The sequence below is a fragment of the Eretmochelys imbricata genome, chromosome 3 (genome assembly GCF_965152235.1).
Source record: "Eretmochelys imbricata isolate rEreImb1 chromosome 3, rEreImb1.hap1, whole genome shotgun sequence".
In the NCBI taxonomy this organism is placed as follows: Eukaryota; Metazoa; Chordata; order Testudines; family Cheloniidae; genus Eretmochelys; species Eretmochelys imbricata.
In genome coordinates, this window is record NC_135574.1 from 167,293,824 (window position 1) to 167,356,190 (window position 62,367).

The 62,367-nt window shown below is 44.9% G+C and overlaps 2 protein-coding genes across 3 annotated transcripts; one reads left to right on the forward strand and one right to left on the reverse strand.

The window, feature by feature from the left end:
* Positions 1-7,410: 7,410 nt before the first annotated feature.
* On the forward strand, positions 7,411-20,021 carry RD3 (RD3 regulator of GUCY2D). The gene is made up of 2 exons (XM_077811957.1): positions 7,411-7,712; positions 19,724-20,021. Exons 1-2 carry the CDS (start codon positions 7,411-7,413, stop codon positions 20,019-20,021), a joined length of 600 nt encoding a protein of 199 aa, XP_077668083.1.
* Positions 20,022-31,835: 11,814 nt separating this feature from the next.
* On the reverse strand, positions 31,836-57,198 carry LOC144263119 (uncharacterized). 2 transcript variants are annotated; one of them, XM_077813792.1, is made up of 7 exons: positions 57,098-57,198; positions 51,081-51,152; positions 50,631-50,780; positions 35,167-35,219; positions 34,036-34,119; positions 33,681-33,773; positions 31,836-32,222 (listed from the first exon to the last, which is right to left on the reverse strand). In XM_077813792.1, the coding sequence occupies exons 2-7, from the start codon at positions 51,148-51,150 to the stop codon at positions 32,172-32,174; spliced, it is 501 nt and encodes a 166-aa protein (XP_077669918.1). In that variant the 5' UTR covers positions 51,151-51,152; positions 57,098-57,198; the 3' UTR covers positions 31,836-32,171. The 2 variants fall into 2 exon arrangements, with proteins under 2 accessions (XP_077669918.1, XP_077669917.1); XM_077813791.1 differs by lacking the exons at positions 31,836-32,222; positions 33,681-33,773; positions 34,036-34,119; positions 35,167-35,219 and adding an exon at positions 46,713-47,266 and having other exon boundaries at positions 57,098-57,197.
* Positions 57,199-62,367: the final 5,169 nt, after the last annotated feature.

Sequence of the window (62,367 nt, forward strand, 5' to 3'; positions counted from 1 at the left end):
CAATCTTACCAAAAAAGGTTCCTCCAAAGCTAGGTATTTTCAACACGTTTTCCCAGTCCTTCTGTATTAGGATCGAATTTACATACGTTACAAATTGCAGTTCTAGGAACTCCACAAGTGTTATCTTAGAGATCTTGTTCCCTACTGTATTTGTATTTATTTTATTTTTCATTTTATTACTTGCACTTTTCAGGCCATGGAGAAAATATAAAATCATACACAATTAAATCTTAAAACGACGTAGTGTCAAACTGGAACTCTCCCATGCCAACACAGAACTCCAACCCTCCCAGCTTATCTCATCAGGCAAAAGCCAGGGTAAATAAATAGATAGATCTACATCATGCTCCAAAAGTCATTTGACTTGTGAATTTCTGGACAAGCACAAGAAGCAAGCCCCAGAATTGAGGGGCTCCTCCCAGAGAATACTCTGATGCTAAATATACTAATCTAGATTTGTCAGCTCAAGCTTACCACCTGGTCTCAACCTCCAGGATGAGGCATGAAGAGAGAAGTGGCCTCAAAGATAACCAGGATCCAAACCATGCAAGGCTTTTTAGATTAAAATCAACACCAGGAATTGCACCTGAATACTAAATTGGATGCCAGTGATGTCTATGGAGTAACAGTGCATTATGCCCCATACCTGGCACAACAGTAAGCAAGCAGACAACTGTTCCACCCTAGCTGAAATTTCCAAGTGGTCTTCAAATGTAGCCCTGAATAGAGCACCTTGCAGTAATGCAGTCTTGAAGTGACAAAGGTGTGGCTCAGTGAGGCAAGGTCCACTTTTGAAACAATTTCCTTGCCATATGGAGAAGAAAAGCCCTTTGACCACTACTATTTCTGGGAGTCCAGAAGCACTTAGGAGGATACTCCAAGTTGTACCTTGAGTTCTAAGTGATTATGAACTTTTGGTAATTATCGCTATACTGGGGACTAGAACTTTAGTCACTTTGCAACTCAGATATGAAATTCTCCTTCTCTCCTGGCTTCTGAGGCTGCTGCCATTTTTAGGTTTTAGATCTAAGCTTACGGGTGAGACTTTCAAAAGCACTTAAGTGATTTAGGATCATATGTTCTATTGATAGTCAATGAGATTTGTGCTCTTAAGTCATTTAACTGTTTGAGTTGCTTATTTTAATGGTTTTGTGACTGAATGAAGGTATCAACAGAAGCGTAGAGATATAAGGCCAAATTCAGACCTGTGTTAGTTGGTACATCTCTCTCTAGGGGCTTCATCAGCTTATGCTACATTTGAATTTGGCCTAGAAAATCAAGGTAGAAATTATCTTGTAGGTCCTCCTGCCTAGAGGAGGAGTGGATGTGTTGGTGCTTAGCTTGCTGAGTGCTTAAGATAGTGTTCTGAAGCATACAAGTGGAAGGTAAATTATAATATGTAATCATTATATACCGCCTCTACACGCTGTGTTAACTGCTTCACTGCTGGTTCGTCACTCCACTTACTGTGCTGCTACTCTCACCTCCTATTAATGCTCCGTGTAAATCTATGGAGCGTCAGGACTTAGATGTACAGTTTACTAGCAACCATGATCAAGAGATGGTTATGAGGGAGAACTCATCAGGAAATTACGTTTTTCCCCTGTGAAAAATTTCAATGAAATTTTCTTCCTTTTCATTGAAAAATTTCTTCATATTTTTGGTGTGTTTCATTAGAAAAACCCAAACCAAGAAAAGCTTCAGTTTAAAAAAAAAAATTAAATCCAGTTTTCAGTTACTTAAAGCTGAAAATTTGTCTACCTTTTTATGAAAATCCAATTTTTTTGTCACACAGATGGACACTTTCATAAAAAATTTTGATTTGCCAAAAAAAAAAAAAATTCCATCAAAGAAAGCATTTTGACAGAACATATTTGACTAGCTCTATTATGTGGCTTTCATTTTGCTAGTGCATGGCTGCTGCTGCCTTCTATGTTTTAAAAAAAATAGACTAAACTGTTCAGAAGTGTCCATTAATTCTGCCAGGCTTCATTTTGGGGTGCCCAACTTGAGACTCCGAGGGACTGATTTTCAGAAGTGCTGAGGATCTGAAGTCAAGGCCTCCCATTGGACACTCAAAACCTGAGCCATCCCAGATCCCTGCCTTCTTTTGTAAACATGCTGTTAGCAGGGTCGAAAAGAGACCCTGGGGGCTCCGGTCACCATTGCCGACCAGACTTGCAGCGCTAAGGCATGCTAGACCCTACCTATCCTGGCTGGCACCACGCTGCCCCCCAGAAGCAGCTAGCAGGTCCAGCTCTTAGGTGGGGGGTCATGGGGCTCTGCGTGCATGAACCGGCCAATGGGAGCTGGGGGGGCAGTGCCTGCAGGCGAGAGCTGCGCATGGATCTTCCTGGACCATGGCTTAGGAGCCGGACCTGCTGGCCACTTCCAGGGTGCACGCAGCACAGTGCCAGGAGAGGCAGGCAGCGTGCCTTAGCCCCTCTGCTGCCCCGCTGACTGGGAGCCGCCCAAGGTAAGCCCACGCCCCAACCCTGAGCCCCAACCCCCTGCCCCAGATCTGACCCCCCCAAACCTGGAGCACCCTCCTGCACCCCAAACCCTCAGCCCCACCCCAGTGCCCGCACCCCCAGCCCAGAGCTCTCACCCCCCACACACACCTCAACCCTCTGCCCCAACCCAGAGCTCCCTCCCACACCCCATACCCCTCATCCGTGGCCCCAGCTGAGAGCCTTCACCCCCTCCTGTACCCCAACCCCATGCCTCAACCCGCAGCCCCCTCCTGCACTCCAAATACCTCGGCCCCACCCCCCAGCCTGGACCCCCCTCCTTCACTCCAAACCACTCATCCTCAGCCCCACCCCAGACTCCGCACCCCCAGTTAGAGCCCTCACCCCCTCCTGTACCCCCAGCCCCAGCCCAGTGAAATTGAGTGAGGGTGGGGGAGAGTGAGCCACCGAGGGAGGGGGAATGTAGTGAGTGGGGGGCGGGACCCCAGGGAAGGGGCAGGGCCTTGGGGAAGGGGAGGGGCTAGGGTGTTTGGTTTTGTGCGACTAGAAAGTTAGCAACCCTACTTGTTGCTCACACAGCAATGGATGAAGCTGATAAATGACACTGTGATATTTAACTGGTGCCATCACAACATTTGGATCATGATGCAATACTCTTCATTTTGGGGGCAAACCCTTTCAGAGTGTTAGGCCTGGATCCACAGATGTAGGAACACCCTGTTGGAATCTCGTCCTGCAAGCTGCTGAGCACTAAAGCTGATTGGGGGCAGGGGGAAATCCCCCATGGAAAATTTTGACTTTTTTCATCAAAAAAACATAACCACAGAACCCCAAAATGTTCAGCTAAAAACTAAAAAAAATGTGGGTTTTGAATTTTCAGTTTTCTGTTTAAAAAAAAAAAATGGTGACAAAAGCAGATATTTCCTGTGAAAATCTTCATTTTGTTGCAAACAATCTTCCATTGGAAAAAAATTCAAATGAAAAATTTTTGGCCAGCCTACTGAGCCTGCTCATTGTGTTGACTTAAATATTTCTTCATGTAAACATCTCTCCACCCTCTGATTATTCGGTTAGTCCCAAGTGCTTTGCAGGATCAAGGCCCTTAGCCCATCACCTGGTTCATATGCCCCTTTGAGTCATGGCATGTCATCTCCTGACCGAGCTAGAACTGGTTGACATTAGCCTCTCTGTAACCTCCACTGCTGATATCCTTTGTGCCCATCCCTGAGGACTAACGGACAGAAGCAGCAAGGCATGTAAGTGTGTTAGGAGAAGAAATAGTAGATGCTGTTTTGTGCATGCTCTTCTTCATGCTCTGAGCATCTGCTTCGGACTCTATTGTGTCAACAATAATCGTCATTACAATGGTCGATACAGAGTGCTGTTAAAATGACTACACTAGGAGGAGCTGGTTGGTGTTGTATGTTCTGCCCAAATACAATATAAACACATCCAGCAACACAGTTGCATTTAATTTGAAAATAATAGTGCAAGCGTATGCATGCTTTCACTTCCCCCCCCAGGACAGCCCTCGCTGTTCCATTAATAGTTGATATTAATAGCTGATATTGCCTGCTTGTACAGTTCCAGCACACCAGAACAGTCAGGCCACCTGTTTTTAGAAGTCAGTGGGGGTCCCAGGGCCTTCCCTCAGTGCATGTAACTCCTCCGTTTAAATCAAAAGCTCTGCATGACACTATGGTTACTACTACTGCGACTAGCAGTAATATAATTAGGGATGAGCTGACCCCCAGCTCCAAACCCCTTCGTATATTAGACAGGAGAGGGTGTTCACATTTGAATGCCCTGTTCCAAACCTGCTTCTCTTGTTTTGGTTCTGGGTCAAATCCCAAACCTATCTTCAGATGTGGCTGAAATATGAGAGTGGCTGGTCTTAGCTTGTTCCATGACATGGTGGAACTCTCAACACTCACAACTGACTCAGGTTCAGCTGAAGCAGTTTCAGGCTTTATTCCAAGAATACAACACAGCACGTAGCAAGTAAGGAACCAGGCAGCCGTTGTGTTGAGCAGACTGTGACTGGCACTCACTGAATTCTTCTGTAGTTGGCATGGGCAGCCTCTGGTGGGCAAAAACCAGTAGGGGTAAGGTATACTGATTCAATTACAAGTCTTGCACAGGCTGCCTGAGTTCCTTAAACACTAAGCAAGAAGACGGAACTTTTGTGGGATCAACTGATCTTGTGAGGCTTCTACTACTTGGTGCTGAAATCTTATGATGGCAGCTCATAAGACTTTAGCACTATTGAGCCCAAAGGCAGGATTCAGCCTCAAATCCAGGCTCTAAAGCTGAGCCTAGATCTAATCTCCACCTGCACTCTGCTTCTTCAGCCCATCGTGACTGTCACAAAATTGTCCCTCCAGTGCTTTTCAATTGAGGATCTCAAAGAACTTCACAGATGTTATTGGCCAAGCAAAGCGAGGCCCTAAACACAACTTGATGGCATTTCTCTGTTTGTCTGTATGCAACGCAATAATTTTTGAAGGCCACGTCCAGTGAATTCCAGAACTTCACGGAATGTGCTAGGCATCAATGGGCAGAATCCGCTTGATTTTGGTGACAATCAGAAAACTTGGAAAACCATTTGTAGGAGTGTCAAAGAGACAGACACAGCCCAACCCAGTTCTCGCATGCGAGTGGCTTTTCTTCGCTGCACTGCTCTCAGGGCATTACATGGCACCCCACACACTTCTGCCCCTACACAGGCAGGATACTCGCCAGCCCCATGATGGGGGGGATACACTTTGTTGCTTATGTAGTTGAGCTGTAGTGTTTCCTCATCCCTCCCCACAATCCCTTCTGGGTAAGGTGGCCATTCACACATTCCTGGAACACTGGGTGTTCCAGTACTTCTGGGAATGGTGTGGGCCTGCCCATGCTGGTGTGTCATCAAATGTGCAGTGTGTGCAAGGTCACGCTACACAGGGGTGCCATTTTTGAAGACCATGATGCTCTGCCCCCGCCAGCGTGATCTGTGCAGAGCAATACTCTCTTCAAAAGGGCATCCCCCATCCAATACTGGACAAAACCACATGTGGTTTTGGGGGACAAACCCTAGAAAAGCAAATGACTGTTGAGTTTAATACTGAGTGAGTGGCCTGCCTACTTCTCGGTCCCTGCTTCCACCACTAAAAATGCTTCCTCTAAGGCTTGGGAATGGGGGGGAAGCAGGGACCTGGAGGGGAGTGAGCATTGTCAGGGGAGAGGGAGTGGAAGGAATACAGCTCTGCCTACCTAAGCAACATAAGCAATGAAGTGTGCAACCCTCTAGGAAAGGAGACACATGCAGAGCCCCTGGCATGGGGTTGTGGGGGGAGAATGGGGCACCCTGGTATGGGGGAAGGGAGCAGTTGGGGAACAAAGAACCCCTGGCATAAGGGAGGGTGGTGGGGTGCAAGGAATAGCTGAAATAGGGAGTGGGGGAAGGGTAGCACATGGAGAGCTTGTTGGGGGAATAGAGAGATGCAAGGAGCCTCTGGTGCATGCAATGAACTCAGCTGACAGAAGCAGTGGAGTGTGTGACCCCCGTCCCCCATTTTATCAGGTCTCACAAAGCTCCTGTGGGGCAGGTCAGTATCATTGTCACCATTTTACAGATATACAAACCAAAGCACACAAAGGTTAAGTGACTTGCCCAAGGTCAGGCAGCAACTCAGTGTCTAAGCCAAGAAAAATCTGTCCAAAGTCCTGGGTGCCAGCTGTCTGCTAACCACTGCCATTAACTAGGAGGAATTCCTTATGACAAGGGCACTAAGATATATCATCAGATACAATAATATGCTGGTCATTAGCAGGGTGTGGCTGCATCTGCACCTCCACTAGGGGGCCACAGAAGGCTGAAAAGGGAGTGTGGCCAGAGTGAGCGCAGGATGTGTTGATTCAGCACACTGCCTCAATCTGCTGGCAGGACTTGGGGCCCCTGGCTGCAAACTGGAGCTACCTCTGCCAGTGGAAGCTCCGAGGGAGGGTAGGGGTGGTAACACAGCTTGTCCTTCTTTGGCGTGAATACTTCCTGGGGTGGAAGCTTTTGTTGGAACAGGAAGGTGTGAATGGCAAGAAGGAACCATAGTGATCGTTATGTGTTAAAAACATGAGAGAGAGAGAGTATGTGTGTACGGGTACATACAGGAGAATCCCAGCTTTGCCACCGACTTACTCTATGACCTTGGACAAATCATTTTGCCTTTATGTGCCTCAGTTTCCCCATCTGTAAAATGGAGATGATCATACCCACTTTTGTAAAGCACTTTCCTATCATCAGATCCTCGGTTGGCCAGATGTGAGATATTACTGTAATTCACACCACTTTCGATCAGCACCAGTGAAGCTGCCCCCAATACTTGATCAGCTCCTGAGAGCTCCATTGCTACTGGAAGAAAACTGCAGGAACATTCAAGGCCTAGTTTGGGGGTGGCGTGGAGCCTCTCTGTCCCATAGGGAGTGTGGGGAGAATTGTCCTATAGGGCACAGTCCCTCTCTCTCAACTCTCAAATATGCCGGAGTTTGGCAGTGGAAGTTGCTCAGGCTTTGGCCCTGCCCCTGTTCCCTTTAGTGCATTATTCTTCCCCATGGTTAAATGAATAAAGCAGCAGGCACTGGGCTCTTCTAAACTCAGATGCTGTGATTGTGACCGGCTGGCCTTTTAATGGGCATAGTGGGGATGAGGGGGGGGCAGTGTCTCCTTGCACCTTCCTTCTCCTCCCTACAAATCTGCACAAAGGCCAGGCACAATCAGGCCCCTATTGATGAGATTTTCAAAAGTGCTCAGCAACCAGCAGCACTTACTGGTCTGGGTGGGGAGGTGCTGGGTGCTGAGCTCTGGAAAATCCAATCCCGCAAATTGGAGAGATGCAGCAAATGCAGTGAAAGCATTAACAATAATGTGTTTTTTCTTTACAGGTAAAAGAACTGGGGAAGCATGTCGCTGGCTTCCTGGTTCAGATGGAATGAGCCACCAGGTCGGATTCCCCAAAGGAACCCCACAGAGATGGTGGTGGAAACACTAATGATGGAACTAGGCTGGCAGATCAAGCAGGCAGAGAAACAGCAACTAGAGAGAGAGAATGAGTATCGCAAGATAAAGACGGGCGTAGACTACGGCTGGCTGGTTAGCTACCCAAAGCCTAAGCACAACTATGACATCAGCCCAGGGGAGCGGCTGCAGCTGGAGGACATGTGCACCAAAATACATCCCTCCTACTGTGGGCCAGTCCTACTCAGGTATAATGGAGGCTTTGTAGACACAGGACTGCTGCACATCCCACACAGTGAGGCAGATTTCCTAGTGGTTAGAACACAGGACTGGGAGTTGGCATACCTGTGTTTCAATGCAGGCTGTGACAGTGACTCACTGTATGACCACTGGCCAAATAACCGTTATGCCTCATTTTCTCCATATGTAAAACAGGTATAATCATACTTGCCTTGCAATGTTAGTATGAGAGTCAATTAATGTTTGGTGCTTTCAGATACTCAGATGAAAGGTGCTACAGAAGTATTAAGTATTATGCATTATTATTAATTGTTATCATGAGAACCTTGTCTTTCAAATTCACAGTCAGAAAGCAACACTACATGTAGGATCACGGTGATATTTATTGCCATTTACTACAGCCGATTATTTCAAATAGAAGCAGAACGGTTCAAGTGGAAGTAGTCTTGGAGGTTGCGGGAACAAAGATCTAATAGTTTAGGGTCAAAGTTTGTTAATACAGGGGTGAGAGATGAAAGTATTTCCTGCTGCAAAGAAGAGATGCAAAAAGCAACTTACAGCTGAGACAGGCTGAGAAGGAGCTCCTTGTGTTTGACCAGCAAAATGCTCCCTTTTGGCTTACCTGGTAGAGTTACTATGGAGGGACCACGAGGGTCTGTGTTTGAGGCCTGTAAGGTGCACACAGCCTGCCCAGCCACTGGTTGGGGGAAGCTCTGCTCACTGTTGAGTCAACCTATGTGGCAGTCACACCACTCTCCTATTGTGCGGATGGTTTCAGATTGGCTGAAATAGATCTGAATCTGTAATAGGGCATCAAGCTTGAGAAGAGATAGAATTATTTAAATTTGATATTAAAGATGGGGTCTGCTTCTCTTCCCATTTATGGCAGTGCAGATCAGTAGTGACTCCACTGAAGTCAATGCAGCGAGCCTGGTGTAATCAGGAGTGACTCAAGTGAGAGTAATACACTTACCCTGGAGTAAAACTGATTCAAATGAAAGGAGAATCAGGCCCTGAGCCTCTCTCCTCTCCCTTTGTTTTTGTCTTTTTAAGATACATTTCCCATTCTTTTGATTAGGAAACAAAAGATTTTGGGGGTGGGGGGAAAGAGAGCATATACCTTTTTACAGGCACTGAACATATATCCCAAAGTGGTTAACTGCTCTCCTGTTTCCCTCTCTCTGGCCACCAGTGCCAACAATGCAGGGAAGTGAGCCACAGCACACCCTGGGGCCCTTCTGCTGCTGTCCAATGGGATCAGCTGCCCATGCATCCTTCCTGCAAATGTAAGGAGTCTGGGAAAGGTGCTCCTCTTCCCCCGTTGGGGAAGTTGCTTCTCTTCCTGTGGGATGAGACGCGGAGATAGTCAGAGGCTCCTCTGTTCCCTTGCAGGACTCCCAGGTGATGGCAGAGTCAAGAATTTATTGATGGTTGAAACCAAAATGGGCAAATTGGCCCCTGCAGGGTTTTACCAGTAATATTCATCTGAAAGCAGAACAGTTCAAAACAGCACTGGCCATACACTCATTTGCACCCAGAACACCAGAAACCATTATAAGCCACACAGGAAGGAACGGAACCTGAGCTCTTTTCCCCTTCTTCTGGAGGACTGAGCAAGGATCCCCTTGCAGATGGGCATATCTCATGAGGCTGGCTTCCTGTGATGGCAGTGGGTGGTTACAGGTGAAACTTGAGGCCTCCCATCTTCTAAAGTATAAACCAAAAATCAATCTGACTTACAACATGATTCATTTTCTCACTGGGTTGGATCACAAGAGGAGCTGAGCATTTGCATCTTCCATTGACTTCTGTGGCTCCTGCAGGTACTCAGCACTGTTCAGGCTTTGGCCCTACATTGCAACAAATATATCTGCTCCCTAGTACTAGTTGGCTGTGTTTGTGAAGCAGTTGTGACTAAAGCCAATAGGACATAACCTTCCTTATTAAAAAGGATCCATCATCATCATTAATTGTATTACAGTATCACCTAGAGGTGCCGGCCATGGCCCATTGTGCTAGGCATTGTACATGCACAGAGTCAGAGATACTCCCTGTCCTAAAGAGCTTACAAACTATTAGACAAGACAGCAAAGGATGTACAGTCAAACCTCGCAATAACACGCCCTGCGATAATGCGAATTCGGATATAAACACGATCATAAGTTGGCTCCCCTTTAAGGCCGTAATACTGTTTGCGTTTTGCCAGAATACTTCTTTTACGACATTTATAAATAAACAGCGTTCTTCCAGTCTTATAGGATAAAGTGACCGTGGCCATTGCAGGCCCATTGCACTTGGTTCTCGGGTTGTACATGTGTATGGTGTTTGCCTATGAACTTGTTTTTAATTTCCTATATTTTTAAAAATATTTTACCGTTATGGATATGCTAGTTTGCAAACACAAGTCATTTTCTGCCCAAGAGAAATTGTATGCCCTGGATCAACTGAAGAAGAGCAAACAACAAACTCAGCTTCCTAGAGATCTAGGAATTAGCGAGTCCACTCTGCGAGGGTGGAAAAAAGAAGAAGAAAAGCTCCGTATCCTATCCTGCATTCTTGAAGAGGAAACTGGTTTACAGTGTAAAACGATCAAGTTTGCTAATGACGAAAGCCTAGATTCAGCCTTGTACCAATGGTTTGTCCAGGCTCGCTCAGAAGGATTTCCCATTTCTGGCCCTATTCTGAAAGCTCAAGCTGAGAAATTTGATCACCTTATCAATGGAAATGAATCCAAATTTAAGGCGAGTAACGGCTGGCTGGACAGATTCAAGAAAAGGCACGCTATAAGCCAAGTTCTTGTGTCTGGGGAAATCTGCTCAGCTGATAAAGAGGCTGCCAATTCCTACCCAATTGAGCTTAAAAAGTTGCTGGAGGAAGGTTGCTACACAGCTGATCAAGTTTACAACTGCGACGAGATTGGTTTATGCTTTAAAATGTTACCTGATCTCACCCTCGCAACCAGGACTGATAGTCACAAACGAGAAGGCTTTAAACAGAGGAAGGACCGAGTCACTCTCTTGTTTTGCGTCAACAAGTCTGGCAGCCACAAAGTCAGACCTCTGATGATCGGAAAAGTGAGGTCTCCCAGATGTTTTCATCGTGTTAATATGAAGCCCCTTCCCTTTGAATTCACCAACAGCAAGAATGCATGGATGAACAGCTCCATATTTGAAGACTGGTTCCATAAAACTTTCTTGCCAGCCGTTCGGGCTCATTTGTGAAAACTCAAGCAGGAGCAAAAAGCTCTTATCCTGTTGGATAATTGCCCTGCCCACCCCCCAACGGAAAATCTTGTCAGTCGTTGCGGCAAGATTAAAGTCTCTTATCTCCCGAAGAACACTACGTCAGAAATCCAGCCACTGGACCAAGGCATCATATCGGTATTTAAGCAAAACTATCGTCACAAAATGATCAAGCAGATGGTAGCGGATAACAACACCCCCATCGACACATCACTGGCGTCGCTCAACTTGAAAGAAGTCTGTCACCTCAGCGGGAAAGCCTGGGATGCTATCGCTGCACGTTGCATTGAACGATGCTGGTTAAAGGGTCTTGGTCCAGCTTTTCCATCATCTACACACAATGATGGGAACGATGACGAGCCTGAATTTACAAGATTCATTGAAGATGACGTACGTTTAGCCGAATACTCAGAGAATATGAGCACAGTCATCATGATATCCTCAACTGGTTTCAGCAGATGACATCTGCCCCATATATGAACACATCTCAGATGACGAAATTGTCGCAAATGTCAGCGGGAAGAATGAAGCTGCACCACCAGAGCCCAAAACCAGCGGCAGTAATGACGACGACGACAATGATGGCACCTCAACTCCCCCACCAAAAGTGTCCGAGGCAGTAAAGCACCTAGAAGCCAGTTTGCGGTGGCTGGAAACTCAAGACGTGGACAGTGTCAAAATCCTCCAACTCAGAAGCATTCTTGACTTTGCTAGAAGCCAACAGTCTGCAGCAAATAAGCAGACCATACTAGATAGCTTTTTTAAGAAGTGATGAAATTTAAAATTATGGAGTCATGCAACCAGATTGACTTTGCACTTTGCGCAATGATTAGTATAGTCAATTTCACATGTTTCTTTCATGTACATATAATTAAACTACTACTTTTGTGTTTAAAACATCCTGGGATAACCGTTGTTTTTTTTACAAGACTTAAACTGACCGGCTTGAAATGGTAAATTTTCATAACCCCGCTATAAAGTGACCCCACATTTTTTGCGATCGAATTTTTTGGACCCCAATTATTGCGTTATGGCGGGGTTTCACTGTATTATCCCATTTTACAAATGAGGAACATAAACTCAGGGAGATTAAGTGACTTGCCCAAGACCACACAGGGTATCTTTGGCAGAGCTGGGAATTCAGCTCAGAACTCCTGAGTCCAGTGACTTAATCTCAAGACCATCTGACTCTCAATCCTTCCTCTCAAGAGCATCCCATAACATTCTGTCATGCCATAAGTATAAAGATCACTATTAGTTTAAACACAACTGCTTGTAAAAGAATCATCTTGCATTTAAAAAGACCCACAAACTTGTAATTGGAAATTCAGAGTCTGCACAAACAGTTGTAGCTTAGAAGAGGGAGCCTTTAAGAGAGACAGCATACAATTCTGCAATCTGCATAATGTGTTACAGTGAAGTGCAGATAAAAGGTTCATCAGGATTGCACAGTAGCTTTTCCTTCCAGCTCAGGCATTTGAAGGGCTACTGTCACATTTCGATACTCAGCAAGTTGATTATAATAGACTCCATTGTTAGGGGCCATGTCATAAAATTGCAGGGTTCATTCTGTTCATTGTATTTGCTATTGTTGGGCAAGGTCTCTTCCTTTGATAATGTGAATTGCTAAATTAAGAGTCATACTAAGAAAAAAACTTCCTATATCTTTTGTCAGTAATGCCATGTGCTCCTCCAAAAGACCCAGGTGATTTTCATATGATCACCCAAGTCATCATTTGACTGATATCTAGCAAAAGCTCCAGGTTGCTTTTGCTAGATATCAGGTATATGTCTGCAAATTCAACTCGATTTGGATATTAAAGTTTTTAAATTGAGATTGTCAGGTCAAACTGGCCTAGAATGTAGGTATTGTACAAAATGAGCATTTGCACAACCTAACAAAAATAGATGTTTCTTTGGTGGATTTTTTCCTTTTCAAATTCAAGGGGGATCTAGAAATAGGCCCAAAATGAAACCATAAATTCAACTACCTTTTCCATCAAATTCTAAGGGATTCTGATTCATCTCCTTCCAACATAAACCTACCTCATTCAGTTTTGCTCTGTGTTGAATTCAAAACCAAAAGAGACCTGTTTTATATATCTAGGGTGAAATCCTGGCCTCAGTGAAGTCAATGGGAGTTTTGCCATTGACTGCACTGAGTCTATGATTTCAATCCTGGTACCCAGATGCTAGAGTGATATGCACATTAGAAATGCTGACATTAGCCTAGATGGGCTGATTGATCCAGTTTAGATGCATCATACAATGGTGAAGTTTTCAGGAGCATAGTTGATCTCATAAGATTTCTACAGTTAGAGCTGAGATTGTGCAAGAACAGCTTGTTGGATTTCACTGCTCTTGAACTTCAAACCTACCCCTAATCCAGATCTAATCACTGCCTGTTTGGCTCATCTCTTGCCGAAAGTGAAACTGACTAGAAACAAAAGGGAAACCACCCACTCTGTTTACCCTGTCCAAGATGGAGAGGAATGTAAAAAATTGCATACTTAAGAGCAAATCAGATTTTACTAAACTAAGGTATCATTAATACCACAAGTTATTAAGGGTTATAACTTTAGTAAGGATTATAAATAAGGAAGCAGATTTTATAGTTTACCTGACATTGAATGAGAAACAAATTACTGAGATCAAAAATTTATTTGCTCACAATTTACTGGCTTAGCTGCAAAGCTGATTTGTTTGGAGGGTGGGGGCTGGTGTGAACAATGCAATCTTTTGACCGTTAAGTAATTTTTCCTCAGTAAAGCTGTTTATTGCTGCAAAGTATAACCAAAATGTTGTTTAACAAAATAACTTTGGGAATCAACTAGCAGCTAATCATCAGCATTTAGCAGTTAGTAGGTTATTTAAGCAATTCAAACAATTTATAGTCCCAGTTCAGCAAAGCACTTAAGCACCTGCATAACTATAAGCAAGTTCTTAAATCCCCCTGAAACATTACTTAAAGTGAAGCCTCATACTTAAGTGCACTCCTGAATTGGGGTCATAGAAAGAACATAAGCAGACAAGGTTAGTGCATTGCTCACAAAATGGGCTGGCATACAGCACAACCTGAATTAACACCAACTTCCACTGGACAATTCCCTGACCTAAGAAATTACTTTTAATATCAGATATTTTAAAGAATAGTTTTGTTCACAAATTATACTTTGTAAATAAAGAGGTAATCTTCTGATGAGTAAAAAAATGCTGTTACCTACCCAGCACGATGGGTTTTGCTAAACATAAAGGATTGTCTGCTTTGAAATTATTCTCTGACAGAACACTAGGGTGTTAACCCAGCCTAGAAGAATGGTGACCCAGATTCCACTGAACAACTGCATGTAAGAACTCTGTGCCCTAGTGTAACAATAGACACTGGAACTGATGGATACTAACCTTTTGTGCTTTGTGAATAGTCTTACCACTGCGTCTGTGTCACACCTTTTACACCGAAGCCACCATACGTGCCAACTTTTCCCGGCGCCAGTGGATGCTCAACCTACCCCTGGCCCGGCCCGGCCCCGCCTCTTCCCCGAGTGCCACCTTCCCCCTCCTCCCCACTTCTTCCCAGCGCTTGCCGCCGCAAAACAGCTGTTTCACGCGGCAAGCGCTGGGAGCTAGGGGGAGAAGTGGAGCCGTGGCGCACTCAGGGGAGGAGGCGGAGTGGAGGTGAGCTGGGGTGAGGGGGCTGGTGTAGAGAGCTGCCAGTGGGTGCAGAGCACCCACCAATTTTTCCCCATGGGTGCTCGGGCCCTGGAGCACCCACGGAGTCGGTGCCTATAGAAGCTAGTACTGTTGGATCAGTAAATATTGCATTTGACTGATACTCCTGCTAATCTGACTAATACTGGCATGGAAATGCTTAGTAAATGATGGTCTCCATGTCTGAGAAAAGATTCAGGAATGCACCTAGTGCAATTCTGAATGGCATTAGGGATGCTGACTGAGGAGATATCTGAGCCATTAGTGATTATCTTTGAAAAGTCATGGAAGATAGGAGAGATTCCAGAGGACTGGAAAAGGGCAAATATAGTGCCAGTCTATAAAAAGGGAAATAAGGACAACTTGGGGAATTACAGACCAGTCATGTTAACTTCCATACCCGGAAAGATAATGGAGCAAATAATTAAGCAATCAATTTGCGAACATCTAGAAGATAATAAGGTGTTAAGTAACAGTCCACTTAGGAAGGAACAATCAGTTGCACACATACAAAATGGAAAATGACTGCCTAGGAAGGAGTACTGCAGAATGGGTTCTGAAGGTCGTAGTGGGTCCTAAGCTAAATATGAGTCAACTGTGTAACACTGATGTTTACTTTTTTTGCAACATTCTGGAATGTATTAACAGGTAAACAAGACACAAGAAGTAATTCTTCCAGTCTACTCTGCACTGATTAGGCCTCAACTGGAGTATTGTGTCCAGTTCTGGGCACCACATTTCGCCATCATTGGAGATTTTTAAGAGCACATTAGACAAACACCAGACTGGAATGGTCTACATAATACTTAGTCCTGCCATGAGTGCAGGGGACTGGACTAGATGACCTCTCAAGATCCCTTTCTGTCCTATGATTCTGTGTGCTTGTTTTGGTATGGAAGGGAACCCAAACAGTTTAGTGGGGAACCATAGTGACCCTGATTTTTTGATTAAACACTCTGCTCTGGGCAACCTCTGTAGCAAGTGTATCTGGTTCTTTCTTGGCATGAGATGGTACTTGTCTGACCATTCATCCCTCTGTGGTTGGTGATGGCTCATCCCCTGCAGCATCCCAGTTAATATGACTGGGGAGCCATGCAGATTTCTTACCAGGGAGGCAGTTTGTTAACCATATGCCAGCTAAGCATTAATTCCCTTGGCAAAGTCCTAGATGATGGGCAGTGGGGTTTAGTGAGTGGAATGTTCTGAATCCCTCCTCATCCTTCCTTCTTGTGTTGGAAGCTGTCAGAATTTGATGTTTGCACAATTACTATGTGCACAAAGAACATGTCTGTCATTGGTGCTGAAGACGGGGGAAAGGTACACGAGAAAAAGATGCACAAACCCATTCTAGATGTTGAAATATGAGAAACAGGACCTGATGTGGGAAGCCACCACCCTGCACACAATGTATTGATTACACCCCAGTCGCTTGAAGGATCCCTCAACAAGTGACAAACTTCAGGCCCAATCCTGCAGTGCTTACTCAAGAAACGCTCCTATGGAGTTTTGCCTGAGTCAAAACTAAGGACTCTTATCTTACTGTAAGAAAGCACAGAAGTAAGATGATCAAAGCTCATATCCATCTTGACTCATCCTAAGGAGCCAAAAAGCAACAAAATTAAATTGGAGATGAGGAGGAAAGGGTCTGAGACTGATATTCAATCCTTTTTTTTTTTAAATTGGAAAAATTACAGAAAAATAAATGTTTTGCAATAACTAGCTGTTTACAAAAGTGGCTTATGGATGAAAAAAAGTTTGCTGTCATATATTTACTCTGTTAAAAATAGCAATAAGGTGATTTGTCTCAGGAAAGGCAGTCTCTCCTGTGATGCACAAGTTGCCATGGTTAATACATATTTTTGTCCAGCAGCAACATAAATAGACATGTAAACCTCAGCTGGAGAGTGAGCTGGCTCCTGCCTTGAGCCTGTGATAACCTGCCCACTCTTCCTACTGAGAAATAGTTACCTCTTTGTTCCACATACATATTTTGCACATTATATCTAGGAACACCCCTTCCTTGGTGTGACCAGAGTCCCAGTGCGGGCCAGCTATAGTCCCTCAATTAGGGTGAACTGCACAGAATGGGGCAGACAATCCCCATAAAGGTGGTGGATATTCCAATACCTAAATTTACCAAGTCAGCATAAAACAGCTTCTTTATTACCCTACTGGTTACTCAGAAGTCCAAACAACACAGTTCCCTTAAAGTGATCCAGCCTCAGGCCTCCGTCCGGGTACCCATGTCAAATAAGATTACTTATTTCATCATATAAAAGAAAAGGTTCTACCAATCCCAAAGGATTGGACACATTGCCTCCCAGGTTATTAATATTACAGATCTTACCCAAATACACGCTACAGCTAATTCTTATTAACTAAACTAAAATGTGTTAAAAACAACAGAGAGAGAGTATAGTTAAAAGATCAATATACTTAGAGACATGAGTTCAGTCCACTGAGGTTCAGATTCATAGCATAGGTGGTGAGCTTTGTAGTTGCAAAGAGTTCTTTCTGAAGTAGTTCATAGGTTATAGTCCAATGTCCAAATCTCATATTCAGAGCATACCAGCATAACTGGGACCTCAGTCTTGTCACTCAAACTTCCCTGATGAAGCCTAAGCAGATCTGAGATGACAGAATCAGGACCCAAGGATCTTTTATACAATTTCATGTCTTTTGACAAGTTGGAGTTCAAAAGGTAATTAGCATGACTGTTAAGGAGGTCCATCTCCGGTACTTAGCTATAGAATTAATGTAGGCAATTTGCTTGTTCCTCCACCATTCACGGTACATTTCAAAGAGAGATGAATACCGAGATATCCCATGTTTACAATTCATTTAAATGCTAGGATGTTCTTTTGATCTCTGAACTATCAGAATACACCATAGACAGGGACTGTTGGTTACATTGTCCACACTACTTATACGTATGTAAATACACAAAAATACAAACATTATCTCCCCACATGTCTTTTGAGGGTTATTTATTTTGCAGGAGGTTTAACCCGTTCTAGCCATGTGTCACCCTTGGCAATTCCTTTTGCTGCACTTATGTGCCCCTAATGTGCTGACATTTTAATGGACAGAGTCAAGGAGCTAAATCTACATTCCCATTTTGTTTAAAAAGCACAAAACCTCAAATAAATTATTTCAATCTTTTTTTAAATGTCAGTGAAAATAGGCTTTGGGGTTGTTTATGTTCATTGAAACATGCTCCTATTCAAATACTGTAGACTTCTGTTGTTCATGAAAACACAGAAGTGAAACTGACCATCCCAGTCTTGTTGGCCACACTGTCCAACAGATAGTCAGGATTGTGAGAAGTTAATTTGATTTAGAAAATTATTTCAGTTGTACTAATCTGAGTTCTGAGTACTAACACAAGAATGTATCATCAAATTCATTCCTGTGGGGTGAAAGATCCCTTGAGGGCACTTTTCCTACATGCTGAGGCTACTTCATTGGTGTTGAAAGGACCTCATTTTTGGATAGTCCCGTCTCTGGAAGTTTAGTTGGACCAAGCAAAGAGACAAGAGACTGTGTTCACAGTTTAAGGGCACTACTTAAAAGCAACACCTTGCCAATGTGACAGCAACATTGTGTCTGTCAATTAACACCATTACACATTAACCCGTAAGCATTGCCCCTTCCCCCATTTGTTCAGTCCCTGCATCTGAGTCGGTTCGGCCTATTATTTTAAATGGTAAAAGCGTGTGCTGCTTATGTGCATCCTGAACACTCATGTCAGTATGGGTTGGTGGAATCAGACCCTCTCAGTCCAATTGGGAGAGTGCAGCGGTTCTCAGAGCCTCTGTTACTCAAAGTTCATAAGGGCATTGTTTACTGCATTAAGGAACTGTTCCAAAGTCATTGAAGTCAATGGGAGATCTTCCATTGACTTCAGTGGGCTTTGGATCAGAGACTATAGGCTCAGTCTGGGAAGGTGCTCAGCACTTTCAACTCCCATTAACTTTTATTGGAGCTGAGTGCACTCAGCACCAGGCAGCAATGGGCAGTGTTCATATATGTTTACTGTGCTAGCATTGTAAGTGAAGCACATTGAGATGTTTGGCTGCGTAAAACTATTGTTAAAACACTCATTCAGTGCCATTCACCAGTATAGTCGTGCTTCACAATGATATTCTTGCACAGTAAAAGTCAAACAGTTTGAATTTTCACATAGATTTACTTCATCCCATATGGAAAAATCCTTTGGAATACAAGGGAATGATAATCTTTCTGTAGGATTTTAAATGAAACTATACAATTCTATTGCAGAGATGTAATTTCCCAGTACATTCCATAGGATGGTTCAAAAACCTATAGGAAGAACTTAATTCTTCAGGTTTTTAGGACAATTTCTGCAGCATCATATTTAATTTCTAGAGAAATCTATTGCTTTCATCACTATTAAATTCTATAGAAGAATCTACAAATGCTTTACAAGCATCATATAGTTTTGGTTTTATTAAATATACGCAGTCCTCAGCGTTAAACAGTTAAGTCTGTCTGTTTATGGGTGTAATTCACTAGCATTTAACTAGAACTAGAATATATATGCTACCAGTATGTGAGTCAGATGAGTGGAACTACGTGCTCTCCAAGTGCAGGTGGGCCTAGTGGTTAGACCACAGGACTGGGAGTCAGAAGTCGTGGGCTCTGCACCTAGTTCTGCCACTGAGTCACGGTGCGACCTTAGGTAAGTCACTCTGCTTCTCAGTGCCTCAGCTTTCCTGCCTCTCAAATGAAATAATACTGTCTCTCTATCCCCCAGGATTGTAGTGAGGCTAAATTCATTAGTGTCTGTAAACTGCTTTGAGATCCTCCCTGAAAAGGTACCATAGAAGCATTATTATTATAGATACACCGTGATTTGCAGCACAGACCAGTGCCATACCAAATTTGTACTGGACTAACTGTCTTATCATATATTATGAGCTGATGAAATATCCCCAAATTAAAGTGATCAAATCCATTCCCAATGGGAATTGAATTTCTATATCAAACTATGGACTAATGCTCAGCTTTTTAAAAATTAAAGTTGTGCATTGATTGTACTTTTTCAGATTCCGGCAACTTATTGCTGAATATGAGCCAGAGGTACAGGAAGTAGCCCGGCTCTTCCGCTCTGTGCTGCAGGAAGCCACTGAGAAAATCAAAGAGGAAGAAGAGGCCAAGAAGCTTGCGAGGCAGTGGAACACAAAGCACAAAACCAGCCTGTCCCTAATGACATTTAAATCCCGGGCCAGGATTTCCCCATTCAGCAGCAACATCAAGACCATTTCAGAAGACGTGGAGCGAGGCACTGAGCCAACCAGGAGAGTATGGAGTATGCCAGAGTTTAGGAGTGCCAAGGATTACTGACTTTATTAATAACCAGAATTTGAGAGAGAGCTGGTTTGGTTTTTAAAGAATAAGTTAACCATTATCTAGCCATGTGTTATTTCACCTTCATCCCAGTTCTCTCTCTTTCTGTCTGCCTCTGACTGTCTCTCTCTTGGGAGCTGTGGTTATAGTGACAGATGGTGATGCACATAGTCTCTGTCACCTATCATGCTAGCTTTAGCTATAATTTAGTGGTTTACAGTAACTTGATGGTCAATGGTCATTTCTTATTTCAGTTTGATTGTTTCTGCTTGTTGGAGAACAGTTTGGTGCATGGGGCATTACCACCATCCTCCCAGCCTTCTACATGGCTGTCTGCAAATTCAGTGCACCCGACCACGTGAGACTTGTAGTCCCATTGAGTTAAATGGGATTACTCATGTACGCATGCATCAGTAAGGCTTGCAGGATCTGACCCACCAAGTCAGGGTCCCTGATTTAGCTGTTTGAGACAGACATTAAACTCTATTCATCTCAGTGCTATAGAGAAGCCTCCTACATCAACACTGATTCCAGCATATTTCTACTTAGCTCAATTGTAAAATAATCTGTTGCTTCATGCGAAATAGATGACAAACTTCCTAGACATAGAGGGTCACATTTTCCACAGCAGCCGATTTTTGCATAGAATTGTGGATGCTCAGTTTTTTGCATGTGCAGGTCAGTCAGATGTCTACCTACCAGCTTTGCAGACACATGCTGTCTGCATGCACTAACATGGACTCTGGCACGTGTACATACTGCACACATACAAGGCTGTGCGTGCACATTTGAGGATCCATTAAAAGCCTCTGAGCCCCCCTTAATTTTCATTTTTGTTGCAAGGAGAGATTAGGTTATAAACCCAAGTATTAAAACCCAACTGGATTAAAACTGTCTCATATTGAGACTCCCAGGCAATTCCAGTAAGTGCTACAGCTCATATTCCAGTTAATAAGTAGATGCATTGAAATGATTGGCAAGGCTGATTCTGAAAGCAGATTACTGGAGTATATGACCAGGGGAAAAATCAGTATTCACATCTAGGGATCTTTCTATGTCCCAGAGTGTTAGAGGTCATTCCAACAAATTGCTGATGTAATTTATTTCCACCGTAGGGAAAGAATGTAGGTTCATGTCATAATCTTTTTGTCCTGGATATCAAGAGGAGAGCTTTTCTGTGTATAACCGGTTGATGGCCAGTGAGGCAATCAATCTTTTCAAGGGGAAAAATAATCTCACAGACTACAGCAAAACAGAGGTTCTGAAATTGGCCCTTTGAAGATGCAGGAAAATGCCATGGTAGATTTCTGAGTGAGGCCCAACCTGCCATCCTTAGGGAGAACTCCAAGTGGGAGGACTGGCTCTGCTGCCTGAAAAGCCTCTGATTCTGCATCAGTGCTAAATCTTAACACCTAGGGGGCTCTTCAGCCAGTGGGAAAACTCACAGGGAAGGACATAAGGTAAAGAGTCTCCCTGCAAGCTTTGCTTAGGGCAGTTTGATCCCAGATCAGCATGCTGGAAGGAGGGTTTGCCCCACTCCCAGAACCTGCTCATCACCAGATATTGGCTGGAGGTGAAGCTTATTCACACAAGGGCCCTGTGTCACTGGACTCTCCATTCACCTGCCAGCCCACACCCTGGCAGTGGGGTTTCCTACACTGGCACATGGCTCCAGAACTCTTTCTCTGGGGTTGGCAGCACCCTATGGGTGCCCTGGAGAAGGTAATGCAGTCTCAGGCTATGTTAACTCAGGTAGCTTTACCACGACAACGCTCATGCCCCTTGCTCAACCTCTCCCTGTACAAATACACACAAAACACTCAGACATAGGTGAGAGGTTTTTCGCAGGAGTGGGGGGTGAAATTCTGTGGCCTGCGTTGTGCAGGAGGTCAGACCAGATGATCATAATGGTCCCTTCTGACCTAAATATCTATGAAAAAAAAAAAAAAGAACCTCGGACTGCCTCCAAGGACCCCACTGGAGCACAGGGCAGGTGGGATGGTGAGTGAGTGGCCCTTCCATGGATGAGTCCTGGGGAAACAATCCACCCATTAGCCTATTAGGGCTACGCCAAACTATTGAGCAATTTAGGGTTAAATTTACCATTGGCACAAACAGGCCCAGCTTCAGCCAGGTCCCTAGGGTCATGCCTGCCGACAGCAAGGGCACATTCGGCCCTTTAGCTGGCTTTAGTCAATCTTTGAAAGGAACAATTGAAACAGAAACCTGAATTTTCCCCGGGGAATAATTTGTATTGTGATAATGTTAGTACCAGAATAGCTTGTTTTGTTCATGGGGCGGGGGGGGGGAGGGATATGCTTGTTTTGTTCATGGGGGGGGAGCTTGTTTCATTCATGGGGGGGAGGTTACTATATTGGTACAAAGTGCAGCTTTGCTGGTAAAGCTGCACCCCACGCTAGGAGAGCTTTGCTGGCGTAGCAGACTGGTATTCCTGTACCGGTAAAGTGCTCCTAGTGCGGATGTAGCTTCAGGTGGGAGGTGTGGGAGGGGGGGCATGTGTGGATATTATAAAAAAGCAGCTTTTTCTAGCTGTAGCTTGAATTTCACGGGCTGGTTTTGGGCCACTTGTTCAAGGGGCTGGGATGGCCCAGGGGGAAGGACCGTGCGGCGCTAAGTCTGACTTCTGCGGCATAGAATTAGAGCATTAATGGTGTGGCTGACTAGAGACATTTTTGTGACCTCAAACCATCTTCTATCGCTTCAGGAAACTCTTGTGCTCTCCCATCGTTCTGGCTATAACTTTGCCATGTTGTCTGTTGAGAGAGGGGGCAGCTAATCTGAAACCCACCACACTGGGTGCAGGAAGAGAGCAGTTTGGAGTGCATGGGTCACAGACCTTCTTCTCTCACGGGCACAGGGCCAGCATCAGGTATGGCTGCGGTGTTCACTTGAGCACTAGGCAGATGAAGTAAGGGTCGGGGGAAACACCTCAGCCAACCAGCAACACTCCAAGGTGGAACGGGAAGCCCTCTTGGGACGATGGCCACCTTCCTGACTGCTCTGCACAAACGGTCTGGCCTGCCAAACCCTTACTCACATGCTCAAAGCCACTGAAGTTGGTCCCGCAGTGCTGGGGGTACTTGGCAGAGAAGGGAAAGCACATGGTGCAAACTGCCTGGTGCATGTAGGGTTTCTCCAGGACCCTCCACTCAGTTACTCCTCCTACATCAGCGTGCCGTATGCCCAAATCACAAGCTAAAAGCAGATGGCAACAGAAACTAAGGCCAGGACCAAATCTTCAGCAGCTGCCCAAGTATGTGCTGGAATAGCTCCTACATCCACTCTATGTGAACCACTCTGGGCTGAGTATTCTGACTAGACGCCCACTTTTGCACAGTGCTGGAAATTCTGGTCTCTGATTAGACACATGGGCCCTCCTAGAGAGAGTGAGCACAGAGGCTCTGGCTGCATTAATGAAACTCAGGGCTTCCAAAACTGAGATCCAGTTTGAGCTGGGCTACTTCCACTCGGGGTCAGAGAGAGATGAAAATCTGACAATCAGATCATTGGTTTGCGACTTGGTGTTCTGTGTGTAGTTACATGTGATAGTACGTGTTTGTTTGGTTTAAGATATAGATTTTTGAGGACAGAATTAGTTGGTCTTAGCTCTCTGGTATGTGTGCACTAACTGGAGAGGGAACAAGAAAACCTAACAGAAAAGCACTAATCCAAACACTTAAAAAAACCTATGATCAACTTTTGTATGTATTAGTAAAACCACCGATTGTATTAAATGCTCTTGGAGTGCATCTTGTGGCACTGTAGTCATTTGTAGGCACTTGCATATTCTGTATTGGCACCTTTAGTACGGGGTGTATCAATGCAATATGTGATGGATTTCGGAACAAAGAGGGGTGTTCTGATAAAATGATATACAGCTGTTATTACAACACGGAATGTGTCTGCCATGTGCTCACTCTCATGGTAGGAAACTATATTAGCACCGAAACCATTGGAGTACACTACAGACTTACATTAGCAGTAGCCCTCCCAGCACCCTTGAGAGACAGGACAGAAAGTTTCAGGGGCTTGCTCAAACCCACAGCTGGAGTCCACGTCAGACCTGCGGTTACAGCACAGTAAACCCTGGCTGCCAGGTCAATGTCAGACCACTGGACCATCTCTCCTTTCTAATCACAGTGTCTATTTCCTGGAGAAGGAAACAACTCTTCCTTTTCAGCAGGACAAACACTTCAGCTTACCTTTTGCAGAATTTCTCTTAGGCTTCCAGTTGAGCCTCTGATATCAATGGACTCTCAGATGCCAAAATGTGGGAGAAAGTCCAATCACTGGGCAAGATCAACCATTTAGAGAGGAATGAATAAACCAGTGATTCTCAAACTTTTGTACTGGTGACCCCTTTCACAGAGAAAGCCTTTGAGTGTGACCCCCCCTTATAAATTAAAAACACTTTTTTATATATTTAACATCATTTCAATGCTGGAGGCAAAGCGGGGTTTGGGATGGAGGCTGACAGTTCGTGACCCTCCCACATAATAACCTCACGACCCCCTGAGGGGTCCCAACCCCTAGTTTGAGAACATCTGGAATACATGAAGTGCCAGATTCATCCCTGGCATGAACAGTAAGCCTAGAAGACCATGGGGTTAGAGCAGGGTTGGAGCTGACCCATCAGACCACTTGCCAATGCCTCCTCTGCGTGTCTGAAGAGAGGCAGCAAGGAGGGGACCTGGGTGCGTGGCTGTTGTGCCCGACTCCTGGCTCCCATGAAGACCATAGAGATCGCCCTACTTGGCACCGTCGCAGTCACAGCTCTAAAGACCTCAGTTAGGGCACAGTCATCTTGTTTTAGCTCAGCAACATCCAGTCGTGCCCCAGATTTTACAAATGTTGCTCCTCTTAGTCCCACCCTGGAGGAGATTATCTGTGCTGTGCTGGCCGGGGCTGGGGGAACAGCCAAGTCATCACATAGTCCCATAAATGTTGCTTTTGCAGAATCCATACACCTATTTCTTCCACAAAATCATAGAGGGCCTGATTTTGGGCTATTGAAAGGGACACACAATGTTTTCCACATCACCCACCAACACTAATGAGGGCTGTGGGTACTCGGCCCTGCTGAAATTCAGGGCAGCAATGCCCACAATACGTCTGCAAGATCATCTTGTTTGTGGAGCTGAGCGTTTTACCAGCAGTAGCTTGGAGCTGCTTGTCTCTCTTATGTTTGTCACAATGTTGTACGCAGGGGAATCTCGAATCAGCGTAGTGAGCGTATTTCACCTCTGTGTTTGGCACTGGCGTGACTGCTACTAGAATACTGTGCCCAGTTCTGTCAGCGTCGATTTACAAGAGGAGGCTGGGGAGGGGGAGAAACAAGCGTTCGGCAAAACATCAAACATTGCGGGAGTTGGGTAGTAGCAGCCATAAACAGTTTGGGGCTTTTCTCATCCTGGCCAATGGTGTCTGCTTCTGGCACCCCGCTCCCGCCTCCCAAGGCCCTCTGCACATTTTATTGGCCGCCTCGTCTGTCATGCCTCTGCTCTTGCGGCCGCCCTTTCCCTCCCTTCCTCTTCTCTGCCCACAACCTCAAGAATTTGTGTCCCCTCCCCGCCCCACAACAACTTCCCCTTCCAGTTTCTCGTCCAAATCCCCCTCGTGAGCCTAAACATCATGTGAGTCTCCAAACAAAACTAGCAATTAAAAATAGAGCCAGAATCATCACGAGCCACATAGGACAAACCCAGACAGCCACACCCTTGTATCCCTGAAAGCCAGGCCCTCCCATTGTCTAGCAGCACTTGTCCAGGCTTTGCCTCTTCGGGGCAGGGACCAGGTCTTCCTGCCTGCAAAGTGCTATGCGCATTTATAGTGCCAACTAGGTGACAGGGAATGACTGAACAGTAACAGGCCCAAATCCAGCATGCCGTGCCTGTGCTCCACCCGGCCACACAAGCAGTGAACGGGGCAGCATACAGATGTTGAGATTTAAGGAGATAAAACAGCTGGGATTAAACAACTGCAAAGGAGCTGAAATTCTCTGAAGCTCAGTGGTTTACAGTTGTAACCCAGCATTTAAATCTTAAAGAATCTGTTTCCAATCAGGTCTGTTTGGGTTAATCAGTGCACCGCGAAATGGGCGAGCGGGGAGAGCAAGCAGCTGTTTTTACTCTAACATGGTGCTCATTAAAGTCGCTGCTGTGGTTGTATTTGCTCCTGGGAGCTCGCATGCGTTGTTATTAACATTGTAGTTGTGCTTAGAGCCCCAGCCAGAACCAGGGCGCCGATGTGCCGGGCATTGTACATACAGAGCTCCGTCAGGGCCCAGGCGTCCCAGCCAGGGGCAATGAACGGTTGGGCTGCCCCAGGAGCAGCCTGGGAAGCAGATAATGACTCTGGGTGTCTCCTAGTTTTGCTCTGTTCCACGTGCAATGGAAGGACCGGCAAAGCCCTGCCCAGTCCCATCTACAGGTACAGTGGTAGCAGCCCTATAGAGCCTGCCCTCCTCCTGGCGCTGCTACCCTGATGTGGGTCGCTTGCACAAAGGCCCGCCGTACTTTCTTGTGTAGCCACCTTAACTGGGCCATAATCTGGCCCATGTGTAGTCCCAAAGGCTTGTGCACCTGGCTGATTTTACACAATGCGAGTGGTCCCACGGAAGTCGTGCTGAGCACATGTAAATATTTACAGGCTCAGGGGCCTTAATAAGGACAGCGATGGAGTGGGAGGGGGCTATCATATAAGCAGTGAACCAGGTGATGATTTATGAAAGTTTTGCAACTCAGCTTTATAAATTAATGAACCTGTGGAGCTCTCTGCTTTCTCCCCACCTTATAACCCTCTAGTTAATACAAGGGGCACCTCCATAGTTTAGTCACAATTACATTTCAGTCTAACCTTGCGCAGGGACTGGCATAGCAGAGGCATGGGAGAAAATGTGTACGTGTTTTTCTGCACCAAAGCAGCTAATCCTGGAGTAGTATTACTTCATCTTTCTAGCCCGGAAGTGCCGCGAGGCCAGGTCAGGGCCCCAGTGCGCTGGTCCCTGCCCCCAAAGAGCTCACCCTCTGAAGGTGCCAGTCTGTTGTTCCTCAACAGGGGAAGTCTGCCCAAAGAAATGGCAGAGCTCCCTGCTAAGATCCCTGGTCCTGCTGTAATCCCGAACCGTAGCATGCTGTCGTGACGGGCTCCTTTCCAACGGCTGAAAGCGAGGCTGGCTTTCCCGCCTACGACACAATTCTAGCTACAACCCTTTGATCGCACTGAAGTACCTGTTGCTGCTACATGTGCTCATTGGCCTATGGCTGTGCTCGGAAAACCTGAGTGGGGTGATACCTGTGGTACCAGTGAGGGAAGCTGTAATGCAGGCCTGGGCCAGCTCTAGCACAGGTTAGATCACACACGTCTTGCTTTTCCACTACCAGATGAAGCATCCAGCAGAAAAAGGCTGCCATTTTAGTTTATGACTCATTCACTGGTCCAGCTCCGCATTAAATCGAGCTGTGGGACTGTTTCCATCGCTAGGTGCTATTTATCAAGTTCTCATACAGAAATGGCGGCAGAAGCCTGAAATGGTTTCTTAAACAGATGGTGAACAGCAAAGTCCAGATTTCCAAAAAAGGTCAGCCCCCCCGTGGGAGTTCCTGGGTACTGAGCCCTTTTTGAAAATCTAGCCACTCCATTCGGGTGCCTAATGGGAACTCTTTTGAAAAGCTGGCCCTTCATATTCCCTTGCTAGCCAGGAGTCCCTAAAGATAGAGCTTACTATGCTGCAGCTGTGTTCTAGTTAATAACAGTGATTTTGAAACCAATAGTGGGTTCTACTCTGCCCTTCGCTAAGCGGAGGTAGCCCAGAGGGCTCTGGTCTCAATAATACAACCAAAAGTGGGGAAATAACAACAAATGGGGTTAAAGTCACAGGAAGTCATTAGAAAAGGTGCACAAATAAACAACATGTGCTTAAGTCTTTGCAGGATCAGGGCCTTGTAGTCAAATTGCAGGGGCTGTTCAGTTTCATAACAAGAAAGAAAAACAAAACAAAACCCACTTGCAAGTCTTAAAATGTTCCCTAAGCTTCAAATGGACAATGATGCCCTCTGCTGGGGCACTTCAGAAATGTCACCAAACAGAAACAACGGTAACTCTGAAAATTAACTGTTGGCAGCAAATTTTCTTTATTAAAAAAGTACAGATTCTTTTGCCCTCAAATCATGCATGGGAGATGAATTTAAGCATTGTGCATCAGTACTGTTGATGCTGCATCGAGATATATTTTACACACTGCAAAGTAATGTCTTCCCAAACAAAACAAAAGATGTTTAAAGTCTGAAAGTACGTTTCATTATAGTCATATTAACACCCACATCCCCTCCCCCCACAAAAAAATTATTTAACAAAAAATCTACAACTTTTAAATATTTGGGTCATTTTTACAAGTGTAGAACTGAGCAAGAATAAACTCTAATCTTCACAGCTAAATAAACCTTCATTAATCCTGATCGTCCCACCCCAATGACTCCTACATCTCTGCTCCTTTGTTTCATTCTGTCATGGAAATATGCAGTTGGATATAGACAGAAATTTCCTTTTTTGGGATTTATCGAGGCCCAGATTTTCAAGAGCTCTGTGCTCAGCAGCTCCCATTTAGGCACCTAAAAAGAAATGGATGAATTTTCAATAGCTGTTAGCATCCAGCCGCTCCGAGGGGAATTATGCATTTTTTAAAATCTAGCCATTTCATTTAGTGCCTAAATGAGAGAGGAGCTTTTTTGACATCCAGCCTTAGCTGTCAGGTAAGAACTTTTGAAAACCTGCCCCTAGGTGTAAGTAAGGATTTCCAGAGGAATACGTTCCCTGGGAACATTAAGTTGTGTCAGCGTTCTATACGCATTGGTTACATGGTGTTGGTCCAGTATGAAGTTGTAGCACACAGTGGAAGCGTGTGCTTTGAATGGGACACTCGCTGTTCCTAGTCATTTCTTTTGACCTCTACTTATATTTTCGTGCAAGATGGGGCAAAGTTAAGGTTATATGTACAATGCAAACAGAATGGGATAAAAGTAAATGGTGGAGGATGGTATTTCCATTAGGACCTGGCTGAATCTCTTCACTCTTCCAATGTTCAAAAAGTTCCTAAAATGATGGGGGGGGGGAGGGAGGGTTAGGAAATTTGTAAAGAAAAAACAGAGAGGAGGGTGGTGGCAGCTGGATTCCACAGAAACATAATGCAAAAGAGGGTAAGATTGAAACTCAGATTTATGTTTGGAAATTTCTGGGTTTTTTATTAAGTGCCAAAAGTTTATATCTACGGGTTAACTTAGCTGTGATCCCCAGGAGGGATGGTGGTGCCAGGATGTAGGAAGCTTTTGTTCACATTGAAGAATGCTCCATACCACCATCTATGTGCCCAGACTCTGTGTCTCTCCAGGTCTCCTAGCCCCCATCCACGCACGCAATCGTTCTAGTTCCTTCCAGTTTCATCCAGATCTCTTACCCTATATTTCATGCCCGCCACCTCCAGTTCAACCCAGCTGCTGCAGCAACACTGACCTGCAGATGAATGAATTTACAAACCTTCAGAAATACTTGAGATGGTTGTACCATATGGATGTGAAAACAGCTCTGTGTGGATGTGGCCCACATAGCGATCTTTGGTAACAGGAAACGAAGATAAACCCATGTTGCCAGCTCTTGTGATGTATGCTTCACTTAAAGCCCCAACTCCAGGACTGGTAGGTAGTGGGCTGTGATATGCAGGTCAGACCGGATGATTTGGTGGTCCCTCCTGGCCTTACACTCTGACACGAAGAGCTCAGAATTCATTTAAAAAATATTTCCATTCCTAGCAGAGAAAAGTTTGGAACTGTGTCCAGGGTGAACCTTGAAGGCTCAAAAAAAACCCCAAACCCAACAACAGGCAAATAAAAAGAACCCCCAAATAATTATTTTTAATCTCTTTTGGGGGGCCTGATTCATGATTTTGAGCATTTGCAGATGGCGATACAGCACCACAAAGTAAGAGAATGCTACAATACCATGCTATAAAGACAGAGCTTCCTCTGTGCAGTCTTTCTTTACACTTGCCCAATGCACAAAATCACAAACCCAGAGCAAAACCGCACAAAAGTGCTTATTTAAGATGGGATCTGAAACACCCAAATATTCTAATATTCTGTTTAAGGAGAAGTGCAGTTCTGTATAAGCAAGATGGTCAGTTTCCCCAATTCCTACTAGCTTCTTCTTGGTCTTTCTGAACTGGGTTGGACATTTTTTTACCAGGTGTCTGACCCCACCTTCCACTGCCACCTTCCACTGACCCCGCCTTCCACTGCCTCTTCATACCCCTGCTCTCATAAGGCAGGGAAGGGGGGTTTAGGGTTGCATCTGCATACCCCATCTTTGCAGTTATCCCAATAATCTCCTAAATCTCCACTCTCCCCAAACCCCCTCTCCCCCCTCCCCCCCCCAAAAAAATAAATCCAACCAAAAACCAGCTAAACTCTCCTCAGCAGGGCTGACAAGACAAAGGTGGAGTTTGTAGGCCAAGCCATTCTGGAGATATGTGAAGCCCAAAACTACATTTTTGCAAAAAGTCAACCCACTGGGGAGTTCTTAAAACAGCTCTTTAATTTAAAATTCTGATTTCCCCCCCATACTTCCTAGAGAAATTCTAGCCTTCCATACAACGTGCCTGTGAAATTGCAGGGACATTGGTTTCTTATGGGAATGGGATGGAAAACAGGATTAAAATGAAAAGTCAGTTTCAACTTTAATGACCAAGAGGTTAGTGCTACTCCATACAACTTTGCACTTCTCCAGTACTTTTCATCCAAGGGAGTCAAAACACTTTACACAGATAAATATTATCACTCCCATTTTACCAATATGAAAATGGAAAGCGATTAAGTCACAGGTCAGTGGCAGACCAAGAAATAGAACCTAGATTTCCTAATCCCCAGTCTTCTTCCCCAGGCCCTAATACAGGACAGCACTTAAGCATGTGCTTAAACTCCACTGAAGCCAATGGGACTAAGCACCCACTTAAGTATTGTTGGGAATGGGGTTGGACACAAGTGCTTTGCTAAATCATAATTCTCTAGTTATTAGAATCTCTATACAATTTTTTAACATCAAATACTTTATAAAACTGGCTTCCGGATTGTAAGAAGGTTTCACAACGTCTCCTTGGAACACTGCTGTGGTTCTTCAGATGTCACATACTTTGGTACTCTTGTTCAAACTCAGCCCCAAGTGTTTTTAGCTGTGTGTTTTAACTAGGGCCCATGTATCATATGATCATTCTACATGTAAAATTCCCGCTGAAGTCAACTGCTCTTAGTTCTGTTGCCATGTACGCTGGAGCCTCTCTCCCTGACGCATGGGAACCAGTAAGAGTGATTAGCAGTCAGAATGTGTAGCAATCTATACATAGCAAGAATATGCACTAGTGTTCAAAACATAACTGATCTGTGCCCAAGGAGGAGTCCTTTCTGCTTCTAGTTTTGAATAAAAATATTCAGCTAATGTTTTTATTACTCTAGAATATTTTAATTATAAATTTGTTACCAAGCTTTGACAAATGGTAATAAACACCTGTGAGAAGGCCCGAGTCTCAAACTTTTTGAGAAAGCAACATATTGAAGAATGACTGTTAAAAAAGATATTCATTTCTGTAGATGTACTATTCACAAAGAGTCATCGTCATCTTTAAAACAAATAAAATCACTACTAAGGAAGATATATACAGGAACACCTAATTTTTCAAGCAGACGACCTACAAGTGTGCTTTGTTTCAGCTATTGCAAACATTACAGACATTTGAAATTAAGAGTGTGCTCTGCATGCAGCTCTGGGATGTATTTGATACGCTGAAGTACAATAATATCATTTCACTTCAGATCATCATCAGCAACAGATTTTAAGCACTCATACAACATTGCAACTTGGATATTACTTTAGGATTTCAAAAGGAGGACATGGATATTAATAAACAAGTTAGCAGTAACTCTTCATTTTGCCAATTATAAAGGACACTGATTGTCTTCACAGCATAAGAGCCTGGTCTTGTCACAAATGGTGCCCTTTTCCCTGAGTTTCCTTTGTGTTTTGCTAGGCATGATGACCGGTTGGCTTGGGAGATTTACAAGTCCTTGCTCGGCACTCTTTCCATTACAAGGCAGAGTTTAGGAAATCAAGGAGTTCAGCACGGTTTCGGTCTCTCTGTGGATTAGAAAAGCAGTTCTTATAAATCACGCATTTGTTCAGTAAACAATTGAATTTGTTAAGAAGTCAGCTTGGAAGTGTACATTTCTATTACACAGAAACTTAAAGGACCCCTCAAGGGAGACAGAAAATCAGTGAAAAGAAGTAGTTTTCTCACAGGAACAGAATAGTACTCAATGGGCCTGATACTCCACTGCTTTGCATTCTGTGTAGTAATTTACACCTGCGTAAAGTGCATGTCAACTGCTACCGAATCCAGATGGCTGGATATCATGATCCCCTGTGTTGCACAGATATATATGGCTATGCTGTGTGCAAGGCAGTGGAGAATCAGGCCAGATATGCAGCCTCAGGATGCCTTCTAAGGGTGGTCCCTTATGCGGGTTTCACTCTGTTTTTCTGAAAGTAGCAACATCTATGTTATAAAGAGTCACAGTTTAGAATGTAATATTTATGAACACAACTTTTATTGCAAATACTAAATTGTTTGAACAAGTGGCACAAATGTACCAACCTCATCAACCATAGGTATTAGAGTCACTATAAATAATCAGATAAGGAACTATGAAGCACCATCAGCTAGACATCAGGCAGTTTGATTCTTCGGATAAATGTGGCAAAATAAAGCAAGATTCAGCATGGCTTGAGGGCAACAATAGCCAACCAACATATTTTTGACTAAATCTTACCTCAAAATGGTCAGTGTAATATATCAACTATAAAGTGAGCAGTTATTACTGAACAGTTAGTCAATCAAATTCAACAGCACTGGCTAGCCAAACTGAATGCCTGCTGATTGGTGTCTCACAGACTGCAGACAAACAAGGGGAACTGCTGAGAAGTGTGAAAATATAATTTGGGTTGTGACTCTCAAGCCTCCGTTTAACTGTCTAAATTTAACTATTTCACAGCTGACCATCTTAACAGAATCATCCAGAAGCTCTGGAGCTGTGGGGAAAGTATGTGTAGAGGACCACCCCCTTTTCTCCCCTTTGACACCTGCGCGGCCATGGCTAGCTTCACACACTTCAAGAAAATGGGGGCAAGGAACATAGCCAAATGTAGAAACACAGGACACTGGGAAGGTGGGAGTACTCCCTCTTTCATAGAAGAGTTAAAAGTAAAACCAACTATAAATCACACCAATGGAGAAAACCATGAACTGGTTACAAGAAAATGGTAGAGAACTCAGGGTTCCTTACTTAACCTAGACAGGCACCCTTTACATGGCTCGAATGTCAGAATAGTCCACGCAAACATCTTAAAACTATTTTATGCCCAAGGGACTAAAATCTAGTCTCTCTCTGGTGGCCCTATAACTACATAAAAAACTGCACTCAATTAAAACTCTTAAAAGTATGATCAACTCATCTATATAATGCAAGTGATCTGGGAAAATATAAAAAGATACTGTACTCCCTCTTTTGGGACATACAGACCATTTTCAGCCATTACCTCTTTATCCTTTTTACTCTTCTTTATTTTCATCTTAATTTTTTTTCCTGTTATCATACTGTAGTTTTCAGTCTTCTTTTTGTCTTTAAGGTACTAAAACGAGATCATGCACTGTGATACATTTCAAGGAATAAAAATATGCTCACATTTTTCAAAACAACATTATATTAATAAGCACATTTTATCATCAAGCAGGGAACAGATGCTAACTTCCGTGTCCTGGAGAGCAGAAGCTAGGGATGCTGTGGCCAACTGTATTCCATTTCCTGGTTGGTCTTTTATTTCATAAACACTTGTGCATGGGGAGGAATGGGAGTGTAACAGAGCACTATGAAACCGACACCAGCATATGTACCTTGGAAAGCTGGACAGGTCCTGATTTCTCTCTCTTTTTTTTCTTTTCTTTCTTTTTCTTCAGCTTGTTCTCTTTTTTCCTCTTCTACAGGTACAAGACACATATGCAAAGCTCATACTTCTCACAGAAACACAAGAGAAAAAAACCCAACCCAAATATGCATGAACTCACAAATTTCCTTCTACTGTCCTGAAAGTCACTTTTGCCATAGCTCCCCATGCCTGGACCAATTCTGGGAGATGTATTAATTGGGGGGCAGCAAACAGTTTGATGTTTGTTAAGGCCTAGTGACCCCCGGGATCCCAGGAAACAGAAGTGGTGGTGGGTTCCCTGACCCCGGTTCTGGGGAGTCTGGTCCTCCCTGCCTCACTAAATATCTGAAATCCCTGAGCAGAAAGTGATAGAAATAAAAAGTATTAGACAGTAACAAAATGCAGATTACATTTTTATATCTAAACTGCTTATATTTTCTTGATGGATATCACAATCTTATTTAGCTTAAACAGAATTTAGGAAAATCTGTAGTCTGTTCCACATTACTTTCAAAAAGTTATAATTTGTTTCTGATGTCCACAAACATTCGGTGGAACTGAAGCTAATACATTTCTAAACACAATGGTGAATTCATTCCTTTTTGTGCGGCCAAATGATGGAGACCAGAAATGTAGACCAGAGGCAACTGTCTTCACTCATAAGCCCATTATGACATTTTTATTGCCGCAAAGCTACCACAGGAGAATTGGCTGCTGTTTTATATAGCACCCATCACACAAAGTCCCTAAGGTGTTTAACAAGAAGTTTCATACCGGTAGTGCAGTGATTGTATAGACAGAGGCAGCAGCTCAGTAATATAACTCATACCAGGGTCCCCAATTCCTCTCAGAGTGCCTTAAATTCTACCTGCACCCATTCCAGACACTACTAGAAGCTCCATTTAATTTCTCCTCTGAAACAGTCAATTTGTACATTTTAATTTCAATTCATTTAATATCATGACAGAAATGTTTCCTTCCAAATGAACAATTATGTTCCTTATTTTGATTCCCAGGTGAGTTTTAATCACACCAGAATACAGTAGCATCTACATTTTTTTGCCCGGATTGCTATTTATTTCTGTCAGCAAATATTTACCTTTTTGTTGCGTTTTTCTTTTTTCCTTTTCTTTGATTTAGACTTGGGAGAATCTGGAAGAAAATAAAAGTCTGTAATTTACTATTTTAAAAATATGGGTTATTTTAGATAAAACAGTGAAATGAGTACTGCAGGAGAGGGACAGTGTTGCAAGTGTGAGTAAGAAAAGAATACTTAAGTCTAGCTAAAATATATGAACCTTGGCACAAAATGACACAAACACTAACTCAGTTTGCTGCCACCTCGTGGTAGAATATCGATATTATAAATCTGTAATTCACCCCCAGTGATTCCTTGCATCAATATATTTATATTATTTCAAACAAAGGCTATCTGTTTCTGCAGCTACTGTCACAAATTATGAACCTATCCAACATACTATCTAGATCAGTGTTTCTCAACTGATGGGTATGTGACTCCAAGTGGAGTTACAAAATGCAGTTACAGGGGTCATAAGCCCTGGAAAATTTTAGTACAATCTAAAGCAAAGACAATCTCACTTCCACACTCGCCCCTCCCTTCCCCTTCAAAGTCAAGTATTCTGTCAACCGCTCAAAACACACACAAATTATATGGTCTTATTGTTATCACTGATACATTTTTATTTTTCTAGTATATGTAGAAGAGTTGTGACATTTTTTTGACTCTGAATAGGGGATTGCCAAGCTCATAGTCCAGAGAACAGATTATAATGACTAAAATTAAGCAGTTAGCTCTATAATTTCGTCAGACTATTACATAAAAAGGCTATATTAAAAGAATGTTAACATTGCAGCGTAAAGCACTCAAAAGTTAAGGAATGCAAGTATTTTGGACCCCCCTGTGCATCAATAAAGTCTTTAATTATATAATCACATTATTTTTCCACAGGACCCCGGACTCATTCAGTGCACAGGATGGACAGTGCTCAAGTAATGGGCAGTGATGCACTATTTTGTTTTATCCTTGTTCAGTGTGTGGCCCTAGGCCTTATTTACCCCACGCTATTCAAATCCTGCTCTGAAGACAGAATTAATTTCCTCCTGGGCTCTTCTATGATACTAATCACTACAGTATCTTAGTGCTTTGCAAACATTAATAGCTTAGCATCTCTGTGAAGTGAGAGGGTGGTACTTTCCCCTTTTTACATATGACAGAACAACTCGCTATGAGCTTGAAGGGTGGTTTCCTCAACGCGTTGAGAACTAGATTAAGGTCCCAAGGTGGAGCAGGGTCTCTGTCGTGAGGAAAAAGGTTGGTTAAAGTTGAATGTTGAGGTCACAGGGCGCATGGATACTGAACACCCCTAAATAGGTAAGTGAAAAGCTGTAGTAGTAGCCAGGTGGACTTGGATGGAGCTTAGTAACAAACCCAGGGTTTTTAAACTCAGTGAGTGCGGTGTGACTCAGAGGGTGATAATACCTGCTGGGTGAACCAGGAATAGAACTGCTTCCGCTTTTGCAAGTAAGTCTTTCTTGTGGCGGGTTTTCTACTATTCAAACAGCACATTCTGAACTCTACTACTACACTCTACTGTACCCAAGGGCCATTGAGGAGCCAGGCCTTGAAATGTAGTGTGGAGAGACGGGGGTGAGTATTGTGCCCAATCCTTGGGTCAGTAGGTCTGCGGTCAGAGGCAAGCAAAGAGGTAGCCACAGAGACAGGCGAATCGGGTCCAGGAAACATATCTGCCTCATACCAGGTTGGTGCTCAGGGGATGATTACTGCTTTCTCTTGCTTCACTTTGTTCGGGAACTTAAGGCACAATGGTATTAGGGGACAGGCACAGAACAGTTCCAGGCCAATGGGTGAGATGAGGGAGGCATCTCCGAAAGAGTTGCACCTGCATCCTCCCCTGGAGCAGAACTGCTGGTATGCTGTGTTGAACAGTGTTGGAAAGAGGTCTATCCCTGGGAATCCCCAGGTGAGAAAAATCTTTCATTGGATAGGATCACCCAGTTCCCATTTGTGGTCCTAGCAAAAATGTCTGGTCAGTGTGTTTGCTATGGTGTTGTGCAGACCTGGCAGGTATGCTAATGGTATGTCAGTTTGGTGGGTTATGCACCAGTTCCAAAGTTTGTATTGCCTCTGTGCACAAAGACTGGGGTCTTGCTCTTCCTTAGAGGTTCGTATAGCACGTGGTCACTCTACTGTTCATGATGACTCTGACCAAGTGACCCTTGATCTTGGGTAGAAAGTGGGTGGATGCATGCCTACCAAACTTCTCTCGTTGATGGGAAGAGAAGACTCTTGTGGAGTCCATCTGCCTTGTTCCGTGAGGTTCTGGAGATGAGCTCCCCAGCTTACTAGGGAGGAGTCTGTTGTGATGGTCTTTGTGGGTGGTGAACACAAAAATGAGACTCCCATTCCAAACTTGAGGGGATCCTTCCACCAACTGAGAGAGCTGAGAACTCTCAGAGGGACAGACATCTGTTTGGACTGGTTGTGCTTGTTGGAGTGTAGATGGTTCTGGGCCAGGGTTGGTGGCATCAGGAGAGCAGCCTGGCGTGAAGTGTTATGAACCTACAAGCTGCCATATGGCCCAGAAGCGGCAGGCAGGCCTCTGCCTGGTTTACTGAGAATGGGTATGTGATGACATTTATTAAAGTTTGTGCCACCTTTAACACTACATATAATAAAACTTGCTCCTGTAGTCTTGTGTGCAAATTCAACACTTTATTCTAAACATGTAGTTGTTATGTACCAAAGTAAAAACCAGAAAGGCTGACTAGCAGCAATCAAAAAGTACAACACAATAATCAAACTCAGTGACAAACCAGTGGAAGATGCATGCTGCCAAATGACATGGACAGCTATTTCTGGGTATCTTCTGTCCCTCTGTTGTCCTTGGCCTTTCTGGTGCATTTTATATGTGCAGGTCACAACTGGACAGGAGTGGATGAATACATAGGTCACATGTGTCTGTTCCACACGCTAGTGTTCATTGCCTTGACTGAGATTTTGCTCTTATAACATGACAATGGCTTATTAGCTAAATTTGGGCTCTAGTATGCCCATTATAGTTTTATTTTATATGGAACACTTTGTTTCCAATATTTCTGCTTCTGATCATTTGAATCGGTTCTTTGTTAAATAAACCAATACTAGCTTTCTCTGTAAACAAATCTAAGTGCTGTGTGTTAAATGGAGCTGGGTTCTACAGTGTCACTGGTAAGCTGTGGTGCATTGTCCTTTGGGGGGGTATAATGGAACAGGAGCCTGACCCTGTATGTGGCTGTTCGGAGGGCTTGGGTTTGGAGTGTGCTTATCAGTACCCTGTCTACAGAGAGTCTACAGAGAAGGCAGTGCTTGTGTTGCCAGAGACTGGTGGTGTTAGGGAACTGATCCCCACCAGGCATAGACAAGGCTTCCTCGTGCTAAGGCCAGGTGGTAATGAGGTGCCTCACAACCTTGGGTACCCCCAGGAACTGTTACAGAGGGGACTCGTGAGTTACAGAGGTAACCCTAATAAGCACGCCTCACCCTGGAACGTAACCATCTAGACTTCCTACTCTGTGAGAAGTTCACATTTGTCACAAGCCAGTAACGAGTGAAAATTCCTGGTAAAGATCAACAAGATGCTGATTTAGCATGAAGATGTAATACAGCCTCCTTACAAGCACCGTGTCCATGAACAGACCTGGCTGATCGCCAACGAAGGGGACTCCTAGCACAGAGAGACCGCCATACTCTGCTGTAATTTGGATTCATATTGAAGGCAGCTGTGAACTAAATACACACTCTGGTTTCGTTTGAACAGCCAGGGTTTTTTGGGACTTTACAGGCAGTCCAGGCCAGTACAGGTGTGCCCTATTTATAAGCTGTGTTGTATTACACAAGAAGGGTACATGAGACTGTTATTTGTGGAGCCCCAACCTATACTTGTAACAATCAGCAAGTAACTAGTCTATGTTTCATGCTAGCTGCTTAGCTTTTCTTCCTCATTTTGTGGGGTTCATTTTGAATCCCATGTGGTACTGGAGGAAAGTAGGGTGGAGGGTGTTAGGGGAATGGGTGGGTTTCGCACTGAACAGAGGCATACTAAACCCCTGGCTTATATTAATAACTTCCTAGGGCCATAAGCTGGATATCTCTCCCATCCATACATTAACAGCAGCAAACATGGCAGCAGAAACCCAGTAGGCTCTGGAGCTTGCTCTGATGCAGGGTCTGTAGGGTGCTGCTTCCCAAGGTCATCTCCAAACAGCTGTTCCAAGTACAGACCCAGCTGTGCTCTAGTTGCTCCGGTGGCATAGCCTCTTTGGTTACTGGCCACAGCACCAGGGTCACTTCAGGTGGCACCTGTGGCTGGGAAGTTATAAAGGTGCCATCCCTGCTCAGCAGATTGTCATGCACCACTGTGGGTTCAGTGCTCGTTACAGGTCTGTTGTGGGGTAGGTACAGCCCGTCACGGGTGCTGGGTCATGTATGGTGAGAAGAAGGGAAAAAAACTGTAGAGCAGCCAGTTAGGTCCCTCGTTTGTCACCCTATCAAATGTGATATTTATGGCCTAGTGGCCAGTGTCAATAAAGGGGCCATTCCACCCACAGCAGCGTGGCCCAATGGCCAGAGTCAATAGAGAGGCCCACCTCACAATAGGGATTATGTGGCCTATTGGTCCGCTGGGGAAGTGGGGTACCATTCAGGGGGGTGTGGCACCCAGGGTAGGGGGACTCAGCCCCTCACTGGTCCTCTGAGTCCCAGCCTAGGACCGTGGTGGTGGTGGGGGTGCTCACCACCGAGTCAGTGGGAATCCTCCCGAAACACGCTGACTGGTTCCCTAGTTCACTCACTGGAGAAGAGTCTAAGTCCCCTAGACCGCTTCCTATCATTTCTCCCTCGGCGATGCTCCACGTTTCCCCTGGGTCTCTGGGGTCCTCAGGTGGAGTAGCTCTTGCTGACACAGTCTCTTCTCTGGGCTCGTCAGGCAGCCTGGACTCCGTCTGGAACTCTGCGTGCCGTGGCTTATAGTCAGAACCTGTAGCAGCTCCCTAGAGAGGGCCTGCAGTCTGCACACCCTCCCCTTTGAGCAGCCTGCCCAGGCTGAGTTGGGCTGTTTCTTTTTATACTCTGCCTCCAGGCTGAGCATGCCCAGCAGAGTCAGAGGGGCAGGGCTTCCTCAGCCTGCAAAGCACAGTTAACCCTTGCAGGGCTGGTGCAGGGTAGGTACATCCTGTCACAAGGTCCCAGTAGCCAGTCGAATTCCTTGTAAAAGAGGCAGGAAGACAGGGAGTTCCCATAGGTGCCATTAAAATCTTTATCCACGTCTACATTACAGACTTTTGCTGCCCCAAGTTACATCAGCATAAAGCCACTGCAGTTAGTGTTCAGTTGGCAGTGTACAAACTCACTGGGAGTGCTTGTTTCAATGTAGAGGACAGTGCACCATGAGTAGGTATCCCAGTGTGCAACCTTTCAGTGCACTGTCTTTTGAGACGTTTTGGCAATGCATGGGGAGGCAGAAACAAGTGACACAGCGGCATAACTGGGACTGCAGCATCAAGTTCCTATCATGCAGTTTTCTCCATCCCATAATGACATCTCCGTCCCATAACTGTCACACCTATTTTGAGAATCCCACAAACCTGCATGGGACGTATCGCTATCCGCCATCTCTGACAGATGCATGGAGCCTGCACAGCTCTGCACTATTGTCATAAGCGTTACAAGCACAAGATGCACAATCCTCTGGTATCTGGAGAGCCACTTGGAATGTGATGATTTCCTGGAAGGTAGATTATCCGTAGGCACATAGTGAGAACCCATTCAAGATTGTTGGTAGCATTCATGGAGCTGCTGCAAACAGTGGACTGCTGCTTCTGAGCCTGAGAAACAAGCACAGACTGGTGGGACTGCATCATAATGAAGGCTTAGGATGATGAGCAGTGGTCGCAGAACATTCAGATACACAAGGCCACATTCCTGGATCTGCATGCTGAGCTTGCCCCAGCCTTCCGTGCAGGTACATCAAAATGAGAGCTGCACGATCAATGGAAAAGTGAGTGGGGATTGGACTGTGGAAATCTTCAACACCAGATTGCTACTGGTCAGTTGAAAGTCATTTTGGAGTTGGAAAATTCACTGTGGGGGCCACTGTCATGCAAGTGTGCAGAGCCATTAATCATCTCTTGATATGCAGATGTGACTCTTCACAACATGCAGGATACAGTGGATGGATTTGCAGCAACAGGGTTCCCGAACTATGGTGGAGAGATAGACAGCACACATATCCCTATTTTGGCACCCAGACCACATTGGCACAGACTACATCAACTGAAAGGGCTATTTTTCTATAGTTATGAAAGTGCTGGTGGATCACCAGGGATGCTTCACTGGTGGTGTTGGCTGGTCAGGGAAGACACACGACCCTTGCATCATTAAAAAAACAGGATTGTTCAGAAAACTACAAGCAGGGACCTTCTTTCCTGACCAGTGGATGATGATTGGTGATGTTGAAATGCCAGTGGTCACCCTGGATAACCTAGCCAATCCCTTACTTCCCTGGCTCATGAAGCTGTACACCAGCCACCCTGACACCACCAAAGAAAGATTCAACTACCGGCTCAGCAGGTGCAGAATGACAGTTACATATGGTTTTGGTAGATTAAATGATGCCAGCATCCCTTCGGTCATCAGACTGGATCTCAATGAGAAGCTGTGATTGTCCTTTCTGTTCCCGCAGTATGGAGTGGTGGGGTAGGGATTCGGCTCCAATGCCACGTGGAATGCTGAGGGAGCGTGTAGGGAGGAGCTATGCTGCAGTTCTCCATGGACTGCAAAGGCAGGCAAGCCTGGGATGCTTCAATGTGGAGGTCCACAAGAGCCTACAGCATCTGTGTTTGCTGCTGGAGAAGCCCCATTATGTCTTGGTGTGTCTCCCTCTTCATTTTCCGATGGGCCTCTTGGGACTTTCGCCTGTCAGCTCTTTCCCTCTCCATAAAATCTGTGATATTCATCCTCCAAGCCCTCTCTTCATGGTCCGATGCAGCACGGGCTTGCAGGGTCTTAGTGAATACGTCATCTTGAGTCCTCTTCTTTCTCATCATTTGCCTCAGGCATTTTGCAGGTGTGTAGGGAACCCTTCAAGGCCACAACAGCAGTAGCAGCAGACAAAATACAGGGTTTATATGTCAGTACAGTCATAACAGAAAGCACAAGTTAAAATTCAGAACTCCATTCCCCTTGCTCCCCTGAAGTTTTAAACACTTATTGACACTTCTGCTTTGGAGCGCTTGTGCATGGCACCACTCAGAGCACCGGCCATGGGGAGTATGGCCCAGTAGGGGTAAGGGAAACGAGGAGGGAATTGCTTGGTTGTATGAAGCTATATGGGAGTATAGGACAATGGCTCTGAAGACTGGCACCATTTTCCACGAGCAGTGGTGGTTTTAGCTGATCTCACTCCTGAGGGTGACAAAGCCACAGAGAGTACAGCTGCTGTTGGCATCCTGAAGCTGCCCTTGCCTGTATGCTGCTAGCCTGCGTACTGCAATGGTACCTGCCAAAGTTATCGTTGACTGGCATAGGAAAGTGCCCAACCATGGGGAAGAAATAAGGTTGCCATCCCTAGAAACCTTTGTCAGCAGATTGCAGAGTACGGCTACAAAAGTTTCATCAAGATCTCTCAGGAGGATTCAAGGGACACCCTTGTGTACATAAACAAAATGCTCTGCGTCCCCCATCCTCTGCCAAAAGAGGGGAATGAAAAGCAGATAATTCTACCTCTCACTGTTGTACCTCTACCTCTTCTAGTCTGAGTAAATTAATAAAAAGTCAATGGCTGTCTCCTGCTAAATTGGGAGTGCCACTGTAATGGGAAATAAATGTACACACCCGAGGTTCCTTCCCCTGCATCACGCTCACCTGTGCTTGACTGACTGGACTGCAGCAGATTCTCAAACAGAGCCTGGTTCGCAACATAGCTTGAACCCCTGGTCACATCCCCTACCCTCCTCCTCAGTGTTTATGGCAGGGGCCTGTGACTCGGGCTCCTCCGGGGAATCCATGGTGGTGTGCAGGGTGGGGATGAGGTCTCCACAAGCTATAGCCTGTTGCTCTTCGTAAAAGCTGCAGGTCTCTGACTTGGCACCAGATCGATTGTTGGCCTCCCTGGCCTTCTGATATGCCTGACGCAGTTCCTTTGCTTTCATGCAGCACCGCTGCTGACCCCGTCATACCCCTTGTCCTGCATCTCCTGGGCAATCTGCTCATAGATGTCAACATTTCTACGGCTGGTCTGTAGCTGTTATTTGCACAGCTTCTCCACAGGCTGAGAAGATCCAGTATCTCTGGGACGGATCGCATCTGCAGTGCGTAGATGGCACAATCAGCTGGGCAGTTACACACAACCCCTCCATGGACAGTTGCTGGCTCATCAAGAGGCACAATCAGGAAAAGGTATTTCAAACATTCATGGGGTTTTAAAGATGGACATCTTCTGGTCTATGTAATCCTTGGCCAGTGGAGTTAACTGTGACCAGAGCGGTCAGTATGGGCGTTGTGGGACAGCTGCTGGAGGACTATTAAGGCAGACATAGGTAATGCAATGTCTACACTCATGCTGTGACGATCTCAGTACATTGACCATGGCTCAAAGGGGCTCAGGGAGATGGTTATATTATGTCAGCGTAATGGAGAGCTTACGATGGTGGCAAATTTTAGCACAACTAGGTCTATGCAAGGCAACTTACATCTACCTAACTTTGTAGAGTAGAGCAGGCTTTTGACTTTGAGGTACTGTCTTCAGCCACTTGATTTGTTCTCTGCATTGCTCATCTGTTCATTCAATCCTCAATGCTGCCAGCCACTCGGCTATACCTTTGCAGACATGATCATTTCTTGTGCTTTTGCTGAAGTCAAATGTCTTGCTCACATTGCTCTGGAGGTTAACCAGACTCTAGCTGTGTTCCTCTGGCCAGCTAGCAGCGCACTTGATGCTGGGCTTCTTAAGTGCTGGCCATAGCTAATATATGTGAAGGTTTACTGTGTTTCCAGGTGAGCTGTCTGCGTGGAAATGAAGGGTTAAATGCTGAGCAGCTGCATTTCAATGAGGAGGTTGCTTACGGTTCCTGGCAACTGCGTGGGAAGTTTTTGGATGGAAGGGGCTGGACACAAAGCCCTAGGGAATTGTGGGTTAGTGTTGTGTGTTCATCTAAGGCTACATCTATACTACCAAATTAAATTGACTTAAGTGACATCAACGATCATAAACCACTGTAATTACATCGCTTGTGCATGTTCACACAATGCTCCTTGTCAGCGGAGCATGTCATAGAATCATAGAATCTCAGGGTTGGAAGGGACCTCAGGAGGTCATCTAGTCCAACCCCCTGCTCAAAGCAGGACCAATCCCCAACTAAATCATCCCAGCCAGGGTGTTGTCAAGCCAGGCCTTAAAAACCTCTAAGGAAGGAGATGCCACCACCTCCCTAAGTAACCCGTTCCAGTGCTTCACCACCCTCCTAGTGAAAAAGTTTTTCCTAATATCTAACCTAAACCTCCCCCACTGCAACTTAAAGACCATTACTCCTTGTTCTGTCATCTGCTACCACTGAGACCAGTCTAGATCCATCCTCTTTGGAACCCCCTTTCAGGTAATTGAAAGCAGCTATCAAATCCCCCCTCATTCTTCTTTTCTGAAGACTAAACAATCCCAGTTCCCTCAGCCTCTCCTCATAAGTCACGTGCTCCAGCCCCCTAATCATTTTTGTTGCCCTCCGCTGGACTCTTTCCAATTTTTCCACATCCTTCTTGTAGTGTGGGGCCCAAAACTAGACACAGTACTCCAGATGAGGCCTTACCAATGCCAAATAGGGGGGAATGATCATGTCCCTCGATCTACTGGCAATGCTCCTACTTATACAGCCCAAAATGCCATTAGCCTTCTTGGCAACAAGGGCGCACTGTTGACTCATATCCAGCTTCTCATCCATTGTAACCCCTAGGTCCTTTTCTGCGTCCACAGTCGGTGCTTTGGATCGACAGAGAGAGCAATGCACCATGGGTAGCCATCCCACTGCGCAACTTGCCATCTTCTGCCACTAGTTCTGGGAATGGATCACAGTCCATCATGGGGGTCAGCTCACTGTCCCATGATACAGTTTTTGCCATCCCATCATTCCATGGGCTTCTGACTACGTTATGCGCCATTTTTGAACATCGCCTGCAAACTTTGTGCCCACCATCTCTCTCTGAAAGCATGGATCCTACACTGCACTCCAGTCTTGCAATGAGCATTATGAACACAGCGCAGCAGATCCTGCAGTATTTCACAAGCTGCAAAACAGAAAGTGAATAGTGCCCTGCTGTGTGCCATGGAAAAAAACAATTCCGGATTGACGTTGACATTCAGGGAGCTGCTGTACACAGTGGACCATCACCACTGGGCTTGGGAAACAAGCACTGAGGGGTGGGATCACATGGTTATGCAGGTAGGGGATGATAAGCAGTGGCTTCAGAATTTGTGGTATGCAAAGCCACTTTCCTGGACCTGTGTGCAGCGCTCGCCCCTGCCCTGCAGTGCAAGGACACCAGAATGAGAGCTACCCTCACAGTGGAAAAGCAAGCGACAATCGCTGTTGGGAAGCTGGCAAATCCAGACTGCTACCAGTCTCGTATCAGTTTGGAGTTGGGAAGTCCACTGTGGGGGTTATGGTTATGCAAGTGTGCAGGGCCATTAATTGTGTTTACTACTAAATACTGAGACTCTGGGCAACGTTTGGGAAATAGCGGATGGCTTTGCAGCAATGGGATTCCCTAACTGCAGCAGGGTGACAAATGGCACACATATCCCAATTTTGGCTCCAGGCCATCTTGTAACAGTGCAACAACAGAAAGGGCTACTTCTCTATGGCACTGAACGCGCTGGTCGATCACAGGGGTAGTATCACTGATATCAACACGAGGTGGTCAGGGAAGGCGCATGACACATGCATCTTCAGGAACACCGGCCTGTATTGAAAGCTGCAAGCAGGGACTTTCTTTCCAGACCAGAAGATTCCAATAAGGGATGTGGATAGTGCCCATAGTGATCCTGGGAGACCCAGCCTACCCCTTACGCCTGTGGCTCATGAAGCCTTACATGGGAAACCTTGACAGGAGCAAGGAGCGTTTCAACAACAGGCTCAGCAGGTGCAGAATGACCACTGAATGTGCCTTTGGAAGACTAAAGAGTCGCTTGAGCTGCCTTTTTGGCAGGTTTGTTTTCTTCATTGAGATCTTTCTCATGGTCATAGCAGCTTGCTGTGCTCTGCATAACATTTGGAAAGCTAAGGGGGAAAGTTACCCCAGGGTGGAGCGTTTAGGTACATTGCCTGGTGGCTTATTTTGAGCAGCTAGATTCCAGAACTATTAGAGGGGCTCAACAGGGGGCTGCTTGAATGGGGGAGGCTTTGAAGCAGCATTTTGACAATGAGCCCCAGTAATGTGTCTTTCTTTAATGCATTCAGCCAGGCATTGTTTACTTGCTGCCTTGAATGACCCTTGTAATGATTGCAGACTACAATTAATGCTTTGGCAGCAAATATGACAATTGCCACCATATAAGAATTTCAGCAGCAACTACTGGGTGCAGGACACAAAAAGATTCCTTTTATTGCTAAGTCTACATTTTTATTAAACAGCAATACACAGATTTCCATTTCCTACAAGGGACATGACCCTAAGGATTACGGTCTCAAATGAGGCTCTCACAGCTGCGTGTAAGTCCAGTTGTCATTATGAAACATATCCCTAGGGGTCAAGGGCAAGGGGTACTGCGACAGGCTGGGAACATGCGAGGAATGTGTGTGGGGAGTTTGGGGATGGCATGGAATGCAGTTCTGTACAGGCTACAGGGGAAGTTGAGCACGGATGTGCTCTGCCTGCAGTGCAATCAGGGACCTCAGCATCTCTGTTTGGTCCTCCATCAGTTTTATCATCCGCTCCTGCCCCCGTCTCCTCTCCTGGCTATCCATTCTGAGTTTTTCATTGATCGTCTCTCTCCATGCTCTGCTCTCACTGTCTGCAGCATCAGTTGATTGCAGCAGTTCTCTAAATATGTCCTCCTTACTCCTCCTGGTTCGCCTCCTTATCTGATGGAGGTGCTCCGCTGCTGCGTAGGAGGTGGCCCATAAGGGCACATCTGCAGAAACAACAGAAACAACAAACAGAGGTAGTATTATGAGTGCACTCACAGCCTTGAATCATAACAGTTACATACATCTCTTTCTCACTTTCCCTTAGCAAGCACACAGCACAGCGAGAGCCCAAAACATAGTGAGTTTGGCCTGGGAGGGAGGGAGAGGGAAGGGGCAAGATGGGACAAAGGGTCTCGGTGGTTTCCGAAGGGGATCACTACAAGCGCCTAGGAACACTACTCTGAATACTGGCACTGTTTTTCACAGGTGGGGGGTGATCAAAGCTGATATCTCATTCCTGAGGGTAACCAAGGATGCAAGGGTGCATCTCCTGAATGCATGCAGCTTCTGACCGGGTCCGTATGCTGCTCGCCTGTGGCTTGCTTTGGTTCCTGGAGAAGTAACTGCTGATTGGCGTGGCAAAGTTTCCTACAGCGGGGGAAGAAACAAAGCAGTTCTGCCAAGGAATCTTCGGCAGAGGATTGCAGAGTACCTCCAGGAAAGTCTCCTAGAAATCACTATGGAGGATTCCCAGGACATCCTGGCGTGCATTAACAAACTTTTCCACAGGGCCCCCACTGCATAGCTGCACAGGGTAATGAGAAGCAGGTGCAAAGAGTACCTAGTATTGTTAATTTCTATCCCTTATCCCACTTTTATCATGTAACAAAATAAAGCGGAGCTCAACCTCCTGTCACCATGCAGTATCAAAGCAAAATTAGTACTTACCAGAGATCCCTTTTCCTGCATCAGGCATGCCACAGTCTGAGTGCTCGGACTGGCTAGACTCCTCCGGAGTCAAAAAGAGGTCCTGGCTCGGCTCGCCAGGCCATCGGACGACCCTGTTGCATGTCCCACATCCTCCTGCAACTCCACTTCCTTGTCCACCACTTTGTCCCCAGGGTTGACTCCGCTGGTCGCTGCCTCCAGTCCCCCCCGAAGCATCCAAGCGACTCTTGGTGGTGGAGGTAGGGTTGCCACTGAGGATGGCGTGCAGCTCCTGGTAGAAGTGGCATGTCTTCAGTGCCGCACCAGAGCTACGGTTGGTCTCCCTTGCCTTCTGGTACACCTGCCTCGGCTCCTTGATCTTATCACAGCACTGCTGCATGTCCCTTTTGTGCCCCTTCTTCAGCATGCCACGAGCAATCTGCCCGTAGGTATCAAGTTCCTACAGCTGGAGCGGAGCTGGGACTGCGCAGCCTCCTCGCCCCACAAACCCAACAACTCCAGTGTACTCCAGGCATGAGTGCATTTGCTGCAGAAAGTCGGCATGGTTAGCTGTGCATTTACTATGTGAGCTGTCCACGCCGAGTAAACGGGAACAGGAATTTCAAAAATTCCTGGGCTTTAAAGGGAGAGGGGCGCATGCCTGCATGCAGGCAGGTCGGCAAAGTTTAAACTGCTGACCAGAGCGGTCATGATGTGTATTGTGGGACACCTCCTGGAGACCAATTAGGGCAACATAAGCAAGCGCAGTGTCCACACTGGCACTGCATCGCTCTAACTTCATCACAAAAAGCTCTATGCCTCTTGTTGAGGTGGTTTTATGTCATCAGCGTATCAGGAGAGTTAAATCAGCGGGAGGAGCTTTGCTGTGTGTACACCATTGTTTTGCCGATGAAAGCTGCCTTTTGAGGACAAAACTGTGTAATGTAGACAAGAGATGTGGTGATACTCTGGGACAGGGGAACTATACATCAGTACTTTCAGAAGATCTCTCTTCATACATCTCAGCAGACGCGACTGAGGTTCTTCTGACACTCAAAGATCCTCTTGCAAAACGAACCTAGTTGATACCAACAAAGTAGGGCTCCAAGTGGCTGGTTAGGATGAAGCTGATGTTAACAGGGATGGTACAGCTGGACGATCCATATGGCCCTTTCACCCATTACCTGTAGAAGTGGGTCACGGTCAAAGACAGTTTCTTCAAGGAGTCTCTGGAGGACTCTGAGAAGGGTACCCACATCAGTGTCTAGTGAGGCTGTTTGCTGAGAAATTTCTCAGAAAGTACCATGCTGCAGATGATCTTTGAGGATGTAGGAACCACAGCCGTACTCATACCAGACGCAAGGTATACTTGCTACCTGCTTCGGGGATGACTTCTCCCTCTTCTTAGGCCCTCTGAAGCTTTTCCCAGGTCTCCGCTTGTTGGAGTCAGGGCTGTGAAAGTTGCCAGGGCACTCAGGTTGTCTGAGGCCAATATACAAGGGGGCCTGAAATGGTAGCAGGTCTCAAGGAATGCTTCATGAGGAGAAGATTGAGCCTGTTGTCCCTCAGCTTCCTAGATCTTCTCCTAAAACCAGTGCAGACCTTGCACTTAGATGGAACATGAGACTCTGAGACAGCTGGAATGTCCATCACTAAGGCAAAAAGACCTATTACGGGTCTGACAGGGTTTGCTGCCTGAGATTTTGGGCATACCCCGCAACAGAGAAGGTGAAAGACAAGGAGAGGTCAAGGTCAGGTGTGGAAGGGGTGAGGGGGGACCCCCAAACTCACACAGCATGTTTGGGAAATTAATAAAAAAAATAAAGGAGATAAGACTAAAATAAGTCAGCTAGCTAAAACTTTGAAGCTAATGGATACCGCAATGCTGCACTTCTAGTTGTAGGTTGCTGAGAAGGAACTGGAACAGTGGCGGGTCTTGGATTGGAGCATAGGGATGTACATGGTGCAGATGTGGACCCCACAGACACTACCACCAAAAGATCTCTGATTGTGTGCCTGTGTGCTTTCAGACACCTAAAGTGGAGCACCCGTAGGGACACCCAGTCAAATAACATTTACATATCTGCTTAATTTTAATCATAAAGACAAAGGGGCAGGGGTGAGGTAATATATTTTATTGGACAAACTTTTCTTGGTGAGATAGACAAGCTTTTGAGCCACAACTTTAATCATGAGTGCAGTCCCATAGACTTCAGTGGGACTAGTCCTATGAGTAAACTTCACACCTTTAAGTATTCGCAGGATTGAGACCAAAATTCAGATAAAACCAAAAAACTAACTTTGATCTGGACAGGCAGGCAAAATAGAAAAAAAATTTCAATTGTTTTGTTTTAAAACATTTTAAATGTACGCGATGTTATTTGAGATCTTACTTGTTGCTTTGAGTGAAAATAATTTTTTTTATTTCTAATGGATTTGTTATTTTACATGACAGCACATGCAGTGTGTAGAGAGACGCTGGAGTAGCTACAGGAAGTGGTTACATGGAAACAGTCTGAAGAAAAAGACAGCAAAGGTTGTGCACTAACTTGTACAGTTATTTCCTGGTAATTAAGCTACATTTAAAGCAAGTTTCAAATGTGTGTAGCAGCACCGTTCGAACGAGTAAATACACACTCAAGTGCAGTAATGGCAACTTACCTCTGCCACTTGAACTGCTTCTGCTGCTTGAAGAGGAGGAAGACCTTGATGAAGAGCATGAGGAGGATGTAGTAGTAGTGCTAGCAGATGATGTTGATGAAATGGATGATGATCTGCTTCTGCTGCGTTTTCGCTTTCTCTTGTCTTTCCCTTAGGAGAATACAAGGCCTGGTTCATTAGGTTTCAAATAGTGACAACACAAAAGCTAATAACTTAAGCTCAGAAGACATATTTTTATAGAAATTAAAATTTAAGACAAGATTTGGTGAATCCATTAAAAAAAGATAAAACCATTGTCCTTGCCTTCTGTCATTTCCAACATAATGTAGCTAATGACAATGCCAAGCAATGCCATCAAACATTTTTACTCATGCAAAGCATAGTATACAAACAAGAGTCTTTCTGCAGCAGCTATTGTCCTAGACTAGAGTTTGATTTCATGACTCCCACCTCTGACTTTCATCTCTTCTTGTGACGTAGCGCATGGTGTTCCGCACTTCTCATCACGTCTGTTATCCATATCTAGTGAAAAGAAACATATATGAATATCCACAAAAAGGCTTTCTTTGAAACATACATGTACAATGGTAGTGGAGATCAGGGAACGTTTCCATGATCAATTCCTATTATTTAGATGGGGGAAGAAAGATAAATATCAAACTACACCAGGATGAACGTGGGTGTAGGGTCTAATCTTGCTATGCCAGGAATTGCTCAAAAAAATCCCAAGTATTTACATACGTATATATATACATACATACATACATCCACACTCAAAAATTGCATTCATACTCACCACTTTTAAATTCATATATATAAATTGTGTGTGTGTGTGTAAGTTAATTTAAGACTGTTGTACCTTGATTAAATGAAAAATTCTGTGCAACTACTTGCATATCATTGTTCAAAGCAGATTTTAAAACAAATTTTGCAGACATCTAAGTTTGTACATAATTAAAAAAACATGCTATATACTACCTTCTATTCAGAAGGCTTGCCACAAAGGGCTTCATAGGCTAAATACAACACAAAGCCACTGAAATGCATCCACCTTTGGTGTGGAGCACTTAGCAGACAGTACACATCATATTGCTCAACAGTGGCATGGAGAGGGGGAATTTTGGCTAGGATACCAGAGAAAACACACACACACACACCCTCCCCCGCCTCCCTCTCTCTCTGTGCCATGTTACCTTTAACATCCATGCATAACATAAGAAAATGTTCCCTACAGTGCAATCTTACATTAGCAGGAAGATGACCTAGATGATCTAATAGGTCTTTTCCATTTTTAAATTCTATGATTCTAATAGACAGAATCTGTACTCTAAAATTCTCATCCGACATACAGAAAATTGCACAGAACTCATGGCTTTCCAGTTTCTAGTGTATTCTTATTTTAAAGCAGTTTACATTAAGAGAACTTTAAATTTGAAATTAATCCCTAAGAACATGAAGTGGGTTCATTTTCATAAGTTTTACTCTTGCTTAATTCCCATAAACAAACTAAAGAAATATAGCCTAGATGGTTCTACTATAAGGTGGAAAACTGTTCCCATAGAGTACTTATTAGTGGTTCACAGTCAAGCTGGAAGGGCATACTGAGAGGAGTCCCACAGGGATTGGTCCTGGGTCCAGTTCTATTCAATATCTTCACGAATGATCTAAATCAGTGATACTCAGCATTCGGTAGTTAAGGAGCAAATGAATGATCAATATTACCCAGAAGAGCCACAGTAGTGTGAATTCATTGTTTCATTTACTGTACTCTCACAGCAAAATGACTGACCAAGTATACTTATTTTATCAACTAGAATTGGTTAACAACATAGTAAAAGCATCCTGATTGGTTAATAATTAAATCAAAGTGTTTTAATGTCATGTGCTGCAAAGAGCCACAGGAGACACATAGAGCTACTTGTGAACCACAAAAAGAAAAGGAGTCCTTGTGGCACCTTAGAGACTAACCAAGAAAGCTCACGAAAGCTAATGCTCAAATAAATTGGTTAGTCTCTAAGGTGCCACAAGGACTCCTTTTCTTTTTGCGAATACAGACTAACACGGCTGTTACTCTGAAACTTGTGAACCACAGTTTACCGATTTAGATAATGGCATAGAGAGTACACTTATAAAGTTTGCAAACGACACCAAGCTGAAAGTGGTTACAAGTGCTTTGTAGAATTAAAATTCAAAATGATCTGAACAAACTGGAGAAATGATCTAAAGTAAATAGGATGAAATTCAATACGGACAAATGCAAAGTATTCCACTTAGGAAGGATCAATCAATTACACACAAAGCGGGAAATGCCTGCCTAGGAAGGAGTACTGCGGAAAGGGATCTGGGGATTATAGGGGATCACAATATAAATATGAGCCAACAATGTAACACTGTTGCAAAAAAAGTGATCATCGTTATGGGATGTCTCAGCAGGAGTGTTGTAAGCAAGACATGAGAAATAGTTCTTCCACTCTATTCCAAGCTGATAAGGTTTCACCTGGAGTACTGCATCCAGTTCTGGGTGCCACATTTCAGGAAAGATGTGGACAAAAAGTCCAGAGGAGGAGAACAAAAATTATTAAAGGGCAAGAAAATATGACCGGTGAGGAAAGATTGAAAAAACTGTGTTCGTTTAGTCTGGAGAACAGAAGACTGAGGCGGGATATAATGGTTTCCAAGTACATAAAAGATTGCTACAAGAAGGAGGGAGAAAAATTGTTCTCCTTAACCTCTGAGGATAGGACAAGAAGCAATGAGCAGAAATTGGAGCAATGGAGGTTTAGGCTGGACATTAGGAAAAACTTCCTAACTCTCAGGGTAGTTAAGCACTGTAGCAAATTGCCTAGGGAGGTTGCGGAATCTGTTATTGGAGATTTTTAAAAACATTCCTGACAGGTGGTCTAGTTATTCCTTAGTCCTGCCTTGAGTGCAGGATGTGACCCTATCCCCCATATTCTTCATAGAAATATTGTTAGATGATTATAGCACACCTAAGATGGGTCTTGTGAGATATCATTGGAAAGGTTATGATTTACTGAAGATTATCCTATTTGTATGCATGTATCATTTCTATATCTGAAGTTAGGAATATTGACTTTGTAAAACTACAAGTGGGCATACACCTGGGGAACTCCCACCAGACAGAATGCAATCAGTCTGGATGGGCTATTAGGGAGAACAATAGGACTTTGAAGATACTAATCTCCCACCTTCCTGAGAAGCTTCCTGGGATGTTACAAATGGCCTTTGACTCATGGCTGCTTGACACTGCAGGGTCATGTGATCATGTCACCGGGTACTGGACTTCCTCATAGAATACCAGTATTTTTCCACTGAGGGGGATGGGAACCTCACTGGCAAACAAAGGGTTTTGCCATATGTAAAACCTATTTAAGACTGGGGATTGACTTAATCAGTGTTCATTCTTCACTGAATCCCTGCCCAGGATGACTTCTGAAAACATCTAAGAAACAAGGACAAAAAGGCAGGGGAGAAAAGATGAGCCCAGGCTGAAAAAGGTGTCTGGCTTGCGAAAGAAATGCCATAAAACATTTAATGTGAGAAATTACTAGTTGTAACCAGAAAGAAAAGGAATACTTGTGGCACCTTAGAGACTAACCAATTTATTTGAGCATAAGCTTTCGTGAGCTACAGCTCACTTCTGTAGCTCACGAAAGCTTATGCTCAAATAAATTGGTTAGTCTCTAAGGTGCCACAAGTACTCCCTTTCTTTTTGCAAATACAGACTAACACGGCTGCTACTCTGAAACTAGTTGTAAACAGTTTCTTTAGTTTGCGTGTTTGTTTTATTTGCTCAGTAATCTGCTTTGAGCTGTTTTCTATCCCTTATAATCATGTAAAATCTATCTTTTGTAGTTAATAAACTTGTTTTGTTTTCTCTAAAACTAGTTTGTGGAATTCATAACTGGGGGAGGTAAGGGAGGGGGCTGTGCATATCTTCCTCCACACTGAGGGAGGGGGTGAATTTCATGAGCTTACGCTGTACAGTCCTCTGTGCAAGACAATATAATTTTGGGTTTACACTCCAGAAGGGGTGTGCACTTGAGCACTGGGCAATTCCTTAGCTGAAGCCTTCCCATGCAGTGCTGATTTCAGACTCTGTGTCTTTCTGCAGCTGGGTTTGTCCCTACCTGTGTGTACGCTGGAGGAGGCTTGAGGGCCTGGCTCAGCAGGACAGCGTAAGGGAGCCCAGGCTAGTGGAACAGGCGGGCTCAGTGGTACCCTAGTACAACAAGTAGCACCCCAGAGGGGCAGTAATCCGTCACACAGGGGACTGGACAAGATGACCTATTGAGGTCCCTTCCAGTCCAACACTTCTATGATTCCATTCATAGCTGTTTTAGTGCAAGTCATTAGCACTTAGTGTTCGGCCGTTAAGATGGTAAGTGATTAGAGCAAAACATCCATGCTATCTGACATCCAGTCACCATGACCTCAGAGCAGTGGAGGACACACAGGTAAAGAGACAAACCGGTCCTGGCAACATGCAAAGCAATGTGGGATAGCAGTTTGCAGACTGCCAAGCCAGTGGAAATGGGAAGAGCACACACACATATATTAGTCCGCACTAATTCAATACACAGTGAACTTAATATACTTTCAAAGTGAATTATAGAACATGTATTTCCTGGCCAGTTAGAATACTTTGAAGAATTATGTTGTATGGACACAAGTCACTTGAATGCACACTAAGTAAAGTTATTGTTGACTAAAACTCTGTGTAGACAAGCCCATAGCATCTGCAAATGTAAAATAAAGATAATACTTATCTACTTTTCAAAATGACATCAATATTAATACTATAGGTAAACTCTTGAGACGGTGCTAACAGGAGATAGACTCGGAAATTTATTTAATTCATTTAAATTCCCGGAGACCTCAAAGGGATGAGGAAACAGTCAGTGCAAGATGTTGATAGCATCACTGAAATGCAACTTTATAGGAATAGTTAAACTAAAAGTTCATGCAAATTAAAATTTTAAAAATTCTCAAAAGAAGAAAAATTGCTATGATCATGATATAAGCCTGTTACAACAAATGAATACTGGATTAATACTACTCTCTGCATCTGGTGATCTTATGCCAAAAGGATCTCCCAGCCTGAGCAATCTTACGCACCTTAAAAATGTAGGCACAATTGGGCTAAATTAAACATTTCAGGGTTGACCGGCCCAAAAATTAACCTACTGTAATAATAAAAATCTTTCATTTTCGTAAGTTTTTAAATCATAAAATTTAGTGCCAGGGCACTAAGAAGATTATGATGCTCAGCATTTGTTACAAATTTTATTCAAAAGACTGAATATAGTGGCCTAATGTACAAGTGCAATCCTGAAAACATCAGAAAACTAAAATCAAGTCAAAACACTCTTCTTTGCTAGGCAACCTATCACACAGTGCAGGCTCATTTGCAACTGCAGATGCACATGTACATGGCTTTTGGAGATGACCTCTGAAAGTTAAAAATGTGCCTAACCCAACACATGCTGTTACACACAGCATCATACTGTGTGCTCCACAACTGTGAGCAGGTGGAAACAGCAAGTCTAGCTTTGGGGAGGGATAGACTTCTCTCTTTCAATCCCTTTTTTAGGGCATATATTGTCCCTGAGTGACCAGCGCTTGAGGAAGCTGTATCAACCATCTCTCAATTAGTGAGCAAGTCAGCGATATGCAGAACCACCATGTGGCCAACTCTAGCAATATCCAGTGTTTTACTTAAAACCCCAGTCTGGTTATTACAGGAGAATCTCAGCGTCCATAAGCAAGTTTCTGGTGCTCAGGGCAGTAGAGAAAAACATGGCCCCAAACGCCCTGTAAAGCTGCGGAGAGCAGAAGGCAGCAGAGAAACCCCTGCCCGACGTTATCCACAGGGGCTGGAAGTAGGGTTGCTGCAGCACCTCCTGACTGGGGTGGTTTCCATCACCGGCAGGGTTTACGGTTTGGGCCAATGGCTCGCCGCCAGCCCCACTGTACAGATTGCTCCCGCACCCCGGGGGTCTCTCGACATCTCACAGGTTTTAAGCCAACCGTGTGACGTCGCGGGGTCGGAGTCAGACGTTGTGAGCACCTCGGGGCGACCACAGAGGATCCCGCCAGAGCGGGGCGGGCAAGTGAAACCGCCCCGCGCGACCGGCCGCGATGTACTGCGGGGGGCGGGCACCTGCCAGGGCCGCGGCCCGGGCGCAGCTCAGCGCTCCGCTCCCTCCCCCTGCGGGCGGCCACCAGGGAGCTCCCGTAGGAAGCCACCGGCCGCAGCGGATGCCGAGAGGGCCCGCGGCTACGCGGAGGGGCGGGGCGGGCGGTGTAACGCCGCGCGGGAGGGGCCGGAAGAAAAGGGGGCAGACAGCGGGGGGGGGGGCCGGGAGAAGAGGGGGCAGACAGCGGGGGGCAGGGCGGGGAAGCTGCTTCCCGGGCGCCAGCGCTGCGCCGCTCCCAGCACTTACCAGGGCCCACGTCCCGCCTCGGACTCCCCACCTTAGCTTCCAGCGTCCCCGTTACCCGGAAGCACAAGACTGACCCCCGACCGGAAGGGAATAGGGTCTACATCCGGGAGATTCGGGTAGGCGGGGCCTGAGTTCAGAGCCGCGGGGTGTCTCCCGATGGGACAGCCTATGTAAGGACCTTCTTCCTCCTCCTCCCCGTTTACCTCGCGCGTGGTGCGTGCGGCCAACGCAGGGGGCGGGGTCACGGCTGCCACGTGCCGCGGGGACTCTATGCGAGAAGCGAATGAGGGTAAATCAGTGGGCGCCGTATGCAAATGAGCTTGTAGGTTCGCGTCCTGCTTGTGCCCAGCCCGCTGTGGCGGGTGTGCGCCCGCTGCCCTCGCAACGGCCCGGCCCGCGGGGAAACCGTCCTGGCGCGTGAGCCGCGGAGGGCCTGGGAGATTCCGCCCCCCCCCGGGGGGGGTTTGTCCTACACCGTCCACTGCAGCCCCTTGCGCGGCTGGGCAGGAGCCGTGGCAGCGCTTCCGCCAGCGCCGCCCCGGGGCTGCTGTGGGAGGGGCTCCCCGTTTGTTTGTAAGCCGCCCCCCCGTTGTTACCGATGTACAGGCAGACAGCGGCGGGCGCAGGCGGCGCTTGTTAGGGGGTGACTCCAGGCCCTGAGGTTAAGCTTTGCAACCACTGACACGTTACCAGCAGCACCTGGCTGCCTACACCGTCCCCAGCCTTCGAGCGCCCTGAATTCCCGCTTCTGCCTTGGGCTGCGCGCGTGGCTGATCCGGAGTGGCAATGGGCGTACCCCTGGCGTGAAAGTGACGTTTACTGACACCAGTAAAAATCTCCGCTCTGGGAGCCTAGCTGTACGGTAAAGCAGGCTCCCCCCTGGGTTGTAGGCATAGGGGAGTTGCTTTTCCGGCTGCACTCTCTCCTCTGCATATAAATTACATTGCTTGGCAAAAGCGCACTGCGTGCCAAATTGGACAGTGTACCTTGTTTCTTTCCCCATATCCATTTTTAATCCACTTTCCACTCAATTATCTTACACAACAGTTTGTCACTATGGCTGCTCACAGCAGGTCTGAATTTTTCCTGATGAATTTACACACGGTAATCAAACAACATACCTGAGAGTATGCACTGATTGCCACTATGACTAAAAAAATCCCAAGAGGAGCACAAAGCTAGTTTTCAGTGCTAACATTGCCGTCTAGGTGCCTGCAGCTTACCTGGCTATGTATATGGCATTGAGACCTCTAAAGATAAAAGGCAAGATCCAAGGGCTATTTCAATCCCCACTTTACTTTAGAGGTTTGGTTTCTTTTTTTTAAAGCAGCTGGCAGTTTTTTCCTGGTCTGTCCAGGCAGCTGGCATCACTGAATGCCCCATATTTAGAGCCATACTAAGGGGAGAGGGAGCTGTTTAGAATGGCGGATGTAGCCCCAATCTGAGCAGGTTGTACTTCCTCTGACATACAACACAATAACCTAGACACACCTTAATTCACTAAGGTTTAATTTAATTCTGTACGTATTTTAAAAGTTGTCCATTGTATTAAAAATGCAATTGCTAATATATTATGGAATTATATGTAATTTCTCTAGGAAATCTGACTAATGCAATATTTTGAAGTATTAGGAACTTAAAACAACTTCAGATAATACATGTGAAGTGGATTTCCCTAGAAATATTTGGGATGAGGGGAATGCAAAGGACTCCCCACTCACCTTTTGAATTTTCACCTTGTGCAGAAAACCATTGTCTGGGTGATTACCCATTCACAATCTCTTCAAAGGCCCAAACTGGATAAATGACTCAAAGTTATGAGGGTTCTTGTTCTGCACAAAATCGTGTTACGAACTCAAAACCACAGGAAAACCCTCATGTGGGATTTTGAAGAACTGCTCACCTGCCAGAGCCCACATTGGAGTTGGGGGGTCAACTCGAGTTAGCTTATTAGCATCCGTGTAGGTGGTTCTGTATTTTTAGTGTTTTCTCTTATGCTTTTACCTTAAGAATGAAGTGTGCTTACTTAGCAAGAGCTGTGTGGTGACCTGTATCAGTGGTAATTACATGGTGTACAGTCTCTGAAGAGAAGGCAAAAGAAGCCTGGTTGGGCAGCCTGTCTTTTGCTGAGAATATCATCATTTAGTCAGGGGACTGTGCAGCCTGGAAATACCCTGGTCAGAAGTGAGAGAGATCCATGTCTCCATTCAAGAGAGGAGATGGTTGGGGAACTGGAAGCCTATACTAGGTGACCTTGCTGGACGACAGAGGGCGCACACCAGTGCAGTTGCCCTGAGCTGACACGCGTGCCTCTCAGATACCTTGAGGATCTGCTTTCTTACGCTTGGGCAACACGTACATTCCTGGTCATAGAATTGAGCTTGATGGGGATTCTCTCCCACAGGAAAGAAAGGAGGACAGACTTTGGTTCTTGCACTGGAGAAGGGCCCAACACCTTCTATCTCCAGCCTGGCAATTCAAGTGTGAACTTTACTGTTGCCATGGCCAAGCCAGAAGCTGTCACAGTACACCAGAGAAGTTACTTTGATAATCCTGCCATGTTCATGGAGGATAGGCCCAGCAATAGTTATTAGATCTGGATGTCCCATAGCATCTGATTGCCAGGAGGTAGGACTTTACAACAGGGGATGGATAGCTCAGTAATTGCCCTGTTCTTTGTTCATTCCCTCTGAAGCAGCTGACATTGGCTGCTGTCAGAAGACAGGATGCTGCGCTAGATGGACCATTGGTCTGATCCAGTATGGCCATTCTTACGTTCGTACCATCATAATTAAAGCTACGTTTTAGTTACGGGTATTTTAAATGAAAGTCATGGACAGGTCATGGGCAGTAAACAAAAATTAATGTCCCGGGACCTGTCCATGCCTTGTACTATATACCCCTGACTAAATGTTGGGTGTTGGCAGGGTGGAGGATGGCGGCACATGATCTGGGACCCCCGCTGCTGCTTTCCCCTAAAGCATCTGGTATAAACTGCTGCCAGAGACAGAATACAAAACCTGATGGATTGCTAGTCTAATCCAGTGCAGTGAATTATAAATTGGTATGTGCAGCTGCTTTACGATGTTAAAATATGAAATACCCTTACATAAATAAGGTGGTTTTCATTTTCTTTGTAATAAAGGAGTGTCCTTTCTTGGATACATAGCAAAAAACTCTGGGATGCAAATATCTATCCAGTATCCCATTCTCTTCTGTAAAAATGGTTTAAAAATTCTGCCTGAAGTTGTTAATGCCACAACCACTTTAGAAGGATGAAGAAGTTCAGTTTGTTCTTTACATATTTTACTGGTACAGGTATGACAATGGGATAGAAAAATGACAATATATTAGTAAAGAGTTATCCAGAAAGGCTAAAAACTGGTCAATAAATACATTAAAAACATACCACATGTTGCTGTAGAAATGTTGTATACTCATTAAATATCATACATTCGCATTGAAAAGTTTTTGGTGTTTTCCATGCAAGTTACAACTTGTCTTTTCTCTAACATCTATGCTATGCAACATTCCTTCCTTACTAGGAACGGGATGATATCTAAACTCCACGTTATAAGTAAAAACACCTGAAAAAACAAAATCCCAACTCTCAACTGCTTTTATAAATAAGTTGATTAAAATGCTTAAAACCCTTAAAAATGTAATTTACTGAGCAAATTCTTTATAAAAGGCAGTCTTTTAAAAGAAAGCTGTTACCATAAACCCAAAATGGGTTGCTTGTGCTTCAGCATGTATTTCTTTAAATTATTTTAAAACTATATTCATGGCAAAAAAGTAAATATAGTCAACAATTACAGAACAAGAGGTTGCAATATGGATTGGATGCAAGTTTAACATGCTTCAAAATCTGTCCAAGAACACACTAAACATTTGTCAACATCACAAAACCATCACCTAATCTAACCATCTGAAATGGAGCTCTGATAATACTTAGTTCTTTGCATGCTCAAAGCACTTCCCAAACATTTTCTATTAGTTCTAACACCCCTGTGATGCAAGTATTATCCCCATTTTACAGTTGGGGAAATGGAGGCAGAGGGAGTTAAGTGACTTGCTCAAGTCCAGACCATGCCCTCCCATCTCTCTGAGTTCTATAATACTTTTCTGTATTTTACTACTAACATTCTAGTAGTTTTATGGAAACAGGTGGTAGGTATCACTTCCATCAGTCCTAGTAGTCATTATTCATATTACATCATTTTGAAAGTTACAGCACAGATGTTACTGTAAAAAAAATCAGCATTAGATACACTTTAATGCACCATGTTGGGTCACAAAGTTCTAGCATGCTGCACCTTTTTAACACACACCCATTCTTTTCAAAACAAAGTACTAAAGATATAAGATCAAATTCTGCTCTCTAGTACAGGTGCAACAGCTATTAAACTCAGTGAGAGTTGCAGTTGTACAACAGATAACAGAAGTTGGCCCATAGCATCTGTCCCTGGGAACATCTATAACCCCACAGCGGCCCAATATATACTGGCACAGTACCATCAAAATTGAAATATACCACAAAGATGTGGAAACGTAGCAGCATGGAGAACTTTCCAATTTTAACAATATGCCTATCTGAACCATGTCCCATAATCCATCTGAGAACACTAAGTTAAATTTCTACCAGTCTGGAAATTTCATCTAAGACGATGACGGCAAAAATGTCATGTTTTCTGCCAATTACCTAAAGCTATAGCATTCAGCCAATATTAAGATTTTCATATGAAATGTCAGGGCACATTAGTAATTTTACCCGTTCTTGTCCTTTTCCTGCATTTTCTACCTAGTTCCCTACAGTCCTTGCTCCACTTTGGTTTTTGTCCTCTTGTCACAAGCTTACTCCAGATCCTTCCTGATGTCTTGCTGCCTTTTCAGAAGAGTCTCTAAGTTTACCCCCACTGTTGGGTTGCAGGAGCAACTAATTAAATTTACATATCTAGCTATCTGATTTGCAAGTGAAGACAGACATCTAAATTCTATTACTTGTACCCACAAAATGATTATGGATGCACAATTAGAGCCCTCTTAAAAGTGTCCATAAAGCTTCTGCAAGGCACACATGCACTTGTCCCCACTCCTTCCTTGATAGTTGTTCCTGTAATCCTCCGTACCTGAACTTGGCTTGTTTACGCAGCCAGTTTCGCCCCAAAACCCATACCCAGGCATAAATTCACCTGCAATGGAGAGGGAACTCAGAGCAAAATTCCTCACTCTCCCACTTCATCTGAAATGCAAAACAGAGCCTGAAAGAA

What these genes read in the sequence shown, in the direction of transcription:
- LOC144263119 (XM_077813791.1), bottom strand. Translation starts at nt 51,150, where the DNA reads ATGGATAACAGACGTGATGAGAAGTGCGGAACACCATGCGCTACGTCA. An exon ending in AGAAGAGATGAAAGTCAGAG is followed by an intron (nt 50,781 to 51,080) that starts GTGGGAGTCATG and finishes TATTCTCCTAAG; the next exon opens with GGAAAGACAAGAGAAAGCGA. An exon ending in AAGCAGTTCAAGTGGCAGAG is followed by an intron (nt 47,267 to 50,630) that starts GTAAGTTGCCAT and finishes TTGTTTCTGCAG; the next exon opens with ATGTGCCCTTATGGGCCACC.
- RD3 (XM_077811957.1), top strand. Translation starts at nt 7,411, where the DNA reads ATGTCGCTGGCTTCCTGGTTCAGATGGAATGAGCCACCAGGTCGGATT. An exon ending in TGTGGGCCAGTCCTACTCAG is followed by an intron (nt 7,713 to 19,723) that starts GTATAATGGAGG and finishes GTACTTTTTCAG; the next exon opens with ATTCCGGCAACTTATTGCTG.